General features: G+C 34.3%; 6 protein-coding genes and 1 long non-coding RNA gene across 8 annotated transcripts; 3 read left to right on the top strand and 4 right to left on the bottom strand.

Moving 5' to 3' along the window:
* Positions 1-10,038: 10,038 nt before the first annotated feature.
* On the bottom strand, positions 10,039-16,615 carry LOC124435972 (NACHT, LRR and PYD domains-containing protein 12-like). Its single transcript, XM_046985904.1, has 3 exons — positions 14,598-16,615; positions 11,886-12,577; positions 10,039-11,798 (listed from the first exon to the last, which is right to left on the bottom strand). The coding sequence occupies exons 1-3, from the start codon at positions 16,613-16,615 to the stop codon at positions 11,053-11,055; spliced, it is 3,456 nt and encodes a 1,151-aa protein (XP_046841860.1). The 3' UTR covers positions 10,039-11,052.
* Positions 16,616-40,815: 24,200 nt separating this feature from the next.
* On the top strand, positions 40,816-41,510 carry LOC124435839. The gene is made up of 3 exons (XR_006945175.1): positions 40,816-40,878; positions 41,369-41,418; positions 41,485-41,510. It is a non-coding gene; the product is annotated as an uncharacterized LOC124435839 (long non-coding RNA).
* Positions 41,511-42,349: 839 nt separating this feature from the next.
* LOC124435971 lies at positions 42,350-44,008 on the top strand. Its single transcript, XM_046985903.1, has 5 exons — positions 42,350-43,161; positions 43,360-43,417; positions 43,493-43,630; positions 43,702-43,812; positions 43,898-44,008. Exons 1-5 carry the CDS (start codon positions 42,350-42,352, stop codon positions 44,006-44,008), a joined length of 1,230 nt encoding a protein of 409 aa, XP_046841859.1.
* A 2,722-nt stretch (positions 44,009-46,730) lies between these two features.
* On the bottom strand, positions 46,731-48,849 carry LOC124435835. The gene is made up of 9 exons (XM_046985787.1): positions 48,825-48,849; positions 48,517-48,631; positions 48,311-48,391; positions 47,991-48,171; positions 47,805-47,894; positions 47,615-47,692; positions 47,357-47,477; positions 47,036-47,107; positions 46,731-46,812 (listed from the first exon to the last, which is right to left on the bottom strand). Exons 2-9 carry the CDS (start codon positions 48,535-48,537, stop codon positions 46,749-46,751), a joined length of 708 nt encoding a protein of 235 aa, XP_046841743.1. The 5' UTR covers positions 48,538-48,631; positions 48,825-48,849; the 3' UTR covers positions 46,731-46,748.
* Positions 48,850-48,863: 14 nt separating this feature from the next.
* LOC124435836 lies at positions 48,864-51,146 on the bottom strand. Of its 2 annotated transcripts, XR_006945173.1 has the most exons (7): positions 50,990-51,146; positions 50,442-50,907; positions 50,145-50,247; positions 49,784-50,051; positions 49,454-49,535; positions 49,148-49,307; positions 48,864-48,959 (listed from the first exon to the last, which is right to left on the bottom strand). XR_006945173.1 is itself a non-coding variant. In XM_046985788.1 (6 exons), exons 3-6 carry the CDS (start codon positions 50,239-50,241, stop codon positions 49,221-49,223), a joined length of 534 nt encoding a protein of 177 aa, XP_046841744.1. In that variant the 5' UTR covers positions 50,242-50,247; positions 50,442-50,907; positions 50,990-51,146; the 3' UTR covers positions 49,038-49,220. The 2 variants fall into 2 exon arrangements, 1 of the variants encoding a protein (XP_046841744.1); XM_046985788.1 differs by lacking the exon at positions 48,864-48,959 and having other exon boundaries at positions 49,038-49,307.
* An 80-nt stretch (positions 51,147-51,226) lies between these two features.
* LOC124435834 (DNA topoisomerase 1-like) lies at positions 51,227-66,563 on the top strand. Its single transcript, XM_046985785.1, has 15 exons — positions 51,227-51,968; positions 53,433-53,618; positions 59,991-60,127; positions 60,387-60,502; positions 61,204-61,368; positions 61,839-62,056; positions 62,478-62,558; positions 62,774-62,855; positions 63,465-63,565; positions 63,889-63,957; positions 64,082-64,270; positions 64,440-64,490; positions 64,591-64,685; positions 64,914-64,992; positions 65,227-66,563. Exons 7-15 carry the CDS (start codon positions 62,532-62,534, stop codon positions 65,263-65,265), a joined length of 732 nt encoding a protein of 243 aa, XP_046841741.1. The 5' UTR covers positions 51,227-51,968; positions 53,433-53,618; positions 59,991-60,127; positions 60,387-60,502; positions 61,204-61,368; positions 61,839-62,056; positions 62,478-62,531; the 3' UTR covers positions 65,266-66,563.
* A 4,143-nt stretch (positions 66,564-70,706) lies between these two features.
* LOC124435970 lies at positions 70,707-71,664 on the bottom strand. Its single transcript, XM_046985902.1, has 5 exons — positions 71,592-71,664; positions 71,378-71,534; positions 70,928-71,182; positions 70,759-70,841; positions 70,707-70,717 (listed from the first exon to the last, which is right to left on the bottom strand). Exons 1-5 carry the CDS (start codon positions 71,662-71,664, stop codon positions 70,707-70,709), a joined length of 579 nt encoding a protein of 192 aa, XP_046841858.1.
* Positions 71,665-71,706: the final 42 nt, after the last annotated feature.

Here is a 71,706-nt window from a genome sequence, read left to right as displayed (position 1 = left end):
TGCACATGCTTTCGCCAGACGAATAACACAAAGTCGAAAAATTTCTTCTCGAATAAACATTCAATTTCCTTCACTGGAAAATTTGATGCATATTTTACCATACTTAGCGCATGCGCACTATGAAAAACTTTACGTTCCGTGCAAAATTTTCTTTCGTAAAAACGGGCCTTTATAATTGTTGTGTAACTAGATCGTGCTTCGTATTTTTATAAACAAAGAATAGAAAAAACTCGGAAGACGCTGGTTTGGTTTATGAGAAGAAAAAGGCTAGTAGAAAACGGAAATTAGTTGAACCATCACAAATTATTCTAGATATACCTGAAGGGGAATCAGAAATAATGAATTAATGAGCAGCGTGATCAGTTAGTGGCTTTTTGTAAGAGCAACAAGCAGGACATGATGCTTATACAACAGTTGATGGATGGGACCTTCCCCAAAAGAAGAAATATCATCGAAGAAAACGAAAGGGTTTTGAAAGTTCTTATGGACTACCCACCCTTTGCCAAGGATAAAGGAATAGAGGTTATTTATTCGTTGTATATACAAAGTGTGTAAAAAAACTGAAAAAGATAGGGAAACATCGCTAAAGTTATCAGTGTGCAAGATCAGCAAAATCCTTTAATGGTATAGACAGTTGGACTTCCAATGGATCATCTGACAGAAAATTTTTGCAAATAAAAACCATTTTTAGAATGAGAATTGTGTTACCAAATATTTTTCGAAATAGCTTGTGCACGAAAACGACAAAGCGAAAAACCAGTTGGAACACCTAGGGTTAAAATATGTTACATGTTGTTCAAGCTTACAAACTTCCGTAAAATTTGGCGAAACTGTGCTCGAACGCTAAGCATCCAAATTGAGGATAAGTTTACATTATTTTCTTTTTTAAATGCCATTTTCTTTAAAACTTTCATGGGTTATTCACATTTTGATTAATTAAACCACAAATTTATGCATAATCGAGGAAAATTATAACAAGATGGTATTTAAACCCGAAAAGTTCAAAATAATTTGCAATTTGAAAGCTATGCGTTCGTGTACCCATCAGCCAAATTTCTTAAAACTTTGTTAGCTTGTACAGCATGTGTCATATAGCTGTTGACGTTGACGTTTCTTAGAAACAGCTGTTTAGTGTGTAGGTATACACAATTGTTTGGTTAATACAGTTTAAGTGATTGTCATAAGTCATCGTGATTGTAAACTCATTTTCTTAATATATATCAGTTCCATAGAAAATACATGGAAAAACAAAAATGGCATATGTGTTCACTTTTAGATAAAAGCTGAGTTAAGTAGAATCCTTCAGCGCGAACGCGTATCACAAGATATTAAAAGAGGCATTTGAAATGATGCGATCTCGATTGCAAATATATAATAAAAAGCAAATTGTCAGTTGGAAAAGATTTTCTACAGAAAATGTTTGTGTGTTTACGTTTATTATTTAAATTTCATTGGATAGTTAAATATTTACAACATCATTAAAGTCCATCATTGTTTGTTACACTTTTAATTGTTTGCAGTAAATATTGTAAAATTAAGAAAAAAATAAATGAACAATATTTGTTTACAAATCAAACTATACTTATAGATTTAGTTGTTGACTTTAAATCAATGAACGTTTATATGAAAGGAGAGTCCCAAGATGTATAAATTGTTCACTTGACTTGTTTACAAAACATATAAAGATTTGAATTATGAACTTCAAGCAGGAGGTGGGATGATTTTAAGTTAAATACAAGTGGCTTACACACCTACAGGCTATTTCGTTATTGTTATTTGCGTTTATGTAGACAAAGAATGATATATTTTTCTCAAGAGTCAGTTTTTCCGTGTTTACCTAATGTTTAATGCCAAAAAATGTTTTATTGTGAGGTTGAATTTGCAAATGTATCAGGAATGCATACATAGTCTACTACTCTACTTACTATATTCGGTTATTTTAGATAATTATCTACAAACAAAGCGAGAACAAAATAAAATAGAATGAAATGTTTACCTTATGTGCAAGCCAACTTGTGCAAAATTTCCCTCTGTGCTAAATTTTCTTAAAAAAAGGAAGGCATCTTGAAATGCGAAAAAATCATTTTGAAAAAAAACAATGATTTTTTCCAAATATTTAGTTAATACCTTCCACATGAATTTTTTTGAAAAATTATCGGTTATTGCTGCAAATAAACTTACATATAAAATAAACTTTATAAATAAACTTACATTTAAAATTGACACAACAAAACAAAATCAATGTTATTTTTATAAATCAGTTACGGCATTAACGTATACACAACTGTAAAGGCACAAACGTTTTTTTAAAGTCTTTTCTAAACAGAAAATAGCTCGCCGATTGTTGGCTACGAAAATTCACCAACCTTTTGCCCTTGGCTAATAACTTTGCCAATTTTCAGATGAATAAAATTTTTACTTTTCAAAGCTTCACTAAGACATTTAAAATCTTCACCACTTAATTTGTTATTGCAATTACTTAATTCAGTAAGTTTACAATTCTCACTTTTTAAATCTTCACTAAGTTTGTCAATGGTGTTATCACCTATATTACAATAATTAGTATTCAATCCAGTAATTTTGCTATTTTCACTGTTCAATACTTCAATAAGATATTTACCACCCTCATCGTTAAAAATGTTTAATACAATATCCAATTCAGTTAGATCGCAATTCTCATTTTTCAAATATTCACTAAGAAATTCAGCACCTTCATCACTTATACTATTACCACCGATAATTACTTCAGTAAGCGTACAATTCTTACTTTCCAAAGTTTCACTAAGATATTTAGCACCTTCATCAATTATTTTTCTAATGATAATATACAAATTAGTAAGAGTACAACTCTTACACTTTAAAGCTTTACTAAGATGATTCCAAATATATTTTCCAAAATTACAACAGATAAACGTAAATAAATGAAATTTCAGCTCTTACATTTAACAAATAGTTTTTCATTGGAAGACAGCTATGATTATCAAGAAACTTGCATTGGTAAAAAAAAATTTGTGAGTTGCTCGCATTAAGAAAGAAATTCAAACATTGCGTTTGAATGAACAGGCGTAAAAGAAACTATATCAATCCTCATTTCTTGAGAAAAATTCTTTAACTCAATGCAAACTGACCTCTTGACATCTTTGTCCTGCAACTCGTATAAGCACTTTACTCCAAGAAAATCAAGGAATTTATCGCTGTCTTCAGGAAATAAATTTGAAATCCAATCTTTAAATCAACAAATTTAAAACACAAATTATTTGTAAACCATTGGTTTCATAGAAGAAAAGGGCGTATATCTAACGTTGATTGACTGGAATTTGATTTGCTAATGCAATAATTTAAGATCGGTTTTAATTCTTGCATTTTACCTATGCAGAATGCTATAAAAACAATAGAAATGATTAGATAAACTCTTCATTTTCTTTTGTTTCAAATGCATTTTGGCTTATGTAAAATTCAACCTTTGAAACAGTCCTAAAATGGTGAAGCAATACATTTGTAAGTTTGCTCTATAGTCATGTAGAGCTAAATTGTTTCCGTCTAGCAAGAATCTTTTGGTAAAAAGAAACTAAGGACTAAAGTTGCCAGCAAAGTACCAAAAGACAAATTTTGTTCAACATGTGGCATGTTATATACTTTTCCATCTCCGATCACTCAAATCTTTCTTTTAAAATTAAAGAAACTCTTTACTTTGATGGGAAAAAATGATGAGCTAAATTTTAAAATCAACCACTAGCTAATGCACTATATTTTTTATTATAATCAGCGTGAATAACTTAATAGTTGTAATTTAATAATGTTGCCAAGCATTTTAAACGATTTATTCATTTCATAGTTTCCTATAATGTTTCATATTACTTAATTCATATCAATCAGCAATAAAGATGAAATCTTCGTATTGTTGAAACATGTTTGCTTTGAAAAAATCATCGTTCTTATTAAATGTTCTTTAGGCTTGTTAATACTTAACTATTAAATAATGAAGTTTATTATTTGCAACGCAAATTGTGGGAATGCCAACTCTTCTTAACATTAGAAAATTGCACATGGATTACTCAATGAGCTATTGGAAGCGTTTTGCACTACAGCGTAAAATGCAGTTGCGAGGAAGATTGGCTTAACACTTGGTTCTACCACACGTTTGTTTGAGCACATCCAATGAGTTTTGATAGTATCTTTACCAAAAATTCAGATGGGGAAGACATATCAAGACACTCTAGAGTAATAAAAAGTCTATTTTTTTTGATGAGATAATAAAACGTACATAGCTCTGATTTTGGCTTTATTTAGACCATAATTTAACTTGGAATCAAAGCATAATTCCACCACTTTACCATTAAAATGTGGGTAACCTATGCAGGATTTTCTTTTCATGGAAAAATTAAAACCTTGCAACTCAAAGCATTATACGACATGATATAAAATACATGACAAATTTTAGCTTTAAATCTTCTCATGTGCAATGTATATGAACACAGATGATTGTAAACCATTAATAATGCGATTGTGTCATGTGTAAAGAATCCTTTGATTGCTGTTTTGAATATCAAATTATGAAAATTTTTGTAAAAAGATAATCAGTAATTTTTTTTTAAATGAGCTCCCTTGGATTTAATAAAAAATTTTACGTAACCACATAAAACGTGCAGAAATTCTCCATTAATACATATAAATATTTTACCTTTGTTTAACAACGTTGACATCTTCTACTTCTCTTATTTTTTTTCATATCTCCAACTAAACCAGCTATGAATTCAATCACCAAATGCCATTTAGGTACTGCCACGTGATAATCCAAAAATTGTCCAATATTTGGGCAATCGTCAACAATACACCACGCAGCTAAAAATTCCTAAAGAGTTAAATGAAGAAAACAATAAAAAAAGCCTTGTTTATTTGGTACTTCATGAAAAATACCACAGTTTGACAAATCTTGAAATTCTGTATTATTCTCTTCTTCAAAAATCAAATTTCCTTTCTCAATACCTCACTTTGCTTTTTCTTTTTTTTTTATATCGGTATTAAGCAGGATGGTAAAGAAAAGTCAAATGATTTTTTGGCGTTGTTTTTTTCTTGAGAGAAGGATGGTGTCTCCATAGTAAGATTTTAATTGCTCTGTTGTATAATTCCGTGATTGTGTTTGGAATATCTTCAGCATTATTTATAAAGCATTCCTTTAGGGTCATACAGACGATCTAAGTGTTGACGGGGATATAACACAGGCTACGAAGCTTACTAGAATTATCAATGCAATTCAGAATCAGTTCATTGGTATTCTTATCATCAACACAAAACTTGTCGATATTATATTTGATCTGTTCTTCAAAAAAACCTACGATCTCCACATTTGGTCAAATTTTAGTTCATGAAATGCATGTTGGTGTGGGTCGTGATGTTATAACAACAGTGGCACCAGGCAACAGTTTACGTATAAACAACAAATTTAATATTGTAAATGCTGGCATTTTCGCATTATGGAGGGAGCAATTACGTCTCATCTAATGCAAAAAAGCTAAGTGGCATAAAGAGGCCCTAATTGTTAAATTTCTCTGGGAGAATATCGTAATAACGATTTTGACCAAAGCTGCAGAGAGGAACTTATGGAGTTTTGGATGAAGCTTCCGTAGTCCACTTTTTCAAGCCTAATGTAACATTGGAAGATTACGCCACATCTACGTTTGTTCCTATGTGTCTGCGTAGATTTGATATGTAAAACGTGTCGATGTTAGATGGAACGAAGAAAATTGGGAATAGCCTGAAAGCCACTACTTGGAGTCTTCGCAGTGCAAGAGTGAGGCAATACGTTGCACCGAATAACCCCCTTCCAAAAAGCTGAAAAGTTTTTCTTCATGTTGAGTAAAGCAAGCAAGAGCTGTTTCAATTTCTCGCCCAGTGTGTCACTTCTATTGATTGAGAGCGCCAGGCAGATGCTATCCAGTGTTGTTTCAGCAAAATCAAAGTGCGCAGTGACGATACAGATGTTCAGGCTCTGACAGTATCTCTGCTCCATCAACTACAAGAGCTGACAGCTAATGATATTGAACTCTGGGTAGCACTTGAAACCTGCAAACATCTACGTACGTTGTATAGCAGCTCATGAAATAACTTAGGTTTTCGGTAGTGAAGATACCGGTGCTTTTCCCCGCTTTTCATACTTTCACTGGATGTGACACCGTTTCCTGTTTTTCGGTAAGGGCAAGAAAACTCCTTGGATACCTGGAATATTTATCCCAATGTTACTCCTGTTTTTCTAGCCATGAGCAATGCGCTTTTGGAAGTTTGTGATGAGTGGACATCATTTTTGGAGGGGTATACTGTGTTGTTGTATGACAGAGCGTAACAAAAAAAGGTCAATGAAGCCCTTAAGCAGTTTTTATTCGCTAGGGACAACAGTTTGACGCTCTTCCATCATCACGAGCAGCAATGGTCCAATATGTCAACTGTACAATCTAACCTGCTGGTTACGCATAGGTACAGGAGCTTGCGCAAATTCCTTTCCTTCCACGTCTGCAAGACTGAAGATAGATTTTAGATGGAAACAAGTATTGGCCCTTGAGGACAACATTACCAGAAATGATGAAGTTATGTCAGCATTTGGTCAAGTGTGGTGGCAAAAGTGTTTGTCATGGACGTTGTGAATGCTACAAGGTCAATTTGAGTTGTACAGCTCTTTGCAATTGTCCTGAGGATTGCGACAACAGATTATTTAATAAGGATTTGTCCATCATTCGGTAACAATTTCATGCTTTACTTTTTAAACAAGTTTTTAACCAATTGCTGAATACGTGCCTCTCTGTATACGTTGCTCAGATATACTGATACACGGGCACCATCAAAATATAGTGTTCCTATTGGATCACGTTCCTGAACACCATGCCTGGGCACTCAGTATCTGAACACACTATACTAAGCTTCACAAACGAAATCAAACAAATTTTGTATATTTAATGATTACTGATAAAATTCTTAAAATCAACTTTGCTATAATGGGAACAACAATCTTATTCTGCAACCTTCTTTTGCCGCACCCCCACCGCACTTTTCAAATCCCTCCGCGGTCTGGAGAGTTATGTTACAAAGAACATTTTCAAGATTCAAATGTTAACGATTAATGTTTAATAAGAAATACGGAAAACGTTTTTGTCATGTTTAGTCATGTTCTTTATGAAATTAAATATAACTCGGCAAACTGATTCTAGTTATTTCATAATTAATTTTTAATTGCGTGTAAGAAAAGAGTTATTAGACAGAAACCGAACGTCGTATATTATGAACTTTTGTCCAATTATTCTAGTCAGTGTCTGTTTTGTGATTACTAGAACTATTTGATTGCAATGGTTAATCTGAGCGATAATTTTTAAAAACAATTTGCTTTTTTACATATTTTTCGAAATTCCCTAGAATAATTTTGACCAATATTTTGACTTTCAGTTCAAGGTGGCTGCCATTTTAAGAACATCATTGAAGAAGCACTAAACACGCAATTTTGAGATAGCACTATATCAAAATTTTGATCATTACCACAAGAACTATCTTCATGCAAGTTTTAATGCTTTTAACTGAAAACGAACATATTTTCCACATATCTGCTGCACTATGCTTGAAAATTTATATTTTATATACACAATAAGTATATACATATTAAACAGGCATGGTAATTTTTTGTGTTTTGTTTGACAAACTATTTAGTAGTTGACATTGTTTAAGCTTTTAGGTTTTTATGTTTAAAGTTCTGACAATTTAAATGTCTGATGTATCCTTTAAGTTAAAGCTTATAATGTATAGCAAAGATAAAGCTTATAATTTTTTTTTGTTTTTTTTTATTTTAATTTTTTCGTGCAAATGGATACAAAAAATTGTAAATTTTAGTGCATTATCATAAAGTATGCTTACAATAAGACTCTATGAATGTTTGACTTTTCTGCAGTGCATATATTTTGAATTGTCTTGCTGAAGTCGATTGCAAAGCAAAAGCAATTTGATTCAACATTTCCATATCAGCAAGAGAGATACATTGCATACTGAAAGCTGGAATACAAATAACTGTCCTCTTATTCCATGTTAATGACTTTATAGTTCGTGCATATTTATTTTGTTATTTTCTGTCATATTGATTGTTCCTACAACACATCAGAAAAACCTTGTAAAAACTTTGAAATCAAAATACTGTAATGTAAAATGTCATAAAACATATAACATAAAAGCATTATAAATACTTTAAAATAAAAATAGAAGCAATATCCTTTTATGAGGACGATTAGAAAGAGTTATTTGATTTTATATTAGCACATCAGCGTGAGACAAACGATATTTAACGAAAGCTTGAATAAAAAAAATATTTAATATTCTTTTATTCTGTGTCAATGACATGTTGAAAAGAGTTTTAGCACATTTTTTTAACTTTGTCATTTCGTTTACACTAAAAACAAATTAAAATCATGATAAAAACTTTAAAATCAAGATACTATTATTCCTAATATCATAAAACATCTATAATATAACTATAATTAGCAAAAATCTAAATTCAGGAATCATAAATTCGACAAGGAAAATACATTTAGAGCGAGTATAAGCAAGGCCAATTTGCTGATCAATATTTCTATACTTCTATAAGTAGAACTGTAACTTCGAAATTAATTCGCTTCGTCAGCTATAAGTCATTTAATATCATCACAATGTTGAAATTAGGCTTTGGACGGAACGACTAATAAACAAAAATAGCAATTTATCTTCCTTAACCAACACATCACCACAAACTTACCTTGTTTTCTTAGATGAGAGCGATTTTTTTTGTGAGCAATCTGTTGTTGTTTGACTTTGTAACTGCGTTTGATTGATATACAATAACAGAATTACAGATTGCTACGGGTTATCTATAAAAGTATTTTTTACGGCATTGTAGAGCGACACTTAAATTTTTTCAAAGTGTATAAACGACTTACTAGATGATGAATAAGTTACATATATGATTACATTTATGCATCATAAACGCGCATGACAGTTAAGTGTATCTCGTCTTAAAAACCTTTTACTTTTTAAAGGCTTAAACTTAGAGATTTTAAAATAAAACGTTCTTAGAACTTAGCCATCATCTGTATCCTTTGAGTTAATAACAAGCAAATTATTTTGTGCCACAGAATTTGAATAATCTAAAGAATAGATTGTTATGTAAAGCAAAGATACGCTTATGATTTTGTTGTTGCCTATATATTTTATGACAATGATTTTCATCAAATTTACAAATAGCTACGAAAATTGTATATATCGCATGCATCTTTACAAAATGCTGGCTTAATACTATATGGCTCTTTAAGCATTTGACATTCTTTGCTCATATATAGGTATAGGAAGATTGATAATATTGGGAGGAGCTCATATTCAAATATGCACGTTATAATCCTTAGAGAGCCATCGACTTCAATGGAAATTAATAATTTTTACTATTTACATATGAATGTTAGCCCTTCTCTCAATCACAATGTAGGAATATACAGTAGGTCCACTTCGTGTGCAATTGGCTGCTGTTTATTTAATTACATTACTAGCTGCAGTTAGCCATTTCATCATTTCTATTGGTCAAAAAAAGCAATTGACTGACTTTCACTATGTTAATCGTATGGGTAATTGGGTAAAAAGGTATGCTTGGCAAGAAAAAATTCAATGGAGTGGCCCTACTGTATATTCACTATACTGTATCTCAATTATCGACTTTCTACACCCATACGGTCGTACGTTTTTTGAAGTCAAATGCAAATGATGAAGTTTTGTGATGAGCAGGTAGTAAAAAACTCACTTCTTAACTTTGCTCCTTTGTTATACCTGATAGAGTTTGTGGCAAGTATCTGACGTAATATTCCGTTTCTAAATTTTTAAAAAATCGGAGGACGCTTGTAAAAAGGTAATTATTGTCAGTGACTTTTAAATGAAGTCAAAATACAATTACAAGAAAATAACTTTTTCTTAAATAAACACTCAAATTGTGTGTTCGTATGATTGTTGTCGGAATTGTCATCAGGAAAAGGATTTTTTATAAAAGTATTCGTGTGTTTATGTTTATTATTTAAATTTCATTGGCTACTTAAAGATTTACAACATCATTTCAGTCTATCATTGTTTGTAACAATTTTTACTATTTACAGTAAATGTTATAAAATTAACAAAACAAACAAATGAAAATTGTGTATCTAAAAATCAAACAATACAATTACTTTACAAAATGAATTAAAATGAAGGTACGTTTCCATGAAATGAAAGTTCGAAAATGCGCATAAATTATTCGTTTACGTATAGTAAATATAAAAGTTATAATCTTTTAAGCAAGAGGTGGAATTGTACGAATTAAAATATAAGGGGCTTGCGCACCAACAGGCCATTTCGTTGTCTTTTTTGAGTTTATGTAACAAAAGATAGTCAATTTTTTTCCCATGAGACGCTTTTTCAGAGTTTTACTTATGCTTTTGCATGAGAGGAAATTATAAAGTAACAAATTATCATTTTCAGTCATTTTAGTTAGTCAAGAAAGCTTAATGAAACTCTTCGGTACTGCGTGCGCAAGCCAACTTTAAAATGAAATGCGTTCACTTCACTTGAATAAGAAAGCTCAAAATGTGCAAAGTTTTTATAAAAACTATGTAGAAATATACAGCTAAAAACCAGCTTGATAAAATTTCGATGAAAACTTATTCAAGTTCATTCTTGAAAAATTGAGATAGATACAAACTTACATTTTATCAAGCTTACAATTTACGCATGGCTGTCATGGCTATATTACTCATAAATTACATGTCGATAACAGGTATGCATCAGGAAAAGCTAAAGGGCCTTAAATTGAAGCCAGTCAGAGCCCAGTACACCACTGCAAACGAATCTTTTCTTAATCGACAATGGTTGGCCAAGATTAAGTACTAGGCCTTTCCGTTTGCAAACTACGTGTTTAGTGTTCAATCTTAAGTTTTCTGTAAGTTTACAGTTCTCACTTTTCAATGCTTCACTAAGATACATTGCGCCTTCGTCACCAATATTGTTATCATCAATGTCCAATTGAGTAAGTTTTCAATTCTCACTTTTAAAAGCTTCACTAAGATATTGAGCACCTTTATCACCTGTAGTGCTCTCACTTATTACCAACTTAGTAAGTTTACAATTCTTACTTTTCAATGCTTCACTAAGATATTTAGCACCTTCATCACCTATATCGTTATCATCAATGCCCAATTGAGTAAGTTTACAACTCTCACTTTTCAATGCTTCACTAAGATATTTAGCGCCTTCATCACCTATCTTGTTGTCATTAAGATACAATATAGTAAGTTTACAATTCTTACTTTTCAATGCTTCACTAAGATATTTAGCACCTTCATCACCTATATCGTTATCATCAATGCCCAATTGAGTAAGTTTACAACCCTCAGTTTTCAATGCTTCACTAAGATATTTAGCGCCTTCATCACCTATCTTGTTGTCATTAAGGTACAATATAGTAAGTTTACAATTCTCACTTTTCAATGCTTCACTAAGATATTTAGCACCTTCATCACCTATATCGTTTTCAAAAATATCCAATTCAGTAAGTTTACAATTCTCAATTTTCAAGGCTTCACTAAGATATTTAGCGCCTTCATCACCTATCTTGTTGTAATTAAGATTCAAATTAGTAAGTTTACAATTCTCACTTTTCAATGCTTCACTAAGATATTTAGCACCTTCATCACCTATCTTGTTGTCACTAAGATACAAGTTAGTAAGTTTACAACTCTCACTTTTCAATGCTTCACTAAGATATTTAGCGCCTTCATCACCTATCTTGTTGTCATGAATGACCATTTGAGTAAGTTTACAATTCTCACTTTTCAATGCTTCACTAAGATATTCAGCGCCTTCATCACCTATCTTGTTGCCATTAAGATACAATTCAGTAAGTTTACAATTCTCATATTTCAATGCTTCGATAAGATATTTAGCACCTTGATCACCTATATTGCTACCAAAAAGAAACAATTCAGTAAGTATACAATTGTCACTTTTCAAAGCTTCACTAAGATATTTAGCACCTTCATCACCTAAATCCTTGGCATCAATATATAAATCCGCAATTTTACAATTCTTAAATTTCAAAGCTTCATTAAGATATTTAGCACCCTCATTTTCTAGATTAATGCAGTTATTAGATGCAGTGAATGTAAAGTTACCACGTTTTAAAGTTTCGCTGAGATATTTCAAAAAATAATGACTAAAATCACATTTCTGAAAACGCAAAGAGAGTAATTCGTCGCCTGTCCAGTTTAATAAATACTTTTTCATTGCAAGGCAGATATGATTATCAATAAACTTACACGAAGAGAACACAACTTCATTTATGTGTTTGCATTCAGAAAGAAATTCGAAAAATGCTTTTGAATCAACAGGAGTAAAAGAAACATCTTCAATCTTCATTTCTCGAGAATAGTTCTTATTTAGTTGTGTACATGCTGACCTGATGACATCTTTGTCTTGCAACTCGTATAAGCACTTTACTCCCAGAAAACCAATTGCTTTATTGCCGTCATTGGAAAATAAATGTGAGATCCAAAATGTAAACCTGCAAATGTTAAATACAAAAGTTATTTATAAACCAATCGTTCATCAAAGACTTAATACTTGCGTACGTATTGTTGCATAATAAGCAATTAGCTAGCTGATGCAGATTATTTTCTCTGTGATCGAGCACTGCTAGAGAGGGTACATCTTATTTGAATTGCTTGGTAAGTAAAAAACTACACACTGTTTTAAATTAGATGAAGTATACTTACTTACAGTCATCAGCTTAATAGTGGAAAGTAAAAATTCTTCTATTTGCTTTAAAAGGCAAGTCGATCAAACTTAAATCAAGATATATTTACTAATTAAAGATTATTCGGTTTTTAACTCTTTCGTTTCTTTTTGCTACTGGAAAAAATTTGCGTCTTGTTTTTGTTTATTTTTTAGCTAGTGCGATGCGTTTTTCCGTTTCAACTAAAAAATCTTGTCAAATCAGGAGAAACGTAGAATGAATAAAGCATTTAAATTTTTTTAATTATATATTGTACATGTAATGTTTTGATGTGTTGTGCGTCATAGTGCATGTTGCAACATATTTAACTGAGAAACTTGTACGACAAAACACGTCGTTTCTTATCCAATTATTTAACCTTAAAAACAACTTAATCTATATATTTCACATATTACATAAATTCAAACATACTGCTTTCACAATACATCATCGTTTCTCTTAATTTGATTTGTTTCAATAAACGGGACAAACCAATTTCGCCATTTCTTCAAGCATGCTGGTATTTTATTTTTTTACATCGGCAAAGAAAATCCTAACTTTTAACATGTTCCGAAAGATGGATTTCTTCGGACTTTCCATACAGGGACACATCTTGGATTTTAAATACAGTAGGCAAATTTAAGACGTCAGACATATGACGTCATAAAATAGACACCATAACATATGAATTTGATAAAGTAAGACACATTATTTATGCAGGTTTACACTGTCCTGCTGACCTTAGCAGCTTATCTGAATATGTGTAAAAATATACTGGAATAATAAACACCTGATATTCAATTCTTCCATATACAAATAAAATATACAGTAAGTCGATATGGATAGCCGATAATATGAATACCTAATTGGAAAGGTTTAAACAACAATCCTTTTGCTACAACCGATTAACCAAAATCTTATCATTTGAAGAAAACAAAGAAGAACGAAGGCATGAACTATACTTTAATGTTTACATGAGTTAAGCAAGCAAAATCAATCCTGTAAAGTGAAATATCAAACATTACAACAAAATGGTTGCCGAAACTATGTACAGAAATAAGAAAAGCAATTTAGCCAGTCAAGTGATTATTTGATACAGATTGCTAACAATCAAGTAATTCTATTTTGCAGACTCCTTGCTTAACTGCTAAACCTCATGAAATGAACACATTTGTCTAAATCATCATATTACAAAGTTATGATCTAGCCTGTAATTGCATCATTCATACAAAATATTTATGATTGCATAACACTAATAAATGATACTATAAATATTACATATATTTACTTCAATGTAGGAGCCTTGTCTTGATCTTTAAGATCGTGATTTGCCACATACCTTTTACTTCCCCATAGTTCGGCTGAAAGCGTTGTGTGGCGTAAATAATACACAACAGATGTTATAAATTTTGCATTTTACGCTATAAATTAAGTAAAAGGCCTTAGCCTTTATATTTTCTTTAGATTGCAGCGTCAATGATAACAGCGTCAGCTTCAAAGTGCAAATTTAGTAAAAAAAGGCAGAAACTTTAATTTAAACAGACAGACCTCTTTTGAAACCGAGCGACATTTTCAAAACTGAAACAACACTCTGCAGAAAAGCATGAAGTTAGGCCTTATATAAATACACGCCAGCTTTATATAAAACTGCTGCGATTTCTTATAACAATCCAGCATCCAAACTGTGCATATGTAGTAGACGTAGTTAGTGTTCCTGTACTTCCTGTCCAGCAGGACTAAAAACTGTGTAAACAAATTTCATCGAGGACAATAACCTAAACTACACTTGAAAGAAAAATAAAGACCCTACCGTTGTTCAACATCTTCTATTGTTTTAGTATCTCTGACGCTGCTAGATCTCTTCTTGTCTCCAACTAAACCAGCAACAAACTCTATTACCAAATGCCATTTAGGATCAGACACATTATCATCCAAAAACTTTCCGATGTTTTGCCAATCGTCAACAATACACCATGCAGCGAAGAACTCTTGAAGAGTCAAATGAATAAAACAATAAAGATTGCGTCGTCTATCTGGTAATTGATGAAAGAAACCGCAATTTGCTCGATGTGGAAAATTCGGGAGACTTGGTTCTTCAAAAATCAAACTCTCTTTCGCAATGCCGTCTTTTGCAAGGCTTTTCATTATCTTCAGGTCATTGTCAAGTTTTTCCGGTAAATCTTTGACAAGATAATTCTTTGGTAGTAATATACTTTTAAAATCTGGATGGTGATTCCAAAGTAAGATTTTAACTGCTCTTTTGTACAATTCAGTTGTAGTTTTTGGAATATCTTTTGCGTCGTTTCTAAAGCATTCTTTCAGGGTCAGACAGACAATGTAAGCGTTGACGGGGATATAGCACAAGCTACGAAGTTCGATAGAGTTATCAATGCAGTTCAAGATCAGCTCGGCAGATTCCTTATCTTTACCACAAAACTTGTGAACATATTCTTTAATTTGATCTTCAAAAAACCCCAAGATCTCCACTGTCCTCTTAAATTTCAAAAGTTTAAATGCATATTCAGCGGTTGGTCGTGATGTTATTAGAACAGTGGCACCTGGCAACAGTTTACCTTGAATCAACATACTTAACACTGTAAATGCTGGCATTTTTTCTTTAGCAAACACTGGGCCATCAGTTTTAAGATTTTTTTCACCCAATGGAAGCTCATCAAAACCGTCAACGATAAGGACATTTTGTTTGGGAAATGACATTATCAATTCGTAATCGGGATATGGCAATCCATCAGCACACAACATTTCTTGAAGAGTAATGTCAACATTTTTAAAGGCACGACATCGGATCAAATGAACGTGCTTATCTCGCCAATATATATCTGTATTGTTTTTCCATTCATGCATAAGTTTTTTTGTTAACATTGTTTTACCAATTCCTGGCCTTCCAATGACTAAAATAGAACGTGGATACGATGTTTCTTTCTCACCCTGGATTGGCTTAAAAATTTCGGTCACCATTTTCAATTGCCTTGCATCATGTCCAACTTCTAGATGACATTGAAAGATTTCATGTCTTTTATATTTTGCTGGATAAGCATTCTTTAATTCTCTTTCTCCTTGCATAATGACATTGACATAAATCTCCTCAAACTTTAATGGACGGTATTCATCATCACCAAAGTCCTCATTTGTTTGAATGTCTTTGTTGCTGTCAAAATTTTCTTTTTGTTTTTCCAAAAATGTTTGAAATCTTTCACGTTTTCGTAACAAATAAACTTCACAAAATTCTCTTGATGTTGTAAATAACCTGTACTTCCAGGCTACAATCGTTAAATAAGACAGCTCTAAGATTGTCAGTATTATAAAAATGACATCAACAGACCCAACAACTTGAATTAACGTCTTACTTTTATCAGCGTTGAGATTTTGACAAGCAAGTAATATGACGTCGTATGAGGTGGGTATAGTGTGATTTAATGAGGTTGTTTCTTTCACTTTAGGATGCCATGAACAAAAGTAATCAATAGGAAAGTTGGCTGAGAAAAGTAATCCAACGAATATGGATAATATAATGAGGCGAACAACCAAATGGACGATGTAAATGTAAAATGTAGAAAATCGAAATGTAACGCTTTTAGATTTATAATTGTCTTCACCACGATAACCAACATGTAGAGGTTTACTTTCCCCATCATTGTTTGCTGGATCGGATTGACCATAATGCTCGACTCGACGTTTTACATAATATCCATAAACAATACTCCAAATTAAGACAATACCAATATTTAAGCACACCAGAAGAAAAATAACATATTTGAAATTTAGCCCATCTTTGTATTGTCTGAAACATCTTGATTCAATGGTTTTCATGAGAGAATTGTCATTGTTTTTTGATAATTTCTCATTATAACAATTAAAAGAGAGATCATTATATAAATTTAATGAAATACCAGAGACGATGAAGCCAAATACACCAAAGGCAATAAGTATTATTCTTCCAACCCAGTTAAAACTGCTCCATGGTATGTATTCAAGACACTTCTCGATCATTTTCGTATCCTTTAACGAATTGAACATGAATCAACACAAGTCTAAAAATCATTATATATTCAGCGCTTAGCGAATCATCAAAAGCATTTTTGCTGAACGGTTGAAAGGAAAGAATTTTTTAAATATCCTCTTCTCATAAGTGAATGATGTGATAAAAAAAGAAAATCAACAATTTAAGAACTTAAACTCGCTAAGCGAATACGTTAAATAAGACCAAAAACAAATTTTTGCAAATTTCGTCAAGACAAAAAAGAAAATCATAAGGTGACCCATATAAGTCATAGATAGAAACGTAAGAGTAATTTACAACAGCAAAACAAAAGTCCACACCACAAACCTAACAATCACGATGCCATTTTGAAATTTGAGTGCAAAATATTAGAATATGGTGGTTTCCTCTTTGTGCTCTTAACACTTATTGTCTTAATAGTTAGAAGTTTTTTTTCGATTTTCGAAAAATTCATAAAGATACACGAAATAAAACACCAAGCGATAGTTGAAAATTTCACTTCTCCCAAGATAAATAAGTTCGATGATTTTAAAAGTCAAGATCTAAAAAACTAATATTGGCTGTTGAGCCAAAACTGCCTTTTCTTTTGATAACACAGCGTTTCTGCATGACTCTGTTTTCATTCATTCTAGCTAATGTACTTTTTAAACATAGATTTATTCGTTGTTACAAACTCTGAACTGCTGGTTTGTGATAGTGAATGATAATTAAGTTGTTGTTAAAAAAAAGGAACTTCCCTTCAAGTTTTCTGGTTCATACAGAACGAAATTTTGCTCCAAGCCTTACCAAATTTATTCACGATAATGTCGGCTGGAAATAATTTTTGAGCCGTTTGTCATTCATTGCACAGTAGCTTAAACAATGCTTTTCTTTAACGTTAGCAATGTGGTCAAGCATTTTAAAGATTTTGCAAGGCTCAGGTTCAGAATGCGAAAAGCATTGGTATTGGTTGTACAACCGGATCTGCCAAGCATAAAGCTAACGTTTTTATCTAAAGCTACAGTCATACACTATATACGTAGTGGAAAAGTTGATCTTTACGTCATAACATAACCAACAACTTTGTTTGGATTCACCAGTATACAGATAGCTACTGCCAGAGTATTTTAGCAAATAATGATAGATAAATTAAATAATGCTTACTATATATACAGAGTGTTTATTGTCTTGTGTTTTAATAAGATAGCCATATGTTCACATGATTTGGTGCTTGACATAGTAAAACTTAAAGCTACAAAAACGCCTGCAGATATTAAACGACAGATGAATATCAGTATTAAAAGTTTTGGCATCATAGGATATCATAACCAAAAATTTACACCATTGAGCAATGCGTATTATCATAGAATACTTCTAGCTTACTACAGTATTCTTTAAATGTTTGCTAATTTCTGTATTACATGTATATTGAAATGTTTTAATAAAGTCGATTGCATATCAAAGCAATTTTTTCTATATTGGCAAATCAACAAAAGCATTTTTAATGAACGTTTGAGTGGAAAGAATTTTTAAATGTCCCTTTTCTTACGTGAATGGCATGATAAAATGTGAAAATCAACATTTTAATGGCCTAAATTCATTAAGCAAACACGTTAATTAAGACAAAAAATAAATTTTCGCAAATTTTCTCACGAGAAACAAGAAAAACATAATGTGGCTCATGTCATAGACACGTAATACTAGTAAATTTACAACAACAAAACAAAGCTTTACACCACAAACCTAACAATCACGATGCTATTATGAAATTCGCACAATAAATACAGAATTCACAAATCACATAAATTTTCTAGTCCACTCACCGTGTTCTCAAACTTGTACATTCCGCATTTTGCTTCATATGTTTATCGAGTACAATACATTAAAATATGGCGGTTTCCTCATTGTACTCTTAACAGTTATTAGAGAGTTTTAGTTTGGCGTTTACAGCAAACTGTAAACCTAAAGATACCTGCTTGCCGTTTCAACTTGGGATTTAGTTGGGCGTTTTACATTTGTATTTTACAATTCGCATTGTCATGAGCTAAATTTCATGTTGTGTTAAACGTTTTCCCATAAAAACAGCATGTTCATAATGTATGCTTACATGAAATAATTATATTGAGCCATAAACGTCACTTGGTAGTACTTAAAGTATTAAAAACCTTTCGGTACAACATTTATCGCAAGAAGAGCATCTTGCCGTCAAAACCTGAACTGCTAACTGCGACGTAAGCAACAAAGCCCTGATCACGTGATATTTTGCGGTTTGCCGTTCGCCGTTCGACGACAACTCTGGAGTGTCTGTCTAAAAGTTTTTTTTCATTTTCAAAAAATTCATAAAGATAAACGAAATAAAACAAAAAGCGATGTTTGAAAATTCCACTTCAAGCAAGTGGATTGGATATTAGAAGTTTAAGCAGTTGAAAAGCAAGAGGCGACCTAATTCAGATGTGACAAAAGAAACGAGTTGAGCCGTCACGAATAAGTCACAGTAAATGTGAGCATTATAAAATTTGATGACCTGGACATGAAAGACAGAGAAAAAATTTTTCATTCAGCATTAGCCAAATTAGAAGCACATTAAAAAGAAAAAACGAAAACTTTGGAGGATTAAAAACTACTGTATCCAGCTGACACGGCGCTTACCTGATACTGTCACATTCAGATATGACAGTATTCAATTTGCTTCATGAGTTTAGCACAAATCATTTGCACGATATGCACGGACACCGTAACCAGGCTAATTGGGGGGTGGGCTATATATTCATTTACGTGCGTTTTACTATTAGTTTTTTATGAAATCAATTGTGATTAGGGATTATAACGTATAAATATATGAATATCTGCTTCCCACCCTCATGTTCCGGCGTCACTTATATGAGTACAAAAAAAGGGTATAAAAATCCTCTCATAACGTTTTAGCTTGCTTTGAAAAGGTTTAACAGTTGCCAACCAAAGTTAAGCAAGATCGAGCAAAGGAAAACCTGTTACGTTTTCAACTGATGTGCCTAGTACATCTATCGTTTACTCAAGTACAACCAAGAGAAAAAACTCTGATCTGCCTTCCACACTATATTTGCAGTGTTATCCAAAAGAATTAAGAAATACACTGGGTTAAGACTGTGACAGGATTTATCAAAGCAAATAGATGAATGCAACATTACAAATTTAAATGTTATCCGCACAAACCTCTTTAACAGTGCTAAAAGAGCGCTACTTCGTAAAAGATTTCATTCAGCAAAGCTATATAACGTTGCTATCTGTTAAACTCATGGATGATGTGGGTTTATCGGCTAGAGCCGTTACTTGAATTGGCTCCAAGAGAGAATTTTTTACTTGTCTTTTACAAAATAAACTATATGAGTCATTTTCTTGCTTGACAGGTTGAAAGATATCTTTTATGTAGTGAATGAAAAACTATTAGAGAACGAAGAGTAAATATTAGTTGCACTTTCCCTTGCAAATAAGTTCCAATAAGTATCTGGGACCGTCTTTTTTCTTTTGTATAGCTTCTAACTAATTTGATATTAACTTTATTATAGCTTAATTACAACACTTTTTAGCAAGGTTTCGATGTCGAAAACGATATATCAATATTGTGACATCTGCACAACATAAGAACAATACAAGAAAAAGAATAGCTGAAAAAGAAATACTTCTTAATAACTTTTTTCTTAGTCATTGCCTCATTGACTCTGCAACTCGGGCAGAAAGTAAAATTTGTTTCTATAATTGTTCCGGCCACTCATCACACAATAGTCTAGAACCGGTATAAGAGTTTGTATGCATTTTATTTAACGGAAGTTATCTTAACTGTTTTTAGGTTTAAATTACCATGACAAACAACATATGTGCCATTTGCTCAATCTGGGACGAAAGTCCTGAAATTGAGACCCCCTGAAACTGCAGTGTCGACATAGTTCTAACTTCCAAATTTACAAAAGTTTAATAATTACTGAGAAAATTACCATACACCAGCTATGGTCAAATGCCAATTTTGAATAAATTAACAAATATTCTTGGCAGCGATTGAATTTTCATATTTTCAAAGAAAAAATCATATAGTTTGAAACACCACACTCGACTCATTCTAATTGTTCGTTATTTCAAGCATTTGACTTGTTTTTGCTGGCATACGATAGAATATATTTCGCATACATATTGCAGATAATGTTAACGCTGTGTTTGGTTCAATTGTACATTCAACTACGTAGGGGATGACAGGGAACAATACAGAAAACATAGATGGAACGGAAGTAGAGAGAGGAGAAAATGGAAGCGAGAATGGCGAGATAGGCGAGATACTATTGGGAGTGAGAATAAAATTGTTTAAGAAACGCAAAGTTGTGATTGTGATTATTCTTAGTGTTCCGAAGACATTGGGACAGAGGTCAATTTTCGGAATACGTGGCACCTACCGACGAAGGATTGTTATTGTGATAAATTGTGAAAATTTCGTACTAGATTTTACGCGTCCCAAACAAACATGGCAAACGACGAAGCAAAACTCAATATAAAATTAACTCAACTGAAGTTATCTGCTCAAAGAACAGCTAAAATATTAGATTTAGAAAAGCGAGAAACTATCGAGCGACAACTAAACGTACTAAAAACAACTATTAACGAAGCTGACAATTTTAAAAGAGCTGTGGAAGCAGCAAAAATCGAAAGAGAAGACGACCTTGAAGAAATCAGCAATTGTAATTCGGAAATCAAAACAAAAATAAGTGAAGCCGAAGACGAAATAAACCAGCTACAACACTGACTGAACGATAGAAAATTTTAAAATTTAAAGTCCGGGGACTCAAAAATAAGTGACGAAGGTATGTCGGTGAGATTACCAAAAATGAATATTACCAAATTTGAGGGGGAATACATGGATTGGCCCAGATTTTTGGGGGCGATTTACGGAGATGGTGGACAAATCAAATATAGCTGCCATCAACAAATTCACTTATCTGTGTGGATTCTTTGGGGCCAAAGTTATGCGACGGGTAAAATCTTTACTGTTTACCACCGAAAGATACAATAGAGCGAGTCAATTTTAAAAGATCAGTATGGGAAGAATTCGGAAGTTATAAAAGCTTACATAAAAGAGATCATGGACTTGCCTCATATTTCCGGAGCAAAACCGGGAAAGATTGCAGAGTTTAGTGATGAGTTAAATCACAGTGTCAAAGATTTGGAAACCCTGGGTGAACTGAAAGATGTCCAAGGAAATGTTTCCATGACTCTAGACAAACTCCTAGCCATACGTGGGGACCTTGCTAGAAATGATCCAGAATGGAAAAGTTGGGACTTTTCCAAGCTTACTGAAGCAGACAGACATTGGACCAGGCGAAATCCAGTCTGTGAAAAAGAGTCAGACACACCTGGATGGAAATCTAGAAGGTCAGAGAAAGTCTTTCATACCAAAGAAAAGGGGGGGGGGGTGCGTCTATTGTGAGGGAAATCATAAGTCGGGGGAATGTAAAGTAATCATTACTGTCAAGGAAAGAAAAGCAATTTTACTCAAAAAGAAACTTTGTTTCAAATGTACAGCAGGACAGCATCATGCTAACGCTTGCCCAGTAAGTCATCATGCTGAAATTGCCACAAACGACACCATACGAGCATATGTGATGTCGCCAATAGAGAAGAAACATTAGAAACAGGTTAGACTGTGTTGACTACAGATGGATGCACTAGTGAAGGAATTTTCCCCATTCTTGATGTCAAGATAAATGGAATTACATGTCGTGCACTGATCGACTCAGGGGCTGGAAGCTCATACATATCTGGTAAACTTACATCTAGGCTGAGGGTGAAACCAATTGAGACACAAACCACTAAAGTTGCCATGCTTTTGACATCAAAAACAACAAGACTGGAAATCTATGAAGGGGAAGTTCAAGCAATAAACAGTGATTATTCAATGAAGGTGAAGTTGATCAAAGTGGAGAAAGAAGAGTTACTCACAGTGGACAATCCACACTATGAAAACTTACAAAGAGAGTTTGAACTCAATTACCTGTCCATACCGTTTTGGGAAGCGGGGAATATGCACTGATAGAACATTGCACGAATCCTCTATAGGGAACTGAGGGGCAACCAAGTGCAGAAAAAACAAAACTCTGATGGTTTGTTAAGAGCGCTGGTGTCGAACCAAACAATGAAAGGATGTTGCTTACCCAGATTTTGCAAAAGGATTATAAAGATCTCTGCATCTTGGATGTGTTGGGTCTAGCATACACTGCTGAACACGACCAATCAATGGTGTATAACGAATTCAAAGAGCAATTAACGCGATCACCGGAGGGCTGGTACGAGACCGGTCCTCCATGGCGTGGAAATCCTCCGCTTCTCCCATCGAACAAAACAGGAAGCATCTGAAGGTTGGAATCTTTAGAGCAACGACTACAACGAAAGAAACTAACTGAAGATTAAAACGCTGTAATCCAAGACCAAAAGCACAATGGCATTGTTGAACCAGCAACTAACGTAGCAAAAGGCAATGCATTCTACATACCTCACAAAGAAGTCGTACGCAAGTCAGATTAGTCCACTAAACTGAGTGGTGTATGATGCATCAGCAAAAGCTTCCCCAGAAAGTCCTTCTTTAAACGAATGCCTGTACGCGGTACCTACGCTAAATAACAAGCTGTGGGAAGTGCTGGTAAGAGTGCGAAATTTTCCTGTTGCAATTACTGGGGATATTCAAAAGGCATTTCTCCAAACTCATGTACGCGAAAGTGAATAGGATTCTTTAAAATTTCACTGACGACCAAAGTCACAGGCTGATATAGAAGTACTACGGTTGACTAGAGTATTGTATGGATTGGTTTTTTCTCCATTCCTGCTTGGGGGAGTTCTCGAAACGCATTTGGATAACTGGAAAGGCAAAGCCACAGACGCAGTTGAGGCTCTGAAAAGGTGTCTGTACGTTGATGACATCATTTCAGGAGGATGCACTGTGGATGAAGCACGAAAAAGAAAATTGGAAGCTATTGACATTCTGGGTGACGCAACCTTTATCCTTCGTAAGTGGGCATCAAATGCAAAGGAGCTGGATGAAGGTAGTGTTAACAAAAATCATGAAGAGCAAACTGCTGCCAAACAACAATTTGGGGTGCAGCCAACTGAGACGAAGATCTTGGGTACAACGTGGAATAAAGAGAAAGATACGTTAAGTGTACAAATAGGACATTGTGGAAATTGCAAACGAAGCGCAACATTTTAAGTCGACTGGCGAAGATTTATGATCCAATGGGAATTGCATCCTCTCTGCTTTTGCAAGGCAAATAAGTCTATCGAGAGGTGTGTGACCTGAAATTACCTTGGGACACGGAATTGATTGGTAAAATGAAGCAGAGCTGGGAGAAGTGGGAACACACCTTACCAAGCGAAGTGAAAGTGCCAAGAGCGCTTTTATCATTCCAAGAACTCGTCTGTAGCTTAAAGATTCATGGATTTGGGGATGCCAGCGGTGAAGGTTTGTGCGCAGTCGTCTACACGGTGGCTAAACAACCATCTGGAGTTACTCAGGAATTACTTGCAGTGAAATCAACACTTGCCAAAAGAGGACTGACTATCCCGAGATTATAACTTGTTGCAAGACATATGGCCGCAAATTTGGTCTTGAATGCTAGCAATGCGCTGAGGCACATTCCACACTGAAAACACTGCTGGTCAGATAGTACTGTAGCTTTACGGTGGATTAGAGGAGAGGGTGATTATAAGCAATTCGTGTCGTATCGAGTGGCAAAAATCTGAGCTTCTAATGAAATCGTGTGGAATCATGTGCCAACAACCAACAATCCGGCCACCTGAGCTTACAGTAAAACCGTGGATTGACTCCCAAAGAGAAGCAAAGGCGAGGAGAGTAGTTTTGAGAATGGCTATCAAGCGGTCAGACTTTGCAATATTCATTGATATTCTTGAAAAACATCCATTGTGGAAGGCAATGCGCATTAAGGCGTGGGTGAAACGATTTATTGATGATGCTTGACAAAACAGTGATAAAGAAAGCACGGGCCACTGACATCTGAAGAAGTGGAAGAGCAACACATGTCATGGATAAAAATGGTACAAGCTGGAGTCGCAGAAAACTCAAAGTCTCAAACAGATCTTATTCAGTTAAATGTACAACCCGACGATGACAAGATTTTAAGATGTCAAGGTCGGATTCAAGGAGAGTTCCGTATTTACTTACCTGATGACGCTCTATTCACCGTGAAGTTAGTGGAAGATGCACACTTGGAAACACTCCATGGGGGAGTTATACTTTCGATGGCAAAGGTCCGAGAAAGGTATTTAGTTCTTTGGCTTCGTCGACTAGTCAAAAAGCAAAGGAAGAGATGCTACAGATGCAAGAGATTCACGACCACACCGTATCAAGCTCCAATACCTACTCCTTTACCAAAGACTCCAACAGAAGGAACCACACCGTATAAAGTCATTGGTGTCGATTTCGCCGGTCCGATTAAGTATAAAGTCAAGAAAAATCAAGAAGGAAAAGCCTATCTAGTGCTCGTTTCTTGTAGTTTGGGAGGACTCCATCTTGAATTGTTGAAGAGTCTTGAAAAAACTTCGTTCCTGCAAAGTCTAAAACGGCTCATAGCAATGCGAGGCCGTCCTTCGCTGATCCATTTGGACAATGCAAAAACGTTCCAAGCTGCAGTGGCATGGTTAAAGAGAGCAATGCAAGACAACAGTTTTCACAGCGAGCTCAGTAAACATAGCATGAAAGGGAGATTCAATCTGTCCCGCGCACCCTGTTGGGGAGGCCAGTTTGAGCGATTGATCGGTTTATTCAAATCATCATATTAAAAAGTCGTTGGTAAAGGACTTCTGAAATTCGATGAACTGGCAGAAGTTGTTCTGGACGTAGAAATATGTATGAATAATCGACCATTGCGCTATGTAAAGGATGATGTTGAACTCCCCGTACTGACGCCATCTTCGTTTGTACTGCAACAGACGAATGTTATCTCTGAAGTGGAGAGTCATCACATTAAGGAAGGTGAATTTCGGAAGCAAGCAAAGTATTTGTACAAAATCAAAACTCAATTGTGGAAAAGATGGCAGCGAGAATATTTAACAAATCTACGCCAAAGCAATCGAGTTAACAAATCAGCAACGTCTAATCCGTAAAAGGGAGATATCGTTTTAATTAAGGGCGATGAGAAAAACAGAAATATGTGGAAGACCGGAAAAGTAACAATGTTGATCCGTGGAAGGGATGGTGTGTTGTGAGAGGAATTAAACTTCAGTGTGGAAAAATATCTCTTGAGAGGCCAATCCAACTGATCTATCCTTTAGAATTACAATGCGACGTCAGCAACCATCAAAGAAGTTGCGAGTGAACGCCAAGGAGTTCAGATTAAGACGACAAGCTGCTGAGCTTGCGGAGGCAATGCAAAGTTTCGTGGATTTTTCTCTCAATAAGTTCCGCTTCATAGACTTCATTAGTATCTTGATTGCAGTATCGTAACGAAATACAATGTATTTTAGTTCCAATCAAAAAAATGAAAAGATTAGCTTTATCCGTAAGGGAAAAACCTCCCATAGCAACATTTAAGATCTTAATTCAAAACACAGCTTTAAAAATAATATATAAATCACGTGTGAGCTTCGTGAAAATCTGTCGCATGCCACTTGACGGGGGTTAATTTGTACAAAATTGGAATTCGCCAATAGCTGGTGTATGGTAATTTTCTCAGTAAATATTACACTTATGTAAATTTTTCCTCCCATGACCATCCCTGAAAGCGAACCTTCTAAACTCCAAAAACATTACAGAATTGTTATTGCTATTTCTTCTGGAAGTTAGAGCTATGTCGACACTGCTGTTTCAGAGGGTCTCAATTTCAGGACTTTCGTCCCGGATTAAACAAATGGCACATATGCCATGTTGCCCGTTTTGGTCATTCTACCCAAAAAAAGTTGAGATAACTTCCAATAAATGAAATGCATACAAACTCTTCTACCGCTCCTAGACTATAAGTAGAGTTTGGTTGTTTGGTAGTTTTAAAATCGCAATCACAGGGAAGTGTCACAGACTGATTATTTTAAAAACATCATAAATAAAAAGCGAGAAAATGATCATTAAATAGGTTTTAGCCAAAGGTAAGGGAGCAGCAAAATCTTGTCTGGTTTGTGAATTCTGCATTTGAGAAATATACAATAAGTTTTAGGTTTTCGGTGTGAATTTTGGCCTTTTTTGTGGTGATTTCATTACTATTATGTATTTATATGACACCCATGGGCCATGGAAGAAATAAACAGATTTGCAACATTACAAAATTAGCAAAATTCTAATTTAATAATCAGGAACTGTAAATGTAATGAGCAATACTAAATTATAGCAAAGATAAACCAGTATCAGCAGTTCTACTTCTAAAACAATTTAAATGTTAAATTACTTAATGATGTCATGACATCAGTTTATTTTCAACATTTTCAATTTCTTGAAAGCACGATTGATATTAGACATTTTAAATGAACGACGAGTTTTTTTTATCGTAAACATGTTTTGGCATGCTTATGCCATATTCAGTACACAGAATGCATAATCACCTTCATTCTATGTACTGAAGATAGCAAAAGCATGCCGAAACATGTTTACGATAAAAAAAACTCGTCGTTCATTTAAAATGTCTAATTTTCAATTTGAATTTGCCCGTAAGGTATAAATTTATAAATTTCATTTGATGACAATACAAAAACAATAACGTAACACATATTTCAACAATATTCATTCTGGATAAAACAATTATTAATTTCTAACATGCATTTTATAAAAATTGTTATAAAATTTGCAAATGGTATGGTAGCTAAATGAACAAAATTGTTCAGAAATATCGCTCATGATTTTTATTGTTTTCCGTATGTTTAATTTTAAATTTGGAGCAAATTAATTGATTTGTGCAAAAAATGTAAGTTTTAATGCTTTATGCCCGTAATAGGACTCTATGTTTCTGCAGTGCGTATTTATGAAATCAACAAAAAACATTTGGCAGATTTTGTCACGAAAACCAACGGAGCGAAAGATATTTGCTACATCGTGAAAATCATCAAATTCATGGACCATATATACAACAAGCAATACAAGTTTATATCACTAATAAACAGATTTGCTCATTTTGCTGGTCGATATTTCTATACTTATTAAATGACTCAAATATTTGAACAATTCAACATCAGCTGTAGAATTACTCTTTCAAAATAAATTCGCTTTGTGAGGCATATGTGTCATTGAATCATATCACAAAGTTAGTGAAATAACACATATATTTCACAATTATGCAATACTTCTTCAGGCAATTTATAATAAATATACTTTCTGGCATTTTAGCAATACTAAAACTAATTCAAAATGTATAAAAAGCTTAATAGATCGCAAACAATTTACATTTATGGACTGATTTATACATCGTAAACACACATAACGACTCAGTTTAATTTGTCTCGGTTTACTATCGTAGCAAGTTGAATTTCCTTTTTACTAAAAGGCAGTGAATTTGTTCAACGTCAGATACACAATCAAATAGACGAAATTTATCACCTTAATAAACCTTTACCCCGAACAGTTACCCCTTTAAAGCAAATGAAGATGTCGTGATGAGCGAATCCGGTATAGTGTAAACACAGCCTTAGTACAGCTTACTTTAAATATTTGACGTTATTTGCAGTGCATATATATATACTAAAATGGGTGTAGGTTGATGTTTAATTTTTGGGGGAAGGGTTCATACTTAAATATGCATGTTGTAATGCATACAAAACAATGGATTTTGAAAGAACTTAAATTGGCCAATCATGGAAATTTGAACTCTATCCTGCACAATTATCAATCGGCAAGTTGATAATTTAAGATTGCCGTTTGCCGTAAACGCTAAACTAAAACTCTTTTTTCGCGCAATACAAACAACAATGTGAAAAATACAAATATCATTTGAATATAATGCCCAATTTGACGCGAGTTACAAGAAATCAAAATTTGAGCATAATTGAGAGAAGTGCAAGTCTTAAGATCTGAAAGAATGAAACGCTAAACTATGCAAGATGATGGAGAACGATTAGTCAGAGATACGAAGATGAAACTCCGAATGAGAGTTTTATCTCCGTAAAAATCAGATAGTTTGTTTAACTAGAACTCAGAGAGTTGTTCTATTTTGGGTATGTTATATTTTTTGTTGTAATAAACATCCACACGAATTTTTAAAAAATTTACCGAATGAAAAAAGTTGAAGTTATTGGTGAATGAATTGGTCGTACAAATTTGGTAATTTGGCAACCGTATTGCAGAAGGAAATAAAGTACGAAAATTCAGGTTAAGGATTGACGGTTGTCCGTAATCTTAACTCTATCACTTCAAATATTCCGAATCGTGAAGTACCAACGTTTGGAACTCCGTCTTGTAAAAATCGTGCACAACCACTGTAAATATCTTATCGAAATGTTAAAAACAATTGTCAAAATACAGTCCAATCATTCAAGTGAAGTTTCCAAACTGTGAACCAGATCTTCGTACAGATTGTGCGAAATTTTCTATTAGTAGTTGAATTTCGACGAATCTCATGCAAATTTTCCCATAAATCTCATCAATGATTCTCTCGGAAAACAAAACTCACTATTTCCCTCGGGAGCGTGCTATCGTTTCTGCAAGCTTTCCGAAGGTTTGTCTCACGAAGAGGTTTGCCATTTAGACTAATATCAGACAATGCCAAGACCTTCAAAAGTGCCTCAAGGGAGGTTGCTAATATACCGAGATCAACTGACATACAACGCGAACTGGCTTCCAAGGGTGTCAATTGGGAATTTATCATTGAAAAGGCACCTTGGCAAGGAGGATTCTACGAACGAATGATACAAAGTACAAAGAGATGTTTGAAAAAACTCTCGGTCGATCCTCAATAGATTTTGAAGCGCTTAGAACCATTTTGGTAGAAATTGAGGGTACCATTAACAATCGTCCACTTACATATATCTATGATGACCAAGAAGGACTTTCCTACCCTCTGACTCTACCTCAATTAATTTACGGACGGCAGCTTACTCTTACGGCTAGTGATTAACAATTTGAAATCATCAGTACGAATCGAACTCTAACCAGAAAGGCGAAACATCAGAAACGTTTGTTAGATCAGTTTATTAATCGTTGGAGAACGGAATATCTTTTAAGTGTCAGAGAGACTTCACGCTTACTTCATGGAGCACAGAAGGAGAAGATAGCTGTCATTGATGCTGTTGTGTTAAAAGATGATCTTTACCCTTGAATTTTGCGGAAATTGGCAAGAGTTACCGAGCTCATAGTAAGCAAGGATGGTGTTGTTCGAGCAGCAAAGGTCTGTGTTGCGAGAACTACAAAGGCTCGATCGTCAGAAATACGTCGTCCAATAGAACAACTAATACCACTTGAGTTGAATATGCCTCCAGCAAATACCGTGGTTCGCAAAACCACTAGTGGAATTGAGTCTAAAGACGACAACTCTTTGAAAACCCGACAACGAAGAACTGCAGCCGTGATTGGAGACCTAATGCGACAGTCAAATAGTAAACTCGTGGAAATAAATTCATCAATATGATCAATATCGGGAGTGTGATGAACATTTGTTTTTATTTCGTTTTTGTTGTTGCGGATCGCGTGCATTTCACGTGATTGACACTTTGGGATTATTACCAATGGGGGGAGTTGTTGTTGACATTATAGATTCGCGATGTTGTTATTGAATTGTGAAGTAGTTTTCTTTTAGACGAAATTAAAATTTCAAAAATAAATAATAAATTTCAAAACTATGTGCTCGAGAATAAAATTAGAGATTCTATCGTTCAACGTGCATGACACAAGCTAAATAAGGAGGATAAGTTCAAGCATTTAGAGGTACAACTCAAGGTAGTAGAAGATGAGGGGTTACTAAAATGTCAGGGTAGGCTAGAAGAATCAGACATGGAAGAGAAAACAAAGTTTCCAATCTTATTACCAAAGGAAGGTCAATTGACGGAATTAATAGTTGAGCGTTGCCACAAAACGGTGCATCATAGCGGAGTTAGGGCAACTTTAGCAGAGATAAGGTCAAGGTTCTGGATTCCACAACGCAGACAGAAGGTAAAATCAATTCTCAACAAATGTGTCGTGTGTAAGAAATTGGAGGGTAAACCATATAATAGACCGAGCGAAACAAAACCTTTCGGCATGCAGAGTGGAGCAAGCAGAACCATTTTTGAAGACAGGGGTATATTTTTCTGGACCATTATATAGGAAGAATACATCAGGAAGGACAGACAAAATGTACAACACATTGTTTTCCTGTTGCGTAACTAGGGCCTCACAATAAGACCTAGTTAAAGATTTGTCTGCGGATGAATTCATAAGATGTCTTAGACGATTTTAAGCGAGAAAGGGATCGCATCATTAATGGTATCAGACACTGCAAAAACATTCAAAGCAACAGTCAAGACTTTAGGAAACCTCTATAATAGTACAAGTGTGCAAAGGTATTTAGGAAACAATAGGATAGAGTGGAAATTCAATCTAGAAAGAGCTCCCTGGTTGGGTGGATTTTTTGAAAGGATGGTTAGGTCAGTGAAGAGGTGCTTGAAGAAGGTATTAGGAAATGTTAGGTTGACATTTGACGAACTTCTGACAGTGATGGTAGATGTTGAGTCAACATTAAATTCTAGGCCATTGCTTAATACGTACGACGAGGTGAGTAATAAACCACTAACTTCATCGCATTGGGTGAGGGGAAGAAGGTTGTTGTCCATGCCTGACGTAGGGTCTGGTGAAGAGGAGTCTGATAAGGTTACTGTAAAGAACGGTATAAGTATTTGAGTAAGAAAAAAATGCATTTCTTGAATAGGTGGCGTAAAGAGTATTTGGTTGGTTTAAGAGAGTTCCATAAGCAGGACAAGGACAATGCTATTAGGTTAGTAGAGAAGGGAGATGTCGTGACTGTTTCTGAGGATAATGTCAAAAGAGAAAATTGGAGGACAGGTGTAATAAAGGAGTTGTTTTTAGGGAGAGATGGGATGGTAAGAGGCGCTAAGGTCAAGCTAGTTAAGAACGGTAAAGTCGTTCACCTCTATCGTCCCGTCCAAAAGCTCTTTCCTACCGAGTTAAATCACGACGAAAAGGAATGTGAGCGAAAAGAGAATGAAAAAGGACTGAGAAAAAGAGAGGCAAAACATGAGGGTTGACGCAAGAGAGCCGCTGCTCTTGATTCTGTATGGAAGACACGGAGTATGCCTTATTAGTGGGACTAATCAAGGTGGGGAATGTGTTGTAAATTGTCATGTCAAATTATGTAGCGTGTGACTGTGTCTTATTATAGATTGTAAGATATAACTGACATTATTAATTTGATGTAAAATACTATAGTCATGTTAAGATAACACTTCCTCACCGCAGTGCATCATTGCTGTAGAATGTAAGTAGAAACGAAATGGCAAAGATACAAGTCATGTAAACGCCTAAAACCACTTTCGAATAAATATACATAAATATAACTTGCAAGCCTTGGTTTGGGAGTACGGAGAAGTTGACGTTATTGGTGTAAGAACTGGACATACAAATTTGATAAATTAGCCGTCATATTGCAGAAGGCAATAAAGTTCGAAAACGCAGTTTAAGGATTGATGGTTGTCCGTAATCTTAACGAGATCACTTCAAATATTCCGTATCGTGAAATACCAACGTTTGGAACACCGTAACGTAAAAATTGTGCACAACCACTGTAAATATCCTATCGAAGTTTTAAATATAATTTTCGATATACAGTCCCATCGTTCGAGTGACGTTTGAGAACAGTGAACCAGCACTTCCTACTGATTGTGTGAAATGTGTTTCTTTTTAGAGAGAGATTGAGCAAACATGAAATAAGCAATAAAATATAATACTCACATTTGGAATTATTATGAAAAAAGATGATTCCGTACAAATACATCAATGATAAGTGAGAGTTCGCCCTGACGAAATCAGTAGAAGCATTCAGGCTTAGTCATATCGAAGACAACTTCCTGTCACAAATTTTAACCAAAGTAGCTACCTTTTGCTGTCTTTTTTTGTACACAACATTTTGTCTTTTATTATTTCGTGTTAGACGATCTTGAGTATATTAATATGGCAATAAGCTTTCAACTTAAATAATTGAATGTCGATTCTATTTTCTTATGCCATGTTTATAATGACACGTGTATTATCGAGAGAATAAGGAACACTCTCACCAACCTTTGGGCCTTGGGGGTATATCTTTCCTATTTTCAGTTAGAGATCTGTAATGTACGAAATCCAAATTAGCTTCTTGTATTATTTACTTTGTAACAGAAAGGTTATATGTTTTGATGGAGAGCACAGTAGTCCAAACCTAAAATGGTCTTGTCCTTTCTTTTGTCTATACCAAACTTGAAGAGTGTGACCACCCATCGTTTGTGACGTTAATTAAAATGTGATATTGGCTTTGTTGTTGTGACTATCAAAGATGCTATAACCGAAAGGAAATCTGATGAAATTGCATGAGCTATTTTCAGCCTATTTTCGTGCGGAAATTTATGTTTTGATAAGCCTTTTTCATTATGCAACTAATTTATATTACCTTTAGACATCACACAAGAATTATTTTTATTTGGGGCGAAAACTACCCAACACCTATAATAAAGGCTAATTATCCTTTCGAAGATTTTGTATGCGTTATGTGAAAATAACAAAACATCTAAAATCTTTATATAAGGTGAATATCACAATTATTTAAACGCTGTACTTGAATTATTATGAAATTTATACAGCTGTTTATAAATAAATACAACACGAAAAAATTACATTTAAAACGTCATGAAATGTACAGGAATGTTATAACTATCAACGATTCTATTAACATGATCTTTGATAAATTGGCTGTTAGAGACTTAAATAAAAACAAAATGTGATCAAAACGTTCAATATTGGGAGAAAACCAGAATAAGCTAGTTTTTACTTATATTGCGGCGGAAGTTTATGGTTTGATAATAGCTAAGTCATTTCAACTTAACTTAACCGGTTTGCAACAAACAAAAATTATTTTATGTATATCTTTAAAACAAGGAATGAGAAATCTTAGAAGGGAACGAGGAAGGAAACCGGGAATGCAAAAACAAGGGATGAGAAATGCCGGAATCTTTGAAACAAGGAATGTGTAATTATGCAAAAACCGTGTATATTCAAAACAAATTCGTACGACATCGTACTAATTCCCAATTTTTCACAAATTTCATGCAAACGGCTAGTTAAGATGCGTTATTTTTGGACAAGCTTACAAAGAATGGTTTACAAGGCAATTACCAAGGAGTCTCATGAGTCTGGGCATGTTGCCAACTGATTTTGGACTTTGATTGTGTCCTTGTATAAAGTTAACAAAGCGATTGGTATGTACACAGTAAACTCACGTTTCTTTCGATTTATGACTGCCAAATGTGCCTAAACAATTGAACTGATTTCGGTCGCTATTTGGTCATTTGTCAACACTGCGTCATCACTGCATATTGAAAAGTTTCGAGGGGGAAAGCAACCATTTAAATGGCAATTTCTTTATTTTTTGTTCTCCTAAAAGTTGAGATTTGTAATGCTCTAATTTCAGTCAATTTCTGCTTGCTTTTTTGCATCATCTTAATTCAAATTCCACAGTGTGTCGCAACTCGTAAACATTCTCACATTGTTAACTAAGTATAAATAACTAATGTAAATTTCAGCATATAATGCAATAGAGTTTTTAAAGTTTTGCATTTTTAAATTTCATAAATAAGATAAGTTTTAATATTTCAATAGTATCTTTGGGGAATAAAGAGCCTTGCATTTCTCTTTACTTTGACACCATGCAACATTTGTTATTATTAAAAGACAGTGATGACGCAATGTTGACAAATGACAAAATAGCGACCGAAATCAGTTCAAATGTTTGGGCAAACTGGACAGTCATAAATTAAAAGAAACGATAGTTTACTGTGTACATACCGATCACTTTGTTAACTTTATACGAGAACACAATTGTTCGAAGTCCCAAAATCAGTTGGCAACATGCCCAGACTCATATCTCGCTTTAATAAAAGCAATTTTCTCTTTATGGCAAGCCAAACCTGCCAAAAATGTATCGAGATTTATGTGTCGTATTAGAATTACAATAAGTGTATTCTATGGCAAGCTGTACATGTCAAATTCCATCGAGAAGAATATATTGTGTATCCAGTTGTATAAACGATTACTTTATAACGCGTATACATGCCGTCAAAAAAGTTATACTGGCAATCCCAACATACATACCAGTGATTAAGAAAAACAATACAACACACGAGACAAATATAACAACATGCAAAACGAATACGTTTATCATCCAAATGGATACATAAGACGAGAGGAATATAAATCGAGATGTTTGTCTGTATTTGTGGTCAGCGGTTTGCAATTCACGTGCTTGACTCATGGTTCATGCATGTGCGACAGTGCATGGGTTCGTGACTCCATGCTAGAGATGCCATGGATAATAAAAAAGCCGAGCCGACGGCGGCATCCTTTGGCTATGAATCTCATGAAAAACTCACAGAATTTCTACATCCGCTTCAAAATCTATTCAGGCAAACACAACAATCGTTAGTATGAAACGACCATCTTCGCTTAGAGCACTGTAAAAGTAAAATTGAGCGTTGTATACCAATTGCTTTTGCGATTTTACTTTCACTAAATGATCCTCATCCTCAAAATGATGCCTGCCTTATAGCGACGCAAAATGCAAAAATACAAACGCCAACGCTTCGATCGCTGGTGGAAAGATTAATTTGTGACATGGAAGTCGAATTTGAGAATGTTACAGCTACTTTGGAAACATTTTATGAAGAACACGTTAGAGATGTTATTTCATTTCTTTTTGGAGAAAAATTGAGCAAACATGAAATAAGCAATAAATTATACAAGTCACATTTGGAATTATTATAAAAAGAGATGATTCCGTACAAATACATCAATGATAAGTGAGAGTTCGCCCTGACGAAATCAGTAGAAGCATTCAGGCTTAGTCTAATCGAAGACAACTTCCTGTCACAATTTTAACCAAATTAGCTACCTTTTGCTGGTTTTTTTTGTACACAACTTTTTGTCTTTTTTTTATTTGGTGTTAGATGATCTTGAGTATATTATTATGGCAGTAAGCTTTCAACTTAAATAATTGAATGCCGATTCTATTTTCTTATGCCATGCTTATAATGACACGTGTATTATCGAGAGAATAAGGAACACTTTCACCAACCTTTGGGCCTTGGGGGTATATCTTTTCCTATTTTCAGTTAGAGATCTGTAATGTATGAAATCCTTTACCAAAAATTAGCTTCTTGTATTCTTTACTTTGTTACAGAAAGGATATATGTTTTGATAGAGAGCCCGCTAGTCCAAACCTAAAATGGTCTTGACCTTTCTTTTGTCTATACCAAACTTAAAGAGTGTGACCACCCATCGTTTGTGACGTTAATTGAAATGTGATATTGGCTTTGTGGTTGTGACTATCAAAGATGCTATAACCGAAGGAACTCTGGTGAATTTGTATGAGCTATTATTTTCAGCTTATTTTTGTGCGGAAGTTTATGTTTTGATAAGCTCTTTTTCATTATGCAACTAATTTATATTACCATTAGGCAACACACAAGAATTATTTTTATTTCGGGCGAAAACTACCCAACACCTATAATAAAGGCTAATTATCCTTTCGAAGATTTTGTTTGCGTTATTTGAAAATAACAAAACATCTAAAATCTTTATATATGGTGAATATCACAATTATTTAAACGTTGTACTGGAATAATTATGAAATTTATGCAGCTGTGTATAAATAAATATAACACGAAAAAATTACATTAAAAACGTCATGAAATGTACAGAAATGTTAAAACTATCAACGATTCCATAAACATTATTTCAAAGTGCACAACTCCATACAGAAGACATGTAAATATATATTAATATAAAACTTGTCCTCGCATGCTCTTCAAAAATAGGCATCATAAAAATGGGTGTTTTTAAGAAAAAGCAAACATACAACAAACACAGGGGCGGATCTAGAGAATGTCAAATCCGTCGCGCGACTGATGTTTGAAATTCAAAAATTACCTATTCATATTAATTAAAAATCATTAATTATTCTTATTTTCTTATCGCATTTACTTCGTGATAAAAATCCCGCATTATTTATTATTGAAAACTAATGACTAATCCAATGAATATCTCGTTGGTAACCAGATCAGTTGAATTTTAATTAACCTGGAATAACCGACTGATAAGCGGGGTGGCTTGACTGGTTCGACGGATAAAGGAGTCTATGAACGTCAAAAACGCTTATTTTATTGGTCAATAGCCAGATCAGTGGACAGTCTGGAATGGTCTCAACTGATAATAAGGGTGGCCGGACGTATAAGGGAGTCCAATTGCTATCTTACAATTGGTTCATTTGAATTTTTGCTTTATTGTGATTGGTTTGACGGATTTCGACTGATAGCCAACTGAACTAACATAGTCAAGCTCACTGTCTGAATTGAATGTTTGATCGTTTTATAGTAATTTTTATAATCATGATAGAAACTAAACTACAATCAGATGGAATTTATGGAAATCTTTTACAAATTCATATATTGACATGAATGCTGCTGTCCAAAATGTGAATTTTTTCAAGAGGGTGGAAATTTATGGATAAATTTTAAATGCTTGGCAAGACGATCTCGCGAGCGACATTTCAGTCAATGATGTTCAAAAGAAAGCCAACATTGTTTTGAGTTTTATCAGCAGAAATTTACATCCAAAATCGTAAGTAAAGGACAAGTGAAGTGTATGCATGAATGTAATATATCAAAGTCAATTATGCGAGTGTGTGATGCGATTTATGTCAATATGGCGTATGGTAAGCAGATCGATGCTTCTAAAATTGTTGTTGATGAAGGACGTTTAGCTATGATTTCTTTAGTGCTTGGGGAATCGTGGCCGTTATACGGCAGCGAAATCCTACATTCCTGCAAATATATTTCAATGGACAAAAAATCTGTAGCCATAAGGCGCCATACTATTATTTACTTTATCATAAACAAATGTTTGGGGTTTTTCAGTTTATGATCATTGATCATTCAATCATTGGACAGTTATACTACATATTGTTTAAGATCTGAGAAAACTAACATTGATTACATGAGAAGCTGTTTACTATAACCTGTGATTTTGAGTCTTCTGATCCATGAAGCTTTTTATTTTGACAATTTGACTGGAATGGTAATAAACCTGAGTATTTCACATACATGGAATGTTGTCCCATGTCACATATTGTCCCCTTTTCTAACTGAACACCTCATGTATAGATGTTTGAATGGGGGTCTCTAGGGGGGTCTATGCCTGACAACTTGGTAGAAATTTTTAAAGACTATATCTGTTTTTGAATAGCATTATTGTAAAATAAATTTTACGTTCCTAGACATGCTAATGAGCCATATATTTGGCATGATAATGGCCTAAATATTTGGCAAAACATTCAAGTATTGTTCACTTCATTTTTTTTTTTGAAAAAAACGTAAGCAAAATGTTTTGTTTTTACGCAAAAACGATGCCCACAAATACATTTTGTATTGCTCTAAAACGCTGAAAATGGCATTTTCAAGGCTCTGAAATTCAAAATTTCTCAGGGGAGAATGCCTCAGACCCCCCCAGGTGCGGAGCGCCTTCGACGTTTTATGACTGATGTTTGAAAAATCCTAGATCCGCCCCTGAACAAACATGTTAGCCGTTGTTGAATTAGTACAAAAAAGTTCTTTGCATGCAAATACATCAATGATAAACAAGAATTTGCCCTGAGCAGGAAATCAGTGGAACTATTTCGGCTTTGTCGAATCAAAAATTATAGCTTTAATTATCTTTAGCTACTTTTTTGCACATTACATTTTGTCTGCGGTATCTTTTGGTCTTACATGATCTTTGCTATGCTTGTAATCTTTTAACATGAATAATTGAAAATGATTGTTTTTTACCTATTCTATGTTTATAATAACACGTGTATTATCTAGAAAATAAGGAACACTTTCACCAAGCGTTATTCTTTTCTTATTTTCTGTTAGAGACTCTAATGCATGATATCTTCTACCAAATATTGGCTTTTTTCTTTTCTTTGTAAAAAAAAGCATAAATACTTTAATGGAGCATTCGTGACTCAAAGCCAAGAAAGGTCTCGAACCTATAGTTAGGTTTGACAATTGTGGCCACATCGTTGTTCATGACCTTAATTTAAATATGATATTGGCTACTAAAAATTCCGACTACTGAATTTGCGAATGATTATAACGATAATCTAGCTATCTTTGATAAATTGGCTGTTAGAGACTTAAATAAAAACAAAATGTGATCAAAACGTTCAATATTGGGAGACAACCAGAATAAGCTAGTTTTTACTTATATTGCGGCGGAAGTTTATGGTTTGATAATAGCTAAGTCATTTCAACTTAACTTAACCGGTTTGCAACAAACAAAAATTATTTTATGTATATCTTTAAAACAAGGAATGAGAAATCTTAGAAGGGAACGAGGAAGGAAACGGGGAATGCAAAAACAAGGGATGAGAAATGCCGGAATCTTTGAAACAAGGAATGTGTAATTATGCAAAAACCGTGTATATTCAAAACAAATTCGTACGACATCGTACTAATTCCGAATTTTTCACAAATTTCATGCAAACGGCTAGTTAAGATGCGTTATTTTTGGACAAGCTTACAAAGAATGGTTTACAAGGCAATTACCAAGGAGTCTCATGAGTCTGGGCATGTTGCCAACTGATTTTGGACTTTGATTGTGTCCTTGTATAAAGTTAACAAAGCGATTGGTATGTACACAGTAAACTCACGTTTCTTTCGATTTATGACTGCCAAATGTGCCTAAACAATTGAACTGATTTCGGTCGCTATTTGGTCATTTGTCAACACTGCGTCATCACTGCATTTTGAAAAGTTTCGAGGGGGAAAGCAACCTTTTAAATGGCAATTTTTTATTTTTTTTTCTCCTAAAAGTTGAGATTTGTGATGCTCTAATTTCAGTCAATTTCTGCTTGTTTTTTTGCATCATCTTAATTCAAATTCCACAGTGTGTCGTAACTCGTAAACATTCTCACATTGTTAACTAAGTATAAATAACTAATGTTAATTTCAGCATATAATGCAATAGAGTTTTTAAAGTTTTGCATTTTTAAATTTCATAAATAAGATAAGTTTTAATATTTCAATAGTATCTTTGGGGAATAAAGAGCCTTGCATTTCTCTTTACTTTGACACCATGCAACATTTGTTATTATTAAAAGACAGTGATGACGCAATGTTGACAAATGACAAAATAGCGACCGAAATCAGTTCAAATGTTTGGGCAAACTGGACAGTCATAAATTAAAAGAAACGATAGTTTACTGTGTACATACCGATCACTTTGTTAACTTTATACGAGAACACAATTGTTCGAAGTCCCAAAATCAGTTGGCAACATGCCCAGACTCATATCTCGCTTTAATAAAAGCAATTTTCTCTATGGCAAGCCAAACCTGCCAAAAGTGTATCGAGATTTATATGTCGTATAAGAATTACTATAAGTGTATTCTAAGGCAGCCTTACATGACAAAAGTCCATCGAGAAGAATATATTGTGTATCCAGTTGTATATACGATTTCTTTAAACGCGTATACATGCGGTCGATAAAGTTATACTGGCAATCCAAACATACATACCAGTGATTAAGAAAATTAATACAACACACGAGACAAATATAACAATATGCAAAACAAATACGTTTACATCCAAATGCATACATAAGACGAGAGGAATATAACACCCGCTTCGTCTTAGGCATATGGCTAATAGCCGTATTTTAGTGCTAAAAAGTACAGGCTGATAGCCGTCAAAGTACACGTACGCTGTACGTTCGCGCCAGGCTCCTTTGATGGTTACCGAGCACGGCCTTCGACAGGGGTCTGGTGATTAATAAACATAATCTTTTCTCTTCGCGTTGTTTCAAACAAACTAGACTATATTGCACACCAAATAGACTCTTCTGGTTCATTTTAAGCAGGATAGGAATCATGTCAAGGTAAAATAATGCTATCCATTGTGATAATTTATTAACAAGCTCATTTTCATTCCAAGATGTATTCTACTTCTATATAAATCTATTTTATAAAGCTTCTTATTTGTCTACATCGCTGTTTTATAACTTTTTCCATATCTGCTTGTTAATCTCACCTTATGGTGAGCATGCATATCTCTGTGCTATAATTTGTGCCAAATTTAGACCTACAAACCGCAGTAATGTTGTAAATATTGTGGTTTGTTCGCATACGGATTTTCCTAAATCGCGGGAAATTATGCGGGGCTTTCCCTGAGTATTGCAATACTCAAGAAAAAGATAGTTCCACATGGTTGCAATAACGAATTAAAAATTTTCTTGACTCTTCACTCACTTTTCAGCTTTTCAAAACGGTAGAATTGTCCATCAATAGTCAGCCAAAGGAAATCATTTCAAAAGACTGCAAGTTTTACAAAATTTTGAAATAAAAAATAAAATTCATTTACTTTTTTAGTGGAATGAATGGATACCAATTATTTTGTAAAGAAGAAGCTTCTAACGATGGTGAGAATAGCTACGTACACAAAGTTGTCTCTATTAAAATTATGCACATTTTTATTTTTTTTTTAGACTCCTTAAAGTCTTTGACATTTCACGTTAGAAATATTGAATTGGGACAACGATGGCGCTGCCTGGATGAAAGCCAACGAGAAGGCTATATAAATAGGGCAAAGACAGATTGCTCTGTTTTAGACCACGAAACGCAAGAAACGAGAGTTGAAAAAATTTTGAAGAAGGTATGTTTATTGGGTCAAAATAAACTCACAAAATTATTTTTGTGATTAGTTCCAATTTTTATTAATGCTATCGGTGCCATTGTTTAGTTGGATGCTTTGAAAGGAATGAACATTGATTACTTTTTCGTGGCTGCCGTGGAATCTGGTGTTGAAGTGCATGGCTCAAAGTCTGCCTTACAATACTGCAAAAGAAAGAGCATCCCCGCTTCATTTTATGCTTTTGTAAACAGCTCTGGAGGTTTGTGGTCCTTACTTTACATCATGCCCGTGAGGAAATACATTTTTCTTCTCAGGACAACCGAGAACTTGTGATTTTTGTTTCTTATTTAATATTTTAATCTAATACAAACTTTTTGGTTGTAGCAATTGAGTCAAACGACAACGTTGAAACTGTTACCGATAATCGCATGGCAAGATTGAAACAGAGGAGGAAATCTTTGCGTGATATTTTAAATCAGAAATACTTTAAGTATGAACATATAACTAATTGTAAAACTTTTTAGATGGAATATGAAAAGGTTGTTCTTGGTCAATATTTCTTGAAATAAGTACAATTACTTATGCAGGAAATTTTGTAATATTTGAAGCAATGATTAGTAAAAGAGGTTGCACACAATCCTGCAGCAATTTCAGTAACAATAGCTTATACTAGTTTCAAAAAAAAGGAAAAGTGCCATACACTAGGTGAAGCAACTGGAATGGACAAAGCAAAAGTGCCATACACTTCTCTTTTGAAAGGGGATTTCAAATATGTAGTATGCGGAATTCCAGAACACGCATCATTACGGGATCCATCGACTATGGGAGAAGCAGCATTGGATTTATTTATTGAAAAATCAAATGAGATTACGTTTGTGGAAAGGGAGATAGTGGAAGGAAATAATGTTCTTCATGCAGTAAATGTTGAGGAATGTGACAAAGAGCAAGACAATGGCGGCCACATCCAAGAAGTTGTTGAAGTTAGTGGTGAGAATGATAATAATAGTCATGGCGAACTTGTTAACAACGTTTCCGACGAATATGATGTTGGCCATGGACAAAGAACTGATAATGTTAATAATGGTTGTGAAAATGGTGATGTTCCCGGTGATAGAGAAGATGTTGTAAATAATGGTGGCGATGATGATGGTAATTCTGGGAATGTATTTTGTGGACGAGACGGAACAGTTAATGAAGGTGACGGAAACCTTGTAACAGAAAACGCCGTGCCTAAAAAAGTTGATAAAGAGCACAGGAAGGGAAGAAGTAACAACAAAAGAAAAAGAAAAGAAGCAAAGTCCAGTGACAGAGAAAGTGTGTCTTGTGCAAAGAAAAGAGCTAGTCATTTGACATCCTATGACAAATGTAAAGCCTTTCTTTGTCAAGAACCATCTTCCAAAGATAATGGAATGGTGGATTGGGTGTTGTGTGATGTTTGTCAACAATGGTACCATTGGGATTGCGTTGGCATTACGACGAAGCCGAAAGGAAAATTTGATTGCGGATGCAATGTATCTTACTTTACTCATGGGTAAATTATACATCCACTTTTTCTAAACTACGAACTGTTATTCTGTTCATTTTTGCGCATCACCGATTTATTTGCATACGTATTCATAATAGTTATTAATACGTTCCTCGTGCTCTTAAATGTTTTATTTCTAAAATGTGAGTTTCTTGAACACACACGAATAAATATATTTCATTTCTTTTGTCTTTTCCTTGACAGATCTGCGAAAACATTTGACATAAATATAAAGGGAAATCGCTCATTCAGAGGATTAAAGGTTCTCTTAGAATTTAAATTATTTAATATCAGTTGCAGATAAACATACCTATAATATTTTAACATTGAATTTTAGGCACATTTAACAAAAATCGTCAACGGTGCGATAACCAGTAAACGCCACAGGTTATTTAAGCAAATGATCCGTGGGCGAAATCAAGCTCAGACTGAACTCACCGATCTCTACATGACGTGTCCTTTAACTCGAACTCAAGTATAAAAACACATTCTCTGTTAGAAATGGAGCCCCACTAGTGTCTTAACTCTTCATTTTTGTATATATAGGCAAACGATCTGTTGAATGTAGTCAAAGAAATAGTCACAGATATTTTTCGATCCTTTGATGAAACAAATTCAATGAACATCAACTACGTGTATAACGTTTTATTCCATGAGGTTTGTTGTTCATCTAACGCCAAATTCCAAGACGTTTTTTTGTTGTGAAAGCTATGTGACAGTGAAACTATGATATTTTATATAGGCCTGCATATATTGTATACGAAAAACTGAGCGTTGTCTCCGAAATAACGCTGAAAAAATTTATAATTGTGCGAGTGGAGTTCAAGACGGTGCAGACTCTGAAAGTGACTAACCTTGTTATCTACCGAAGTACCTGAAAGCTGTAGTGGATCTTGTAGTGGATACTCTTATGACTCAATGTCGTCTAAATATACTATTGACGATGAACTAGCGCTGTTTTTATAGTTTAGGTTTACTGAATAAGATTTTCTTTTTTAGCTAAGTTCTATCACTTTATCAAAAACTAATGAATTCTTGTACAGGAAACAATTATACTTCAATTTTGTCTACAATTAAAATAAAAGATGCTTTTATTTAACAAAAAGTTTTTTTCAACGCATTTATTATCCAGCGTACGTACGTTGGATGGCTATTACCCACGTATATATAACATCCATTTTCACCATATACTACATTGTATAACTACCAAAAAGTTACATACGACAGTTCAACAAGTATTTGTTCAACAAAAAGTTTTTTTCAACGCATTTATTATCCAGCGTACGTACGTTGGGCGGCTATTACCCACGTATATATAACATCCATTTTCACCATATACTACATTGTATAACTACCAAAAAGTTACATACGACAGTTCAACAAGTATTTATTTAACAAAAATTTTTTTTCAACGCATTTATTATCCAGCGTACGTACGTTGGGCGGCTATTACCCACATATATATAACATCCATTTTCACCATATACTACATTGTATAACTACCAAAAGTTACATACGACAGTTCAACAAGAATTTGTTCAACAAAACGTTTTTTGCAACGCATTTATTATCCAGCGTACGTACGTTGGACGGCTATTACCCATATATATATAACATCCATTTTCACCATATACTACATTGTATAACTATCAAAAAGTTACATACGACAGTTCAACAAGTATTTATTCAACAAAAGTTTTTGCAACGTATTTATTATCCAGCGTACGTACGTTGGACGGCTATTACCCATGTATATATAACATCCATTCACCATATACTACATGTATAACTACCAAAAAGTTACATACGACAGTTCAACAAGTATTTATTGAACAAAATTTTTTTTAACGCATTTATTATCCAGCGTACGTACGTTGGACTGCTATTACCCATGTATATATAACATCCATTTTCACCATATACTGCATTGTATAACTACCAAAAAGTTACATATGACAGTTCAACAAGTATTTATTCAACAAAATTTTTTAACGCATTTATTATCCAGCGTACGTACGTTGGGCGGCTATTACCACGTATATATAACATCCATTTTCACCATATACTACATTGTATAACTACTAAAAAGTTACATATGACAGTTCAACAAGTATTTATTCAACAAAAAGTTTTTTTTCAACGCATTTATTATCCAGCGTACGTACGTTGGGCGGCTATTACCATGTAAATATAACATCCATTTTTACCATATACTACATTGTATAACTACCAAAAAGTTACATACGACAGTTCAACAAGTATTTGTTCAACAAAACGCTTTTTGCAACGCATTTATTATCCAGCGTACGTACGTTGGACGGCTATTACCCATGTATATATAACATCCATTCTCACCATATACTACATGTATAACTACCAAAAAGTTACATACGACAGTTCAACAAGTATTTATTCAACAAAATTTTTTTTTCAACGCATTTATTATCCAGCGTACGTACGTTGGGCGGCTATTACACATGTATATATAACATCCATTTTCACCATATACTACATTGTATAACTAACAAAAAGTTACATACGACAGTTCAACAAGTATTTATTTAACAAAAATTTTTTTTTAACGCATTTATTATCCAGCGTACGTACGTTGGGCGGCTATTACCCATGTCTATATAATATCCATTTTCACCATATACTGCATTGTATAACTACCAAAAAGTTACATATGACAGTTCAACAAGTATTTATTTAACAAAAAGTTTTTTTCAACGCATTTATTATCCAGCGTACGTACGTTGGGCGGCTATTACCCATGTATATATAACATCCATTTTCACCATATACTACATTGTATAACTACCAAAAAGTTACATACGACAGTTCAACAAGTATTTGTTCAACAAAAAGTTTTTTTCAACGCATTTATTATCCAGCGTACGTACGTTGGGCGGCTATTACACATGACTTCGTAACAACTTTTCAATTGCCCTTTACGTAAATTGATTTTCTAATTAAAGGATTTTCAAGAGCTTAAAGTGCCTGCACAATCCCCGTTATACATCATCGCTGGTGCTTTCATAGTCGTCTTCACTTGTTTGATCGTCTTCAGAATCCACTTGTTCATATACAACCACTTTTTCTTCGTCATCCAGAGCCGACACCAGATCACTTTGAAGCATGTCAACATTCCCATGAAATAAATACTGTGGTTTGTCTTTGTTGATGTACAAAGAAAACCTTTTTTTCTAGATCTATCAACATGCTTTCAATTTGAAAGATCTTCCTGTGTAAAAATATCGCTTCACCGTATTCAACATCAAGTACGTTTTCATGGTTAATAAAACTATTCAAAAAAGTCAGTAATCTTGCTGTGCTGTTGAAAGTAGTGACTCCACGTATTTTCCATTTCTGACTTCAACAGGATTTGCTCTTCCTTGGATCGGTCAAGCAAATGGCATAAATCTATAGCCTTCCGTTTAACAGTAAATGGAACTGAACAATCTTCATCAGTAGGTGCAGCTAGATATTCACACCAAAAATCATTGTCAGGATCTTTGACAGCATCAAATGTTAATGCGGTATGTGAATGATTAGAATGTGATTCTTTTGCCTCGTTATAAGCTGCGATATCTTTATTGACATCCTTTGTTACTCGAGTAATTTGCTTCGAAAGTCTGGATGCCAACGCTTGACCATCTGAAAAACAGAACAAACATACAGAGAACATTACAAAGAAGGCAACATGTAAAGTAATTTACAAACATTGCAAGTGGTATGGAACATTTATGAGATAGGTAGAGTTACCACAGTATTTAGACTTAAGATTTAGGAGAAACCATCTTTCAACAACATTTTTCCTCATTCGAGACAAAACACGTTTTTTTTCCTAGACGCAACCTCGCGTTTTGCATTTTCGTACTCTGAGTCAGTATTTTGCCAGCGTGCAGAAATTGAGTTTTCCCTTTCCATGATCTTCAACTGCTCGTCAATTCTAAACAGTAAATACCAAATCATTACAAATATAAGGCACGGTCAGATAAGCACCTGCAAGTTGCATATACATCTCTACTTGTACGTACGTATAAAAACAAGAAATAATTTTTATTCGATATTCCAACTTATTATTCACAATGTTACGACGTACATTAATAGCTTCAAAATTTTCCCAGTTCATTTTTCTAAATGCACACTGTTTAAGACTTTAATATCTCTAGGAACAAGTTCAACTTTTCGAACATACTTTTTCATCTGATTAAATCGAACAGTCAGTTCACTTGGATCAGTGCAACCATTCCATCGATGGTAAAGATCAGCGTACAAGTCCAGGTATATAACGTACTTGCATTTCCAATCTTCTTCTTCTGTAAGTTGTTGAAGATTTACGTATATTTGTTAAAAAAAAAGTTTTCTGTGGGCAAAACATTCCACATAATGAGCATCAATAATTATGTGTCAAATCTGTTCCATAGCTACAAGCCATTGTTTCTCAATTACTAACCAGTCTCAACTTCACGACCAAAAAAAGTCGATTCGTCCTTCATCCACTCACGAATATTATCTATTGAAATCCTGTGAGCTTTAGATAATGAAAAAAAAGAAAATTTACTGCTTTCATGTGAGTCGTAAATAGTTCATATCCAAAATCGGAGTCAAATATAACCACACAGCAAATACAAACATATACTCACACGGAAAGCACCTGCATAACTTTTCAATATCTGATTTTGCAGTTTCTTCCACGTCAACAGCTCGCTTCATCCTTGCCATCAGCAAATTGCCTCAAAAAACAAAATTTAATTCATACCTGCTATTACATAATATGATGACATGTTAGCTATGTATATGTTCAAACAAAGAAACAAAACTAGTTATACCTAAATTAATCTTCGTTTTCTTTCCATAATGTAAAAGAGCATCACTGAGTACATCAACTCTGTGACTTGGACGCATTTCTTTAGTCATTCTGCTAAATTTGCGAATGTAAGCCCACAATCTCTCCAACATCTCACCGTCAGTTAGGCCAAATCCTTCTTTACGACGGGGACTAAATTTAACCTTTTACAAGAAAGATTTAGCAAAAATTATTGATTTTTTATAATTTTATCATCTACAATACCATTAGTTATGACAGCATAAAAACCCAGGTATCACCATCTGTTAATACGTATGAAAAATAAAAACAATAACAACTAACTTGGCATCGTCCAACATGGCCATAGCAGTGAAAAATTGGAATTGAAAATTGAAAAATGTCAATAATTGGATCCTCCAAATTCTTTTTGTAAAAAACAAAATAAAGAAAAACATGTGAAAGACTACCTTTTCAAAGAAAAAAGTGTTGAGGAAAGTTATTGACTAAGGAAACAGTTAACAAAGCAACTATTGTCAATTGAATATTACCTGTAAGTGTTTCACCAACATGCATGCAACATCATACAATATGTTTATTTTGAGTGCAGGTTTATCAGCATTATCTTTCTCTAATTCTTGGAGAACATAAACTGCATAGCTCAATCTATAAAATATGTAGAATATTTTTTTAAATAATGCAACCACATGTATGCAAAAAGCTTCAGCACTTGCACAAAGCAATGAAAGTAGCAAACCAACTGAAAAAAATAAATTTACACAATCAAATGCAAGCATCTTAACCACCTCTTTCAAACCAAGAACATTTAGGTAAAAATAGAGAAAAATGTGTAACAGACCTCTCTCCATGTTTCAAATTTAAGAATTTTTAGGAAACTCATGTCGACAGCCTCGCCAAAGATTGCTGTTTCATCAAGAGCTCTGTAGCGATTCATTGATCGAACAGCATTCCCAGCAAGAAAACCATGACACTCCTATAAGTATCAGTATGTAACAAACAAAAAGTATACAAGAGCTTTATTTCCTAAAGCCCATGGCACAAATTTATTGAAAATAAAAACTATGTGGTAGAGAATGTAAAAAATCAAATATATTCAAAGCACTGTAACTTCCATGCCTGAATTTTCATTAGAATAACAAAGTATATTAAAGCTACATTGACCTTGTTTGATGTAGGTGTGGTATAATTGGCAACAAATTGATCAACATGTGTCTGATCATAGAACATCAGCTGTTCAAATAGAGGTTTTCCAATACTCTGCCCAGCTTTTTCCTTCGTCCAATAAAAGAGCATCAAGAGACTCAAAGATCACACCATCAGTCTTCAATAAAATGGTGAAGGATAAAATCATGCAATGTATTTGAGTTCAATGATGCAAATGATGCAGTCAAAAGGTGTTTAAGATAGCATTGCTAATGTTCTTTTACTAAATTGTCATTGTTAAACGAGTAATCTGAATATACTCACTTTGGGACAAGCAGGACAGATATTTCCTTCATCAAGCTCAGGAATAACACAGCTCAACATGTTTAGTTTATGTCTGTAAATTCTGAAAAAAACAATGACACAAAGAAAGCAATTATGCACTCTTAAACAAATGACATAAACAAAATACAGTGCAATACAGTAATACTTGAGGAAAAATCCTTTCTCATCATAAACTTTAGCATTTTGATTTCCTCCAATTAAATACATCTCTTAAGATGAGATTCTTAGGCTATAAAATTGACTGCAACTTTCCCAGCAATTCATACGTAGTACAGCAGTGCAATAAATCAGTGACCTACATGCAATTACCTGTATTCTTCAAAAGCATCTATAATGACAGGATACATTTTTGGTGTTGCATAAGAAGAAAATATGTGGTTGTGATTAAACTCTTCAAATGACTGACAAATGCTTTTTATTGATGCCTGGCATTCCATCTGCACAGAATGAACCAATTCAAAAAACTCAATTGCAATTCTTGGTTTTGTAGGTGTTCCACCCCAAAGGCCAAATTGCAGAAGTTGAACAAACTCGGAAGAGCATGAGCAAAACTGTACCTCAACAGTACAAAAGGTGCCTAAAAATTGAAAAAGATCCAAAATTATAATTGTGTTGAGCCATCCCAGCTAAAATGAAGAAACTTTTACAGCACATTTTACATATAACATACCTTTAACATCAACAACAGAAACACTTCTTTTGTGACGAGCTGTTTGGCATGAACAATCATACACCAGCATGTTCATGAGTTTATATGGCCAAAACATGCCATCCTACAAAGCAATGAATAACCTCATAGAAATTCATTGTAATCAATCCCCTTTCTTGCATTCATAAAAAATATTAGATTAGTGCTTCGTAGCATGTTTCACAATGTAAACTCTCATTTTATTTTTGCATTTTTTATTGCAAGTGTTGAGAGAGTTAACTGTAAAGACTTTTATAATATCTACCTCATAAAGGTTACCTAAAATATTTCAACATGATGACAAATATTTACGGTTGTGTGCATCTTTAACATACAGTTCTCACAATACTTTGCCATTGGACCACAATCGCTGCACCTAAACTTTGCTTCATTATCACAATGAATACACTTCCGATTGCTCCAATTTTTGCCAGCAAACTGAAATGTATTCTTTATAACTGAATGTCGCAAATTTTCCCATGCTTTTTGTTTTCTTTCAACTTTCTGGTAATAAGAAGCTGATTCTTCACAATCATGGCGAACATCACTTTCAAGATCACTGTTATCTTGTTCCATTCCCAGTTCATGGCCTTCCAATGCACCACAATTATCAGGACTGTTAATAGAACAGCTTCCTCTATGATCCTCAGTAACCAATTCTGACAAATCCACCTCCTCTCTCTCAACATGGCCATCCTCATCATGATATGTGACAGCTACAGTTGCTTTAAACCTTTTATTTGTCCTACAAAAATTATCATAAAAATTTATAAAATGATAATAAATGTTGAAAAGTCTAACAGCTATAAGGCCGTTATTTGGTGTACCTTGGCATCTTTTAACATTACCAGTAAGAAAATCACAAATCAGAAAATATTATCGATATTACCAATGACACAATAACATAAGTTAATCGACCAAAGTACAACGTACGTATCTTCCACGACTACCAGCCGACGTTTTGTGCCCGTACTTTACCGGCTATTAGCCACGTCTCACAAGACGAATGGGGTGAATATAATCGGATGTTTGCCTGTATTTGTGGTCAGCGTGCCATTTATGTTTTACTTTGCACGGCGGCTATTGTGTATTTTGTGTTTGATTTTCTTGCTTTTCAAGATGTAACATTCTATCGCAATTACAAATAGTAATGGCGTAATAAGAGAGTTATTAAGCAGGGTTTCATAGCTTTCTCACGCTACTTCACCGCAAAACGCTGAAGTTAATACCATCTTCTACCGGAGACAAAGTCAAGGAATGGAAGTCTCACATTCACCGTCGAGGCAAAATCCTCTTCCAATCCGTAGAAATAATGATAGCGTTACCACTACAGCGTTTGGTGCCAGATATTTTATTCTTGCAGTGAGATCGCCACCGCGAAGAAGCAGAACTGTAAACAGAAGCAAGATTCAAGATAGAGACAACCGACCTTTCTTACGGGACTTGATATTATTGAGTGGGTCAAATGAAGATGTGGTACCACGGCAAGGATCACGGCTTTTGTTAATGGAAAATGGCCACATCGTAACTGGTTGTAGTTTCACTATAGGGCTATGAGCTACAGCAGTCGAGATCAGAATAATTGAAGCAGTTAATGGAAAAATACCCTCAAATGTGGAGATTGAGATTTTGACCTCAATCCACAACAGTTTAGTGGCCCCATCGTTAGCACCTTGGCAACTTCTTTATGGGGTGATGCTTCACAGAATTTTCAAACAGAAACCTGTATATGTACATCCAAACTTCATATTGCTGAATACAAAATCCTCAAAGCAATCCAGTTTACATCCAAACACTTGATATTTGGTAAGTAAAATTATTATACAGTATGTTTTTATATCTAGTAGTTTCTTAGTGTAGTATATATGGTGCTTCTTAATATTTTTTATCTTTCATACTGCATATATTTACATACATGTTGTTACACCAAAAAATTAGCATTATTTGTTATAATTAGATTATCCAATTGAAATAAGTTCTATCAAAATTGAATAACCTGCTCAATGTACACATATATATTAAGATATAGATTTTCCTATTTTTAATTGTTACCATGTCATTACTTATGTTACCACTTGTCATAATTTCAATCAAAGAATTCATGATTTTATGCATGGATTGTTGTGCTATATGGTATCACAACAAATGAAGGTGCATTTTTTCCAGCTGCACTGATAGCACGTACAAGGTGCACTGGAGTATGAATAAAAAATTCATTGCTAGTGATGAAAGTTGGCGGTTCTTCTCCAGTAATTACTTCATAAGCATGAAAATGATTGTTGAAGTTGACAGCAATATATTTCTTTATGTGAAAATAGGATATGGATGGTAGCATCACAATTTTCGTTATTAGACCAAATTCTGGCACTTATTGCTCATATGAATAACCTGTGACTACAATTACTCCAACCATGTAATCATTCCCATTAATGGTAACCTTTTTAGGCCTGTTGTCATACAGGAAAATACAACATAGTATTAATAACAATTTTCAAAATCCATGCAAAATTTTGTGCAGTTTTCTGCAATTTATTGGACTCATTTTGGCATGCCAGGCAGAAAACAGAACACAGCAATGTTTTCTAGTTTGTCCCATGCTTTAGATAAATTACTGGCATGATGTAATGTTTTAATGTACAGCTTGCTGACAGTGAAGACTTTGCAATGGTATTTAAATCACAAACAAAATATAATAAGAGTACATAAAAAACTTACTCAAAGAACAAATCTGTGTTTGCTATGTCTCTCTCCTTAACTTGTAATTCAGCATAGTAAGTGGATTCCTGAACCACAACAATGTGACCGCTGCCTATAGAAGTTCATAAACCAAATTTTTTGATGTAATTTGTTTAATAAATGCATGCTTTAAATTTTATATTAATGCACATGCCTGTAGCTCTAAACTAGTGATACATTATGCTATATATTACTTGTTGATGTTGGTCGTTTGAGAAATGAGCAAGTTTCTTCATCATTCACATTTGAATAGTAGCATTGCTGCCCCTGATGACGTGTGGCCATGGTATATGCTATATTCTTAAAATTCCCAATAAATGAAGCCAGCCTTTTAATATAATGATGCTTAGCTTCAAAACGCATGCCCCATGTCTGCTTCGTTGGTCCAAATCTATAAAAAATATTATGTGTATCGCACTCCTGGAATTATTTGTACTTAATTATTGCCATATACCATTACTATCTCATGTGTTTAGTGTCTGAGTGCTTACCACATCATGTGGGATGGATAATGAACCATATAGTGCATTTTAGGAATGATTGAACAGTCTGGATAAAGTTGAACAAATGTGGAATGATGTTCTTTAATCAGTCCTTCCAATACAGCAATGGCATTGACTGATGTTCTTTGTGCAAACACAATATCAACCATCTCTAGGAGCTGGCAGAAAAGCTTCCAGTGCTGATTGTCCTCTGGAACAAGTGTACCAATTATCAGGGGTAAGAACTTTGCAAAGCAATACATAAGATAAAGTAATAGGCTGGCATTTTTTCTGGCAATTTTATCAAGTGCTGGTAGCTTACTGTCTTTACTTAAAAATGTAGACAATGCCTGGGTTATTATCACCACTTTATAAAACTAATCAAGTTTTATTATTTAAGTTACACAGAATTGTAAAAAACTAACAAAACAAGCTAGCGCTCCGAAAACTTTTATTATTTTCGTAAAAACTCACTCATTCATTACAGTAAAAACACAACCCCTTTTGCACTATTACCCATCCCTATTTTCTCGTTTACTTTTTAGCTCATTCCTAGATATAGCTATACCTCATTCCAGACAGGTTTTGAACTTTCACTTTTCAACATCGAAAGGGTTATGTCTTGTAGTAGACCAGAGAGTTCGTTAGAGACTTGTGAACAATTTAATGTACCATTTCCACTTTGTAGTAGTTAATTCAAAAAAAATGTGTAAGGGCAAAAAACCTAGATAATAGAAGAGTTTCAAGCTAAAGAGTATGCAAGAAACCTAAAATCATAATCTTAAAAATAAGGTGTACAAAGAGTGTAAACGCTGTATAAATGATATATATTAATTCAAGTTTCGTTATACATGATGAATAACTACGACAGTTTATAGCCCAGGATATGTTCTATCAAAAAACACAGAGACAAATAGAATGTTTGTATAAAAATGTTCACATATTTAGCACGTTTCCTTGCAGTCATATAATAATACGTTCTTCTGCATAGACTATCATTGGTTTGATTAGACCAAGGACACTTTTCGCAGTAAGAAATGAGGATGACACAATTGTAATTCGACGTTTGTCCATCAGTTATTAGCGAAACTTACAATTACTTCGAACGGATTTAAGAACGGTTACAAAGAGCTTTTGGGGCATCTGAAACTGTTTTTCGCAATGGGCAAAAAATTGATGATTATCGTTGTCTTTTCCTGAAAGTTAGTTTCTTTCGCACAAACACAAATCTTTTGATTACATTATCCTTGTTGCTTTTTTGTGGTCTTGTCCAATTTTATTCAAACGATAAGTTTTTACCACGACGCCTTTATAGTTCAATAGTGCAAAAATTTTGTGTGAATAATATCATTAAATGTTGTATTATTCGCGTCAATATAAATTTGATCCACATCAATTGTTTAACATTCATTGTTCGTACTTGAATAAATTAGAGCAAATCCCTCCAATTCAATTTTGAAAACAATAGGTAGAAAAGAGCTACATGTTCTTTCTCCGTAGCAACGTAAATTTATTAACATTTGTAAAACACGTTTGTGTTTGAATGCCTGATTCACACAAGTAAAATTACAGCGTCAATGACACGACTTTTTTACCTTTACCCAGCAGGATTACAAAGACAAAAAGATCGGAATTTCATTTAAATCTTTTGTAGGTTTTGGGTTAAAAGCACCAAACTTGGCCCATTTGCAAATTTTGACATGCTTAATAAAACTAGCTATGGACATCAGCGTGATTGTACCCGTTAACAGCATAAAACGCTTTCTCAATTATGACGTCATATGATGTTACTAAATAATTTTCAAAATCGTTGTTTTAAGGTTTGAAAGCATTAAATTTTGCACAGTTGCGATTTCGACATGCTAAACAAAACTATCGTTGTGATTGTAATTCACTGTTTTGACAACAGTGAAAATCGCTACCTTTATTATGTGCATTACATGACGTCACTCATGCGCAAAAAGTAATAGTGAGTAATACTAACACAAAAAATATTATAAATTGATAAATCTTGTTCGCATAGCCTTAATCTCGATAGAGTCTAACACATAAACATAATGCTATGCATAGCATGTTGGCTCGTACACACTTACACACTTACACCGTCCTGTGTATTACTTTTCAATTTTGCAGGCTCATTTTAAAAGCTCGTGAAAACATTTGGAAAATTTAAAGAGAGTGGTCCACATAGGTTCCCAATTGCAAGATAAATCTTGTTTCCAGCCTAATAAATCTGCACATTATGAAGGTGGTGAATGTTCCGTTAACGTACGCCAAACATAGCAGGCTTGGTAAACAGTTCCCTTAAAATGATGTAACAGAGCATCTTTTGTGGGTGGAATACTTTTAAAAGATCTACCTTTTGGGGTAAAAAGATCTTTGCGGGGTTCGTTAATGGTCATCCACGAGCTTGCACGATCGTACATTAATATAACAGAACGCTCAATTTCCGGAAATGAAATTTTGACAGCGTGAAGAAAAGGGCGTTTGCATATTAACTTGAAGAAAGTAGAAAAATGGAAATTTGACCAAGTCTCCCAGGTAGTTTTTTACCTTTTCATGCAAATGTTCATGTTTGGTCGCATCCAGTAAGTGCGTGAAAGAATAACATTCCTACAAAACAATCAGGACCCATGCATCGTAAAAATTTCATTGATTGGTAGATAACGCAGATTTTTTCCAGCGCCAAACACCACCCAAAACTCGTTAATTTGTTGTTCTGGAAAGAATGCCTCACAAATGACCACAACATCAGTCTCTACTATTCGGATTAAGATGACGGGATAATGCATAGCTGCATCAGCTTTATGGAGGTTAAGCCTGGTGTCCTCTTCAGGACTACACGGTGATAAAGTTGAAAGATCACAAGCACTAGCCCATTCTAGTGTCAGGTTGCACTCGCCGTTGAATGCCTTTCCCTTTTTTTTCTCTGGTTGGCGCTTTTAAGCTGTGCTGATTGCAACGATCCAAGTTACGTCTACTCTTCGGGCACTTCTCAGCTGGTATTTTACATAAGGAACGAAAACAATGCTGCACTATTCTTGGAAAATGCTAGAAGCACCATGTGAAAGCATGTTGACAATTGCAGCGCCATCAATCATGACAGCCAGTGCATGTGGAGATTCAGTTTAACAGTTTGGTTCTATTGAACTTTCTAGACATGTCAGCAAGTCAGATTTTTTCGGTTATTTCAGTTTTCCAAAGTGGGAGAGAGATAGAGGAAATCCTTGATTTTTATGAGCAAAACTTCATTCAGGTCACCATCACAAAACTTGACAAGAGACGTACAATATTGAAAAAAAGCAGTCTTGTATCAGAGACATAATCAACTTTTTTTATTCTGATTTATTTTTGCATCTTGGACAAGTAAAGTTTCAAAGTTTTTTTTTCCTTCATAGGCTCAGTTAGAGGGGTAGTACGTTTCTTCAATCCTTCTTCAACAATTGCATTTTATTATGTCTTTTGTATCTAATACAAACAGCTCTTCACTTGTTTGCTCGAAAGGATTCTGCAAAGATAATTGTGTAGGTTTTGTTTCTTCATTATGAAGAGACAATGATTGGCTATGTCGTATCAGCTCCTGCGATGCTTCAAAATCAAGGATAACTCTAGAAACTTCCTGATCCAACCATCTCAGTAGCTTTATCTTGTCTTCCGTTAGTCCGCCTCCGCTTTCTTTCACAACCTTGTTGTTTTGTTCATGGGCCTGGTCAATTGGAAATACTGAGAAGAGCCGTTGGCTTTTATTCATCTCATAGTTACCCTTATTGATTCTGCCGATACTAATGGAAGTAAGCACTTAGTGTTTGCCAGATAACAAATATGAACGGTGAACCATCTAGCATAATTAATGTGGTCAAGTGCAAAATAAAACACGGAACTAAAGACTAACAAGCTTCCTTGTAAAGCTGGAAGTAGTTCTCAAGAAATGACCTAACAAATACCAAAATAGCAAGTTCGTAGTCCAGTGTCAATGGCTAATATTAAAACTGTGGAACTTCTTTCGTCTGTTTTGTTTAGCATATCAAAACTTACCCGCGTGCCAAGATTGGTAGTAACTCAAAACATGCAATTTTGATGATTAACTAGTTACGCAACATTATGTAAACATCGGTTTTTACTTTTCACACGTACTACTTTACTTATAACTACAGACTGTTTTGCAAAATCCACAATTGTACCTGGTTTGGTGCTTTTAAACCTGAAAACGACAATTTTGGAAATTTTTTAGTATCGTCACTTTACGTCATAATTTAGGAAGCGCTTTCATATGCTTACAGGCGCAATCACACTAAGGTTTATAGCCAGTTATTTAGCATGTGAAAATCGACAAATGAGCCAAATTTGTGGCTTTTAACCCAAAGCTCACAATTCTTCCAAAAAAGGGCAAAAAACTCCGGACTACCATGGGTGCATTTATTTTTATCTACCAATTAGTGATTGTGCTAACTCGTTGAGTTACGCGCCCAAAGATTTCTTTTAGTTTTTGGAGTAATTCATAACTTTGAAATGAAAGAAAACAAGTCGATCTTGTCGCAGAGAAGAAATTGAGCCTTCGCAGGCAAGATTCTCGTACTGTCAAATGCACCACTCGGCCAGAATAGAGACATGTAAGTCACATGAGAAAATATAGAATTATTGGTACAAATTACCATTTATTGCCTTCCTTTATAATTATAAGAATCGCATCATAGCTACATAGAATGTTTGAGCAATGTTTCGTCACCATCATTGCAAAGATGAATGCAGGGACTTACTTAACCCTCACTATAGAACTATGGCATGGTTATACAGTTTGCATTATGACTTGGAGGAAGAAGACCAATAAAGTATGCACAATGTCCAACATTGCTATGTGGTAAATGAAGCACTGTCGCGTATGCCCATTGTCAATTTAATGGTGTTGCATGGGAGGTGTTTTATCTTGTTTGCTTGGTTAAGCCACAGTATAGGAAGCATAAAATATGGCCACTCCATTGAATATTTTCGTGCCAAGCATATCTTATTACGCATGTGATTGCCATATTGGCAGCAAGTACATTATATTTTGTGACCAATACGATTGACCATATGACGAACGGCAGCCAGTAAACTAATTTCATATACAGCAGCCAGTTGCACAGCGATGTGGCCTTATTGTCTACTCCTATACAACGGTTTAGCTAACATATTTTTTTAACTGTCATAAGTAATTATTATATGAGTTGACGACTTCTTCAAATGTGTCTAACCAAGGGTAGGCTCAACAGGTAGAACAGCGAACTACTACCACAAAGATGCGAGCTCAAACCTCGTCCAAGTCACATGTTTTTCATGTGCATAAAAACCATGTCAGGATTAATATTTCTGCTTTGTAGTAATTAATTCAAAACAATATGTTTAAAGGCAAAAAAAGCAAGATTATAGAAGAGTTTCAAGCTAAAGAGAACGCAAAAAAGCAAAATCAAAATCGTAAAAGTGAGGTGTACAAAGAGTGTAAGGGCGTTGTATAAATGACGTGCATATAGCTATTAATTTAAGTTTTGTCATTTACAAAGAATACATACGACAGTTTATAGGATAAGTATACAGGATAAGTTCAGAAAAACACACAGTTGATTACAATGTCTGTATAAAATTGTTCACATATGGAGCACGTTTTCTTACGTTCATGCAATAACGACTTCTTCAGAAGACTACCTCAATTATATATCTTGTTTATTTTTAACTAAAAAAATATGGCGTTTTTGTGACTATTAGACGGAATTTATTCAAAAATCTGTTGACTGGAAAGGAATTTTTTAAGGAAAACATTCAATGTGTTCATGTTTATTGAAATTTCTTTTGACAATTACAAAGTGATTATAACATCATTTAATTCCAACATTGTTTGTTAAAGTCTTTACTCTTTGCATTAAATAATGCAAAAAGAGCAAAAGAAATAAATGAACAATACATGATTACTAATCAAACTATACTTTTTCTCTGCAAATGAATTAACATAGCTATGTAAAGAGATTTGAAAATAGTTTTTAAATCAAGAAACACTTTATAAAAGGAAAGTCACAAGAAAGATATATTGTTCACTGTGAACAATTTTTTACTTATTTTGCTGATAAAACATATAAATGTTTAAATTACAAATTTTGAAGCAGAAAGTCACATACATTTTTACTATTTTTATCATGTATCATGCAAAGAGAAAAATCGTTTGTAGGAAATATAACTAAAAATAAAAATCACTTGTTGGAAGAAAAATTCTCACTTTGTAATGTGTTACTAAGATATTTAGCACCTTGAACACGTATACTGTTACTATCAATACTCAATTCAATAAGCTTACAATTCTCACTTTTCAAAGCTTCACTAAGAGATTTTGAACCTTCATCACCTATATTGTTATAATCAAGTGACAATACAGTAAGTTTACAATTCTCACTTTTCAAAGCTTCACTAAGATAATTTGCACCTTCATCACCCATATTGTTAATGAGGATATTTATTTCAGTAAGCTTACATCTCTTATTTTTCAAAGCTTCACCAAGATACATCACACCTGTAGCTGCTATTTTGTTATTACCAATATCCTATTTGATAAGTTTGCAATTCTAACTTTGAATGCTTTACAAAGTATTTAGCACCTGAACAGATGTACGTTTTGACACTAATCCTAACGCTCAAGACGCTGCTAGATCGTGGTTGCACTGGTTTGCTACTTTCCAAAATTTTGTAGCTGCTATACCCAACGAAGAAGTGAACAAACTAAAGGTTCTAGTCAATTATGTTTCTGCCGACGTTTATCAACTTTTCTGTGAAGCGCCAACCTACGAGGAAGCTATAGAATTGTTAAAAAATCTCTATGTTAAGGTTCCTAATGAGATATTTTCGCGACATAAGTTAGCTACTCGTAAACAACGCAGATAAAAAGGTGGCTTCAAAATGGCCTTTAGCCCAAGTATTGGAGTTAGCGTTCCAGTTAATATTACAGTTCACTGTTCTCACCTCAACTCGTGTTTTTGTGCTGCAGGTGGGAGGAGGAAAAACATCCGGAACGTAGAAAATGGCTCACACTAGAACACAAGGGGCCATACTTCCCACCGGAGTATGAACCTCTTCCTGGTGATATCAACTTTTACTAGAACGGTAAGAGCTTATGATCATAATTTTATAACATAGTGTTCATATTTATGATAAATATTTAACTTCTTAATGAATAAAATAACTTTATAGCATTCGTTTGTTTTCGGTTGTTATTCTTTAGGTGTGAAAATAGAACTTTCTCCCAAAAGTGAAGAGATTAGAATATATTGTTGCTATATTACTTAAAGAGTGTAGCTGCCATGGTAAATGGCGACTATAAGTTGAGTTACTCAGTAGTTAAAAAATGTGTCAAAGGTCATGCTTTACGCACTTTTTCGGCTTTTTTATGGGACCCTGTGCATCAGGAGTAGAAATAAAATGAACTAAACAGACTCCGCATTCTTTTCTCATATCCGAAAGCAATGCTGTTGAATTCCTAATGCATCTTAAATATGGATTCAGAAGAGAGTTGTGTACTTCACAAGTACAGTTCGGCTACCAACTACTTATGCAAAAAATACCAATTTACCAAACAATTAAGCAAAAGCATTACTGGTTACTGTTCAATTGAGCACACTTTCAAAAATATCCCTACGATAATATGTAACATAATTGGACAAAAAACTCTTGAATGCTACGTTAACAAGTAGCCATTGAAACCCAACCAATAGCACTCTCCACCCCCCCTCCTCCCACAAACCTACAAAACCATCGTGGATACATCTTCGATGTATCTCTACTATTTCGAGTTTCTTCTTCATCAGGTTGCAGGGTTTTACGCAAAGATGTTGGACCATGAATACACGTCGAAGAAAATTTTTAACGACAACTTTCAAGATTGGAGAAAAGAAATTACGCATGGGGAACGAGGGACGATTAAAGACCTTAGTAAATGTAATTTCAAAGAAATTAATGCTTATTATGTTCAGGTAATGATAGTTTTTCTTTTTGTTGTAACTAAGGAACTTTTGTGACCAAATTATTTTGAGCGGTGAGCTGACAGTTTTGATAAGTGGTAAGAAAGTTGACTGGAAGAGTGTCAACAGATGTCAGATCTTTGTCTACCATCCAAAATACTTTTCTTTTTAACTTGGACAATCAAAGAAGCAGCGCTTTTTATCTTATTGTTTTTGTTTGTTTTTTTTTTTTACTTCAACCATATCTTGATTGTAAAAGTTTTCGTGCTCTGTAATTTATTATATAATTCTGAATTTAAAACTTGCTGATTAAATACATTATCTCCCCAGATAAACTTGTGTTTTGTGAAGTATAGCGTCCACTCCCCCAGCTAAATTGTCAAACGGGCTACTGATCATTAGTTCGTGTTTTGTAAAACGAACACCCACTCACCCCTGATAATATTTAACTCCTATTGATTTCCGGGTGTTTGTGTCTATAGAAAACGAAAAAAGGAAAAACATGACTAAAGAGATGAAACAAGTCATCAAAGGGAAGAATGAAGAAATTTTACTGGAGTATGATGGATAATCATTGACAAAGAGTGGAGAATTTAAAGATTGAACCTCCCGGGCTTTTCCGAGGAAGAGGCGATCATCCGAAGAAGGGGAAACTGAAGAAAAGACTCCAGGCTAAAGATATCATCATTGATATTGGCAAGTTAGTGATTTAGATCATTTTTCGCGTTTGTTCGCTTAGAAGTATTCGAGCTTTTCAACTCTACGAAAAATCTAGATTGTCTTCTTAACTGGTAAACAGGGAAATTAGTATTTCGAAAATAACTTTTCAAATATTTTCTACACTGTAAAACTAACGCCGTCACGTCTCTTTTTAAGTAGAGATGCGAAAGTTCCCAATTCTCCTAACGGGCAAAGATGGAAAGCAGTTCAGCATGATAATAAAATGTGATGGTTGTTGATGACTGTGTACATTTCCTTACAAATTATGTTCGTTGAATATAAACATTGAGGGATATGTATAGACTTTGATTGACATGCAGTGTTGTTGTTCGGTATATATGGATCTACTTTAAATCTTGATAATAATTTTCGCAATATGATATTTCTCATCCATTTATTAGGTTACGTGGTTAGCATGTTGGATCGAAAATATCCAGGGAAGTTACTAGTACGTCATGTTAAATCCAACATCAAGGATCAAGGTGATTAATATGTGATAGTGAGTTGTGATGTGCAGAATGCAGATTTATTTAACTAGGAGCTGGTGTTGTTTTTGAACAAGTTAACAGCATTTTTATTTCTTTATTCCAGAGATGTTCTGTTGTATTTCATTGATAAAATAATGGTTTTCTTTGAACATTTTTTTCTGCTTTTGAACATTCTTTTACCATCCAGGTGTTTTATATTCCTCCATTAGCTTGCTCTTCGTGCTGGTCACGAGAAGGACGAAGATACCGCTGACACAGTGGGTTGCTGTTCACTAAGATATGAGCACATACGTATGCTCGTTTATTGTACATAATAAGATTCTCCTTGTTCGATCAGAATAGCTATTATAGTAAACAATCAAATTTGAGGCAAACCCACTCTTTTTCACACACACCTTCTGCATTTCAGCTTCTCGTGATGAGGTCAACGTGTTAAAATAATCTTTCTGTCTATTCATACATATTCGTTTCTTTGACACAGAAAAAAATATGCCGAAAGTTTTTTTATCGCACTTAAACGAAAGTGCTGACGCTTATTCTTCCTGTTTGTTGGTTGTTTACTAAATATAAATGTTTACTTAATCTTATAAGAAATACGAGAAAAAAAGTTGTGGAGCAGCTATAGTATATGGTTTGAAACTGATACTGTCTATGGTTTGTCGATGTTAGTGAAGTTCCGAGAAGAACTGTTGATGATAATTTTAGTAAACATCGTTTTGATCGCGTTAACTGGCAAATTTTATTTTAACGTGTGACTATCTCGAACAGTCAGTATTTTATCAATCTGGCGCATCAACTTTCTAAAACTTGAGCCATTTTTAACAAAAAAACATGTTTTAGTTACCATACCAAAAGCATCCATCTTTTTTTTTGTTGATATTTTTATTTTCTATTTTTAAGAGCTTCATAAACAACTCGAGGACAAAGAATACGTAATTGAGTTTGATTTTCTGGGTAAAGATTCCATTCATTATCACAACTTTGTACATGTTGAAAAAAAGGTAAAATTTAGTTGTGATGTAAGTTTAATGTTGTAAACATTTCTTATTTTGAGAAAATTGAAGAATGCGTTTGTGAGCCTTGATCATGCATATAGTTGGAAGTGTTAAGATAAGAATGTAGACATCAGAAACTGTTTGTAGCCTTTTCAGTTTACTTATTTTTGTGTTCAGTGATTCTAATATATAACTTCTCATGGGATTTCAGCATTTTACTTTACTTTCTAATGGTGTTTAGTCATTATAATTTACTTCGTATAAGTGTTTGCGATTCTAATTTATTTCTAATTAGTGTTCAGCAATTCTATTTTACTTTCTATACGTAGGTGTTCAAGAATTTAGAATTGTTTCAGCAAGGGAAAACTGACGGAGACGACCTGTTCGATAGGCTGACTGTGAGTTGGGAAGTTTAAAACTATTGTTTCAATTATTTGCTGTCGATTTACATTCAACATTCCCTAATTTATCTTTCAAATATCTGTAGAATGAATCTAACTCATAGTCTGTGTTCTTCCTCAGACAACATCATTAAACAAACATCTCTCAGATCTAATGGAAGGCCTCAGTGCCAAGGTCTTCCGTACATACAATGCATCAATGACCTTACAAGAACAGCTGGATAAACTTGAGTTGGAAGATAATGTTGCAGAAAGAGTATTGGGTTATAATCGCGCAAACAGAGCTGTCGCCATCTTATGTAACCATCAGTTGTAGTGTTGTGAACATGGACTGCATGAAAAATTTTGTGTTAAGACTTAAGAAAAAATTTTATGGTTGTGAAAAGTAAAATGCGAGGACAGTTAATTTTAGTTATGATCGTGTGTTAACTATGTTTGCAATTTACTTTAAAGCTTTACGTTCGTTCTCTCTTGTGTAGCGATCCGTTCCAAAGACGTTTGAACAATCCATGTCAAATCTTCAGCAAAAGGTAAAGTCTGCTTGTGGATATTCCGACTTAACGTGATAAACACGTGATATCATACGTCAACAAGTAAAATAAGTAGTTCAAATAATGTTTGTTGAAATAGATTGACGACAAGATAAAAGCCATAAATGATGGTAATGTTGAACTAAAGGATCTTAAACGTGAAGCTAAAGGAAGCGATTCAGTAACACTTGCAAAGTATGTGTCTTTAAAATACGACGCTAAAGAAACCACTAAACTTTAAAATTTTTTAAGATTCTCAAAATTAAACTCACCTTATGAGAATTCTGCAAATGGGACGAAGATATATTTTGTAATGTACCATATGTCCTACAAGATGATAAAACTTGTATTTCTGTGCATTAGTGTTGGAGTTGAGATGTTCGATGTCGTCATGAAGGATTTTAAACAACTGTTTTTTTTAAGGAAAATCGAAAGGAAGAAGGTCGCCATAGAACGTTTAAAGGAACAATTGTTTAAACTGGAAGTCTCACAAACAGATAAGGTATGTACGTTTTCGCTGTTACATGTTACAGAATTGGTTGAATTTGTTCTTTAAGTCAATTTGCTCTCTGATTTGCTACAAGTAAATGCATGCTTGGTGTGGCCAGATTCCGTGATTTTTATTACCAGATCCGTTCTGGTGAACTTAGACATCCACACCTGTTCAGCTTTACATAATTTCATATGATCGTATTAGCACAATACTAACTAAACATTACAACTGATATATTGTCAGAGTGGCGAAACATGGTTCTTATGCACAGCAGGACAGTAATGGCCAGTCGAGTTATGCGCCCAACATCGAATGCTTAATTTTTTGCGTATTTTGCTCATATTTTTAAACTTTGAAGTGGAAGAAAACGATCAGATCAGTCTTGAACTCAAGATGGTGCGATCGCCCTATAGACAACCACAAGTGTTCCTCTCGCTATACAAAGAAAATAACAAGGATTTCAACCTGGGATGGCGTGATCACCGCACCAGCAACTATACCACTCAGCCAGACGAGAAACATACCATCCCGTTGACAGTATGTCGAGTGAATGGGACAAAACAATACTGCCTTGTTTTATAACTGAGGTTAACAATTTATAGAGTAAACTTTGACTAATGCTTCTTCGCCATCATTGTACGGTTGAAGACATGCAGGAACTTACTTGGCCATTGACAGGGAAAAATGACATAGTTAGACAATTTAAATTGTAACTATAAGGAAGGAGAGCAATAAAGTATGTAAAATGTTTGGCATTGCCATGTGGTGTATCAAAAAAGTAACGCGTATGCTCATAGTAGATAAATCATAATGGCGTTTTTACTTTGTGAGCTAGGATTATTTAATTTGTCTGCTTAGACCTATCTCACATATGTTGTACTATCATACATAAGAGCATTGTAATGGCTTTTACAAAACACACAGTTCCGTAGAAACTGTTACCACATTTTTTACTTTGTAATCGTTACTTTAGCAAAAACTTATGCAAGTTTACCTAGGCGTACGACGTTGGATAAAAAATCCTCCACTTTTCTTGTGTCAAGTAATTCTCAGGTTTCAAGGCAATGTTGCCTCCCATGCGATAAGTTACGACCTTCTCAAATGTACTTCACTATTACATAACGAATTTTTTAAATGTCGTCTCTTATGACTGCATTTAACTACATCCGATTACATTTGACTACATTTGACAGCGCAGCATGCATTTTATGATTGTTGAAGAAACAAGTACCTGACGTGTGCTTAAGTAGCAAGCACCAAAGCGCTTTGTAGCTAACAATATCCACTTTCCAACGCCATTAAATTAACTACGAACTTGCGTGTTACTGTCTTGATTTACCACATAGCAATGTCAGACATTGTACTTTATTATTCGTCTTTGCTGTTACAATTTAAAGTCTAACAATGTCATATTTCTCTGTGAATGGAGAAGTAAGCTCCTGCTTTTATCTGTGCAATGATGGCGAAGAAGCATTACTTAAACTATACTGGAAATCGTTGGAGTAATGTACATCTATCATAATGAAAAACGGAATGAAATAACGACCGTGAAAGAAATTTTAAAAAGTGTTAGATCAATGTATAGTCATGTGATTCATGTATTCATGTGATAATGCAGTCAACTTTCTATCATGATGTCTTATACGTTCGACATAAAAAAATTCATAGACATAATGACAGCGATGCAACACACCATTAAATTGACAACGAAAATGTACATTGTCATTGTTTACAATACGACAATGCCATACACTGGGCATAATTTATTTGTCTTCTTTCAAGTTATGAAGTAAGTTATCTAAGAAAGCAATAGTTCTATACAGTGAGCGCCAAGTAAGTCCCTGTCTTCGGCTGTAAAAGGATTGTGACGAAGCATGCCTAAACATACAAAATCCTTAGTTATAAATGAACACAATAAATGTTATTTTGTGCATTTACTTTATAATTTTTACTCGGTTAACATGCCTCTCGGTACAGTGATCTAAATTTATCTGCTTTAAAACAAACTTTTTTCGATTCTTTCCAATGTTAAAAAATGGTAGTATTGTGAGTCAAAAGGCATGTTGTTATTTTTGACTAGAATGTGCGAGCTGTTGAAAACCGTACGAAGCTACGAGCCTTGCTTTATTGCCACAGTTTTCATATGGTCATTATCAGGGGCGGATCTAGAGTATGTCAAATCCGTCGTGCGACTGATGTTTGAAATTCAAAACTTACCTATTCATATTAATTAAAAATTCATTAATTATGCTTACTTTATTATCGAATTACTTCCTGATAAAAATCCAGCTTCATTTATTATTGAAAACTAATGACTAATGCAATGAATATCTCGTTGGTAACCAGATCAGTTGAATTTTAATTGACCTGGAATAACCGACTTATAAGAGGGGGGGCTTGACTGGTTCGTCTGATAAAGGAGTCTATGAACGCCAAAAACGCTTATTTCATTGGTCAATAGGCAGATCAGTGGACGACCTGGAATAATCTCGACCGATAAGCAGGGTGGTTATTTATCATAACCAGTACGCTGGACACATGAACCAATTTTAACATTCATGTAATTATATATTTAAAGACATGTTGGTTACATTCTGTTTGTATTTGCAAATACAATGCTACTAGTGATTGCTATAAAGCAAACCTTGCAGAAGATAATAGTCCAGTGAAATGCCTAATAAACATTTATGGCATTAAGCTAACTTTAACTGCAAATTGTCACTCTGATAATTTTTGCTTAATCTTTGGCAGAAAAAAATTTGAGTTTTTCTCAAAAGGTGAATTTTCTGGCACTGATGTGGAGATAGGTAAAGGGTTACAATAAGCTTGCATGGTTTGAAGTCTGAGCTTTTCTATATCTATGAACTGTCACTTGTAGTACCAAAATTTCTAACTTAACTCATTACATAGAGGTTCGAATGGGGGTCTATAGGGGGGTCTATGTCTGACAACTTGGTAGAAATTTTAAAGACTATATCTGTTTTAGAATAGCAATATTGTAAAATAAATTTACGTTCCTAGACATGCTAATGAGCCGTATATTTGGCATGATAATGAGCCTAAGTATTTGGCAAAACATTCAAGTATTGTTCACTTTATTTTTTAAAAAAAAACGTAAGCAGAATGTGTTGCTTTTACGCAAAAACAATGCCCACAAAATACCTTTTGTATTGCTCTAAAACTCTAAAATGGCATTTTCAAGGCTTTGAACTTCAAAATTTCTCAGGGGAGAATGCCTCAGACCCCCCCAGGTGCGGAGCGCCTCGACGTTTTATGAATGATGTTTGAAAAATCCTAGATCCGACCCAGATCACTATTGCTTTTGTCCTGTTAGACTTCCTTATTGTATTAGTTCAGCTACTGATGGACATTCAAATGCTTTGAGGAGGCGAGTGATTGGAAACCTGTTTTCAACTCTATTTTGCTTGACATTTATTTGTCGTATAGATGACTTGCTGTGTTCACGTTTTGCTGGCAGGCAGATTTGGTCAAGTGTTTTTAGGCAACACTAGTAACAATGCTTTACCTTCATTGCGATAAATATGCGAGACAGCTAAACGTAAACAAAGCAAGTCATCTCTGATCTTTTTTTGAAGTTAACCATCATCACGTGGCTTTTGAAATTCTCCATCATGCAAGTATGGTCATTTTGGGATTTTTCGTTTTTGAGGTTAGCTTTGATTGGGAATATTTGCAATCATTGAAGTCTTCGAGTATCTCTACTCATCAAGCTCAACCAGAAGCTCTACGCTTTTGACAAGCATTTTTTCGTCACAAACTCCATTTGCTACAAAAAATCTACTTGAATAAGTTTATTTTTTTCAGAGACAGCTGCATTTCAGTACTTCAATGCGGTTGATAATTTTTGTCTTTTTTTGATACTTAGGTCTTTGATGCTATTGTTGTCTGTGTTTCATTTGCATTAGATGTGGCATACAGGTATGGAAACCATTTGTGATACTTTATTATCACACAGATCACTCTTTTACAAGCAATGCTAATTCAATGCCATTGAGAGAGCTTTTCCCTCATGAAAAACTACATTATTTACAGCTCAAACAAAAAATACAAACATGGCTATAGAGTTTCCAGCTTATTTCATCTTTCAATTCTGATTAGTTAACCCTTAAAATAATCCCGATAGTGGTAGGCCCTAGAATGTGTTTGGATGCATCTAGCAACTAGTATGCACCCATGTATTATTGAGTGTAAGGTAGTAAAAGGCCCCTAGATATTACTGCAACTCCTCTAACACCCCCAGCTAGTAGTGTGCTATAATGTGTAATTGGCTTCCTAATTGTACCTGCTTAAAGTACTTATCTCACAATTTTTTTTTTGAATTTTCTGATTGAGGTAAAAAAATTATTGTAAAAGTTATTTTACAATTTTCTGATTGATGGCTTCGTTTATGAGATAAATGCGTTTCTTTTCTCAAAATCGGCAATAATGGAGAAAATTGCTGCGCGTTCAATTTGCTTGATGAGAGCCTGAATCGAGAAGTATGTGAAGTAACATAAGGACAGGAAGTTTTTCTGAAGTGTGACTTTTGCTATAATTTCTACTTTATTTACTACGGCTCTGCATCAAAATACCTGATAGATGTGCAGTTTTCGGCTATTCAAACCGAGCAAATTCTGCGGAAAGAATTTCTCTTCACCGTATACCATTTTACGGTGATGAGCGTCCTGAAGCGAAGCGAAGACGTAAAATCTGGGTGAATTTTGTTGCAAGAAAATGCGCTCAATGGACACCGACTAAGTATTGGGCTGTTTATTATTGTGATGGCAAAGAAATTTGGGCAAAGTTCAAATCTTTCCTGAGTCACATAGTAGACAAGCACACCAATTTGGATAATCCACTGTTTTCAAGTTGTTTTCATGGCCCTGGTATTAAACCAAGGGAATATTTGTTAGAAGGTTTGTGAAGGCATTATTTAAAGATAACTTCCCTAACAGTTTATCATCATTCTTTGTTGTAATGTTTAAGTTTCAGTTGCTCATGAAAAGCTTAGTGCTAAATTTTTAAACCCACAGCTGATAAAGTCAATTCACCAGGCTTCACCAGTTACTCAAACAAGTTGTTTGGAAATATTCCTTTCTGTCCTGAATCATTTTGCTCCAAAAATGATTCATTATTCCTATGTTGGAATGTATTGCAGGTGGGCGAAAATTTCCAATATGACAATGTAAGTTGTTGCTAAATGTGTTGCTTTGCATCATTTCATAGTATTGAATACGACAATAATTTCTTCTTAGAGTATGTGGATGAATTATTTGAGAGTGTGATGCTGTCAATAAAAGACAAAGACACATTATCAAATTCACAAAATCTTTTGAAAGAAATGTCCCCACCACCAATGAATGTCATGCTGCAAAAGCAACCCAGAGATGAGGTGTTACTAAAACAGGTCGGTTGAAAATGCATTGTGGTCAATGATGTCCCTCCCTCAATTCCAGGTAATTAATAATGATTATATAAGATGTTGTATCTAAACATGGTTTGAAAATCATTTTAAATAATAAAAATGTTTTTGTTTCATGCCAGCAGCTACCAGTGTGCCATTCAGCTGTCAGTCAAATGTGGCAGTTTCAAAAGAAAAAAGTCAGCCAAAATGTTTGACATGCAAGAAGCCAATGAAAGGACACAAACATGTGGCAGAGTGCCCAAAAAATAGGAAAACTTAATTTTCACATCACTCATTTATTTCATTTTTTTCGTACCCTCTAAATTCCAACTTTTTATCATTAAATTTTGATCTTATTGCATGGTATGCACATGCTGGTATGGGTCTTCTTTCTTCTCTTAAGCATCCATAAATCATAGATGTGAATTCTCTGTATGCAACACATCGTAAAAACCTGAATATAAAGCCAAATCATTACTAATGTGTCATAACACTAAAATATACTTAAATACTGGGAAATAACATAATATGCTATCATACATGTTTTCAGATCCTGTTTCTCTGTATCGTCTTTGTTCTCTGGTTTTGTATTTCCTAGCAGCCATTTTTAGCGACCACTTCTCCAAACAAACTGGTCTGAAACCTGGGTGTAGAGTGACACAACATGGAATAGTTGACAGATCTGCCAGAACCGACTGGTGTGTTAAGCTTTCAGCTACAGACTTTAGTTCTTGGCAGCACCAGGCCTCTAGAGGATTCTGAAGAAGTGTAACTTGACAAAAACCACACTTGCACCTGATCAATAAAGAAAATCACATTAAAAAATTGTAATCGAGCATCTTTTAACAATTTTTTATCCAAAAGTAAATAAAAAAAGCGATGGTAATCTTGAATAGAAAATTGCACGTTTATGTCTATATTTCATAACTTGAAACCTGAATTGAAATACATTTCATAAGTTGAATTAAAATTAGAAATTTTATTACTCACCAAGAACTCAACTCAACTGTGTGATCAAGTCTTTTTTGTAGCATTTCAAGTTGCTTTTTATGTTCATTTGACTTTTCCACGTAGTCTTCATACCATGCTTGTTCGGCCATTGGTTCATCAGCGTTTAGATAGGACTCGGACTCGCCGTGATTTTCATCTATTATATTATATTCCTAGTCATTAATGTTCCTTGTTTCATCTTCGATGACATAACCGGGAATATAATCATACTCCGAATCACATTGCGAACTATAAGAGCTTTCCGAATCAGAATTCAACTCCGCCATCTAATTGTTGATAACAAGCGCTTGACTTGTTCCTTAAGTTAC

The sequence above is a fragment of the Xenia sp. Carnegie-2017 genome, unplaced genomic scaffold, assembly GCF_021976095.1.
Source record: "Xenia sp. Carnegie-2017 unplaced genomic scaffold, XeniaSp_v1 HiC_scaffold_16, whole genome shotgun sequence".
Taxonomy (NCBI): Eukaryota; Metazoa; Cnidaria; class Anthozoa; order Malacalcyonacea; family Xeniidae; genus Xenia; species Xenia sp. Carnegie-2017.
The sequence above is the reverse complement of the archived record's forward strand: the minus strand, read 5'-3'. Positions and strand labels throughout refer to the sequence as shown.

Excerpts from the sequence above, each read along its gene's own strand:
- LOC124435972 (XM_046985904.1), bottom strand. The coding sequence starts at position 16,615 with ATGAAAACCATTGAATCAAGATGTTTCAGACAATACAAAGATGGGCTA. Across the intron at positions 12,578-14,597 it reads ATAGAAGATGTTGAACAACG|GTTTACATTTTGGATCTCAC; the intron begins GTAGGGTCTTTA and ends TAACATTTGCAG. Across the intron at positions 11,799-11,885 it reads TCTTAATGGCAACAAGATAG|GTGATGAAGGCGCTAAATAT; the intron begins GTGATGAAGGCG and ends ACAACAAGATAG.
- LOC124435971 (XM_046985903.1), top strand. The coding sequence starts at position 42,350 with ATGGACAAAGCAAAAGTGCCATACACTTCTCTTTTGAAAGGGGATTTC. Across the intron at positions 43,631-43,701 it reads GTCCTTTAACTCGAACTCAA|GCAAACGATCTGTTGAATGT; the intron begins GTATAAAAACAC and ends TTGTATATATAG. Across the intron at positions 43,813-43,897 it reads ATAACGTTTTATTCCATGAG|GCCTGCATATATTGTATACG; the intron begins GTTTGTTGTTCA and ends TATTTTATATAG.
- LOC124435835 (XM_046985787.1), bottom strand. The coding sequence starts at position 48,537 with ATGTTGGTGAAACACTTACAG. Across the intron at positions 47,693-47,804 it reads GTTATGCAGGTGCTTTCCGT|CTCACAGGATTTCAATAGAT; the intron begins GTGAGTATATGT and ends CATTATCTAAAG. Across the intron at positions 46,813-47,035 it reads TGGCAAAATACTGACTCAGA|ATGGTCAAGCGTTGGCATCC; the intron begins GTACGAAAATGC and ends TCTGTTTTTCAG.
- LOC124435836 (XM_046985788.1), bottom strand. The coding sequence starts at position 50,241 with ATGTTTTGGCCATATAAACTCATGAACATGCTGGTGTATGATTGTTCA. Across the intron at positions 50,052-50,144 it reads TTCTGTTGTTGATGTTAAAG|GCACCTTTTGTACTGTTGAG; the intron begins GTATGTTATATG and ends TTCAATTTTTAG. Across the intron at positions 49,308-49,453 it reads TCTGTCCTGCTTGTCCCAAA|ACTGATGGTGTGATCTTTGA; the intron begins GTGAGTATATTC and ends ATTTTATTGAAG.
- LOC124435834 (XM_046985785.1), top strand. The coding sequence starts at position 62,532 with ATGTTAAATCCAACATCAAGGATCAAG. Across the intron at positions 63,958-64,081 it reads ACCTGTTCGATAGGCTGACT|ACAACATCATTAAACAAACA; the intron begins GTGAGTTGGGAA and ends GTTCTTCCTCAG. Across the intron at positions 64,993-65,226 it reads AAGTCTCACAAACAGATAAG|AGTGGCGAAACATGGTTCTT; the intron begins GTATGTACGTTT and ends ATATATTGTCAG.
- LOC124435970 (XM_046985902.1), bottom strand. The coding sequence starts at position 71,664 with ATGGCGGAGTTGAATTCTGATTCGGAAAGCTCTTATAGTTCGCAATGT. Across the intron at positions 71,535-71,591 it reads GGAGTATGATTATATTCCCG|ATGAAAATCACGGCGAGTCC; the intron begins GTTATGTCATCG and ends ATAATATAATAG. Across the intron at positions 70,842-70,927 it reads GAAACAGGATCTGAAAACAT|GTTTTTACGATGTGTTGCAT; the intron begins GTATGATAGCAT and ends CTTTATATTCAG.